Source organism: Pan troglodytes, chromosome 18 (assembly GCF_028858775.2).
Source record: "Pan troglodytes isolate AG18354 chromosome 18, NHGRI_mPanTro3-v2.0_pri, whole genome shotgun sequence".
Lineage (NCBI taxonomy): Eukaryota > Metazoa > Chordata > Mammalia > Primates > Hominidae > Pan > Pan troglodytes.
In genome coordinates, this window is record NC_072416.2 from 24752595 (window position 1) to 24824683 (window position 72089).

A 72089-nucleotide genomic window follows, 5' to 3' on the forward strand; every position below is an offset into this window, starting at 1 on the left:
CACTAAGACTAGCTATCAACCACTAAAAATAGAGGCCGGGCAGAGTGGCTCATGCCTATAATCCCAGTACTTTGGGAGGCCAAGGCAGGTGGATTGCTTGAGCCCAAGAATTCAAGACCAGCCTGGGCAACATGGCAAAACTCCATCTCTACAAAATAATATAAAAAATTAGCCAGGTGTGGTGGTGCACGCCTGTAGTCCTAGCTACCTGGGGGGCTGAGGTGGGAGGATCACCTGAACCCAAGAGGTCAAGGCTACAGTGAGCCAAAAGCATGCCACTGCACTTCATCCTGTGCAACGGAGTGAGACCCTGTCTCAAAAAAAAAATTGCATTAAAAATAAAAGTAAATAGACACTAAAATGAAAGCATAGATTATAAGACTGATGAATGTACTCTAAGAAAATTATATAATAAAGCAAAGCCCTTATTTTTTTTTCTTTTTTGGAGACAGGGCCTTTTTTGTCACCTTGGCTGAGTGCAGTGGCACAATCAGAGCTCACTTCAACCTCAAGTTCCTGGGCTTAATCGATCCTCCTCCCTCAGCCTCCCGAGTAGCTAGGACTACAGGTGCACACCACTACACCAAGCTAATTTTTGACTTTTTGTACAGATGGGGTCTCACTACATTGCCCAAGCTGTGCCAGAATTCCTGGATGCAAGCAATCCTTCTGCTTTGGCCTCCCAAAGCGCTGGGATTGCAAGCATGAGCCACCATACCCAGACAAAGCCCTTCATTTCTTACATATCCATTTAAGGGCCTGAATAAACCAACACATTAAAAAGGAAAAGAATAATTCACATACCAGCATGAGTAAATTCAAGACTGAGATGATATAATCGGTACCACAAGTCTGGCAATTCTCCAGTTGGTCTAATCCATATGTAATGACCATGTCACAATGTATAGTCATGCTAGGATCCAAGCTGCCGAGCAAAACACCAACACACTCATTAGCAGCTGTCAACACAGCCTCAGAAAAAAACACCTGGTTTGCAGCCGTCACACATCTCATTACTCTGTACAGAACCTGTAAATGGGGAAAACCAGCAGCTTTTTAAAAAAATTCACGTGCTTCCACAAAGCAAGAAAATACTTTTTATTTAATGCAATTTCAACTGAAAATTAACTGCCTGCCTTGCCAGCAGTCTCTTAATATTCTAGTTCTCAGTAGCTGAATAATAATGATGCCTTTACTACAATATGTAAACATGATCTTGGCTAAAAAATCCTAAAGTGCTACTATGACAGGAAATGGAATCTGCCATCCTCTATTTCCCAGATACCCAACTTCGTTTCTCCCAATGTCACTAAATGGCTGAAGCTCAGAATCTTTATCATGAAATACACGACAGTAATGGTATTGACAGCATGGGAATAGCCTGCCCACACATACTACAAGCTAGCTCTTGGGCTTTTGGGAGTCAATCTTTCAAAACTGAACATACAAGTCACTTTAAGCTTATTAAAGCTTCTATCTACTGATGGTCTCTTTTGAAAGATAAGCACTCTCATGCTTACCACATAATATCTTCAAAAATCATATTATTTCCAATACACACACAAACAAAATCCCCCACTTCACTATAATGGCCAATTGTGTACTAAATTTCTAATAAAATAGGGGAGAAAACAGAGCAAATGTTAAAAAATATTTCTCTAATATTTAACAACCAATACATACAGGATTTTATTTAGTCTACCCATAGTTTTCATTAAAAGTATCCTTGGAGGTTGGGCATAGTGACTGACATCTATCATCCTAGCACTTTGAGAGGATTAGCTGGAAGGTTCTCTTGAGTCCAGGAGTTTGAGACCAGCCATGTCAACATAACAACACCTCATCTCTACCAAATTTGTTTTTAAATTAGTTAGGTGTGGTGGCTCACACCAGTAGTCCCACCAACTACTTGAGAGGCTGAGGTGGGAGGATCACTTAAGCCTGGGAGGTCAAGGCTGCAGTGAGCCAAGATCGTGCCACTGCACTCCAGCCTGGGCAACAGAGACCATGTCTCCAAAAAAAAAAAAAAAAAAAAAAAGAAGAGTGGTGGGGGAGAGGGCGGAGGGGGAAGCATTCTTGGCCATGCATGCACAGTGGCTCATGTCTATAATCCCAACACTTTGGGAGGCTGAGGTGGGAAGACTGCTTGAGGCCAAAAGTTCAAGACCAGCCTGGGAAACACTGAGACCCCATCTCTACAAAAATAAAAAATTAGCAGGAGCTATGCTGGGAGGATCACTTGAGCCCAAGAGATAGAGGCTGCACTGAGTCATAATGGCACCACCCCACTTTAAAAAGAAAAAAAAAAAAAAAAGCTGGGTATGGTGACACCCGCTTGTAGGGCTGAGTGAGGTGGGAAGTTCACCTGGGCCCAAGAGCTCAAGACTACAGTGAGCTATGATTGCACTACTACACTCCAGCCTGGGTGACAGAGTGAGGTTCCAGCTCCAAAAATAAATAAAAAAAATAAAAACCCCACCATTCTACCATTCTCAAAGGCCTAAAAGATCCTCATAAATCAATATACACCTATCCTATAAATTATGTCCCTTTTATTTTATGTCTGAATTAACGGCTTTTTATTTCAACTCTGTACAGTCTTCAAACAACCACCTTTTAGACATTAAAAATGAAGCAAAGATATTAAACCATTTTGAAACCATATTGGTTTAAAATACCGATATGCTGGTTTCATTTATCTTTCAGTTCTGACATTTCTGCTCAAGCACACAACTTACTATATAATCAATATCCTCTTTTTTTTAGCAACATGTTCAGCAAAAGTATATGCTCCTAAAAGCGAGTTTTATCCTGACGGTAAAATTTTCATCAGTTAGATTAAATTTTTTATGACTGTATCACACATGCTTCTTTCTCCTTATTCAAAGCAGAGTACAATGCCTGGGGTTCATTTCTTGTGTCTTTTCCACTGAACCCTCATTGGATGTGCTATATACAGTGCAGCTAATGTCTGAGGCTGCTGAAGTGTGGCAATCTAGCTACCTCATTTTTAATTTGTTTAGGTTCTTTGATATCAGGCTATCAAAGAATATAAAGATACACAAGTTTTCATATGAGTTCCATCTTATGCTCAGAGAAGATTACTTTCTGAGGCTTCTCCTATAGTGTGCTATTCGTAATATGTTGAAAAACTAAAAGGAAACCCAATAATTTAAAAGTAAAATTATAAGAAATATTATTTAAAAATGAAAGAATAAGATTTAAAAATTCAGAGTGGCCTTTTGTCATGGGAGGGTAGGGGAGTTGGATGAAAGGAGGATGAGATATAACAGGATTCCCTGCTTTTCTGGTTATTTAAGAAAGCAGTCAGACAATATATACATACATACATACATGCTAAACAAATGAAGGATTAATAACAGTTCACCTGGTAAAGAGAAGCATTTACAATGTAAAACAATTTTATTTTTGAATGACACTTCAAATGCCCAAAAGCACTTACATCTGTTACGTATGCCTCAGTAATTGGAGGGCCCGAATTGGGCTGAGGCGTTCCCCAATGCTCCTCACCACAGTACTAAATACCCGGAGAAGCGCAGCCAGCTTTGGTAATGACACTGATGGAGGAGGGACGTCTTCATCCACTGATTCCCCAGAGGCCACATGGCTGAGGTCCTACATGTGAATTCACAGCATTCTTAATAAGTAGTACATTGTTTAAAAAAAAAAAAAAAAACTCTAAAATATTTCAATCAATTCATTTTAGAATAGATTTTTAGGCTTTTAGAAAGAGAACTGTGGCCCATGAGAATATTCATGACTCTGAATATAAAAATGGGTTTTACCTAATTATTTCAAAAAGCCAACATTAAACCCAATAGACAACAAATTAAGGAAACAATCTCTTAAATCAACTCAGAAAGCTGTTGGGGAAAAATAAATTCTAGCACATATGCTCTAGTTATATGTAGGTATAAATGAAGACGGAAGCTTCTGCCACTCCTGAATTCGTTTTTGGCTAAAAATCTCATTCTAGGTATTCTTTGAGCCACTCAGCTCAACAGTAAGTCCTCCAAACCAAGAGCATGCACATGAAGAGCAAAGGGAGATTACAAGACCTGGTCTACAGATGTGTAACTGAAGAAGTACGATATATGAAAAGGACAAGATTCGCAAAAACTAGGATACTAGAACCAATGTATACATCTACCTAAAATTAAGCACCAAAATAACAGAAGAGAATGAGATCTTAAGGATAACAAGGGGAAGCATCTCTACAAACTAGAATGTGTGGCTTATGAGAGGTAGATCAGCTTTAAACGTGGGCTGTGAAAAAAGACATTCTAGGTGTGGGGGCAAAGAAAAAACAACGCAGAAGCAAAACATTTCCTTGCTTTTCTAGGAAAGAGTAAACACATCAGTACAGCTAAAGGTACTGAATTCCTGTTGACTACAAGCAGCAAAGATGAAAAAAACAAGATGAGGCCAAAATCTTTATGGGAGCCTTGACTGGTTGATCTGAATAGGGGAGAAACACAAAGAGATTCAGATAAGAGATGGCACAGAGTTAAGCCATGACGGTGGGGCCAGAAAAGCCAAGTACCAGTAACAGAGGCTTCAGCAGCGCTCTTAAAGCTCCTATGCTATATTCGTACAGCCACAAAAGCTGGCTGAAGCCAAGGCTTGTCCTCCAAAGTACGATTCAAGATCTCCTGTACATATGTAAGAGGAAAATCTTTAGGAGCTTTTGGTGTTTTGTGTTTTTTTATAACACAACATCAATTTGCTTTAAGACTCTGAAGACTGGGAACAAAAAATAAAAATAAATAACAAAATATGTCTTCAGAAAAATACCAGCTACCGAGAGTATGTAAAGCTTTGCGAAATACGAAGCTTGCAACGTTTCTTTTAGTCTCTCCAGCAATTCTCCTGGTAACTTAAACACATCTGAAATAAATGTTTAAAATACTGACTGGGCACGGGGGCTCATGCCTATAATCCCAGCACTTTGGGAGGCCAACGCGGCTGGATCACCAGTGGTCAGGAGTTTGAGACCAGCCTGGCCAACATGGTGAAACCCCGTCTCTACTAAAAATACAAAAATTAGCTGGGCGTAGTGGCGGGCACCTGTAATTCCAGCTACTCAGGAGGCTGAGGCAGGAGAATCATTTGAACCCAGGAGGTGGAGGTTGCAGTGAGCTGAGATCGTGCCATTGCACTCCAGCCTGAGTGACAGAGCGAGACTCCGTCTCAAAAAAAATTTTTTTTTTCAAAATATTGCAGTGGGCTTGTAATTTCTGCTTAAATGTCAGGAGGTCTGAGCCATTTTAAAATAAATCTAGCACAATTTAAGACTTTTTCTTAACCAAAATTTTAAGAAACAGCTTTCTATATACTCACCTCAGCATATGCTTCCATGTCTTCTAGAAACTGACCAACGAGGCGTAGAAAATGCAAGATCAGCTACCCAAAATGGCTCCAAACTCTGCAACCACCCTTGGAATCGCATAAGAAATTCTGAAAGGGTAGGGGAGAGAAAAAACACCAAAAAATCCAAATTAAAAAAATATAAGAGGCTTCTTTCAAAAAGTATCTGGTTTTCAAGCAGCATACCCTAAAACATGTCCTTATATCATAAAATTAAGACTGCTAAACATACTGATCACGATTAACCAATACCTCTTTAATTAATACCTCTTTAATTTCTGCAGAAATTAACAGGTAAATGTTATTTCCTTACTTTTTCAGTAAATTTCATATCTATATTGTCACTACACATGACTTAAGACTAAAATGCCACAATCTACCATTGGCCTGGCTAATCCCAGGGCCACATCTAACCATTAAAGGTGTATACTCATCTCCTCAGTGAAAATGAAACAGACCACTATCACCTGAATATCTTATTTTCAAAAGTTTATTACACCAAGTAAGTTACGAGAAACTATGACACTTGAAACAAGCTGAAATGTGCAAATGAGCCACGCTAGTCATTCACTTAACTCCAAAAAAATGGGAAACAAAACCATTTCTCATTTATGACAATTCTCCAAATTAACCCTATATTTCCTTTTTTAAAAAAATAACCAGAAAAACAATAAAATGTGACAAATAACTTGGATCTTCCATTGTCCACTTCAGGGTATTGCCACTGCAATATATTCTTACCATATACTTTCCTACCAGTACAAACTACAAATAACTTGGGGAAGTCCTGTCTGTACTTACTCTACCCACCTACTAGCAATTTCCTCTGAAAATATATATTTAGCTAACAAGTCATGTTCATTTACAATAAAACATTTCTCTGAATTAGTTTTCTTGCATTATTCAAGAAATGGCATTGATAGATGGTCACTGGGGGACCACTGCTCCTCCCCGACAGTATTTAAATAACTGGTATAGGCTGCAAGACTTACCAGATACCTGCTGCGTGAGCGAAGGTTTCTGAGTATGATCTCTATGCCATCCAACTAATATACCAATTGTATCCTTGATGGAAACAAAGAGAGAGGGGGCCAATCATTTTAAGATATTACTGCCATTCACCTGTGGACCATTTCACAGCAAAAGATCCTAAAAGGAGCATCTATGTTCTACCTACTTGACATTCTAGAAACTTAGAAAGGGGAGAGGGGCAGGAAAATAAAAGAACTACATTTCTGACAACAATGAAATAGTTTATTTTCTTCAAATATTTTAAGGTACGAACGTCAGAAAGAAAAATTCGGCATTTAACCCTGGAACCTCAAATATCACTGATTATATTCAAAGGAGCAGAGGCATTGTTTTCCATCTGATTCCTCAGTTCCTCACACACACAACCATCCCCCTCACCCCCGATCTGAACAGCGGAATGAGGAACTCACCCTAAAATTAGTGCTGAAAATATGAGGGTAACATCGAGCCACCAAAAGAATGCACTTAACACATCTGCAAAGCAATTCTGGTGTATCCACATTTTCAAGAATTGACTGCAGGCTGGTCATTACAAGCTTAAAAATAAAAGTTACAAACCATGAACATTCAACAAAATAGGGAGAAAACAAGCAAATTAGGTTCATTATTTACTAAGTGACTACATAAAAAACTGAGTATGAGACCAAGAAAAATAGATTCTGTAGTTTTAGTTAAAAAAAAAAAGAATTGACTTGTAAATTCCAACTGCTTGGGAGGCTGAGACACAAGAATCGCTTGAACCCAGGAGGCAGAGGTTGCAGTGAGCTGAGATTGCACCGCTGCACTCCAGCCTGGGAAATACAGCCAGACTCCATCTCAAAAAAAAAAATAATAATAATAAATAAATAAAATAAATAAATTGAAAATATTTCGCTCCACTAAGCTGTTAAGCTAAAAACAAATACTGTTTTCTCTTCTTCAATGTTTGTTAATATTAGTCCTTTGACATCAGTTAACATTAGTCCTTAATAACATCTGTTTACAATATCCCTAAATGCTCTCTTTAAGATTCTACCTGTGATTAAATTTCAAACACAAAAAAGTAAAATGGATTTGGGAAACTTTTCTATAAAGTACAACAATTACTTTGCAATCCAAAATATAAAGCAAATTTTATATAATTTATGCTTTAGTATATTAGTACTTGCTTTATATGAAAATTAAGGAAGATCAGTATGGCACCACACATGAATAACATGCAGGCTCAGGTTACCATTATACATAAATTTTTAAAATAAATATATGGCAAAAATAAAATAATAAATAACTATTTGTCATTCCATTGAAAGAATATTTATTTTGCAGCTGTTAAAAAACATTTTTCCCTAAAAAAGGAAAAGCTGTGCTTTACATAGCAATCTTATAAAAGAAATGCTAGAATCAGAAAACCATCATTTTAGGCTGGGTGCAGTGGCTCACACCTGTAACCCCAGCACTTTGGGAGGACGAGGCAGGTGGATTACCTGAGGTCAGGAGTTCAAGACCAGCCTGGCCAGCATGATGAAACTCCGTCTCTACTAAAAATATAAAAATTAGCAGAGCACAGTGGCACATGCCTGTAATCCCAGCTACTCAGGAGGCTGAAGCAAGAGAACTGCTTGAACCTGGGAGGCGGAGGTTGCAGTGAGCCGAGATCGTGCCACTGCCCTCCAGCTTGGACAATAGAGCAAGATTATGTCTCAAAAAAAAAAAAAAGAAAAAAAGAAAACCATTATTTTGCAATAGCCAATGTTATAATCTACACAGGCACAGACTATCAATGCTAAAAATCATTTAAAAGACATCTTGGGGTAATTACAGAAATTTGAATATAGAACACATATGTAATAAAATTCATTTTCTTAGGTATGATTACAATATTCTTGTTATACAGAAGAAAAACCTTATTCTTGGGGAGATGCATACTAAAACATTATGGGGTGAACTGTCATCATGTGTGTGGTTTTCAGATGCTCAACAAAAGTCTGTGAGAAAATAAAACTGTGGCAAAATATTAGTAACTGGTAAATCTAGGTGAAGCATATATTATGAAATTATTATCGTATTTACAGGTATTTATTTTACTGGTGCATCTATCTTTCTATGAATGTGAGAATTTTCACAAGAGCTGGGAAAATATTCATAATTATGCATGCAGAATAAGCCCAAGCTGGTGGCATTCTGTTCAGTTACAGGTAATTTTCTGAATCTTCCCTCAAATTTTTCTCAAACCTCTATAATCAAGGGGGAAAATGTTTCATTTTGTTTTGCTTTTTTGAGACAGGGTTGCCTATAATGGAGTGCAGTAGCTTGACCATAGCTCACTGTAGCTTCAACCTCCCAGGCACAAGCGATCCTCCTGCCTCAGCCTCCAAGTAGCTGGGATTACAGGTGCATGCCACCATGCCCGACTTATTTTTTTCTTTTTTTGTTTGATAGAAACAGGGTTTCGCCATGTTGCCCAGGCTGGTCTCAAACTCCTGGACTCTGGCAATTCACCAGCCTCAGCCTCCCACAGTGCTGGGGTTACAGGAGTGAGCCACCATGCCCAGTTAAAAATACATTTTTTATTTAAAAAAAAAAAAAAAAGAACATTCCTTATATTTCCTTTATATTTTTTAAACTACATACCCAAAATAAAGCATATCAAAAACTGTAAAAAAAAAAAAAAAAAAAAAACCCTAATATCAGATATTCCAAACACAACAATACCATAATTTAATCACTTAAAATCTTACTCAAAACTAAATCAATGATCTTTTAGGCCAGGTGTGGTGGCTCATGACACTAATCACAGTACTTTGGGAGGCCGAGGCAGGAGGATCACTTGAGGTCAGGAGTTCAAGACCAGCATGGCCAACACAATGAAACCCCATCTCTACTAAAAATACAAAAATTAGCCAGGCTAATGGCACACTCCTGCAATACCAGCTACTCGGGAGGCTGAGGCAGGAGAATCACTTGAACCCAGGAGGCAGAGGTTGCAGTGAGCCGAGATTATGCCACTGCACTCCAGGCTGGACAACAGAGCAAGACTCTGCATCAAAAAAAAAAAAAAAAAAGAATGATATTTTAATATATTCAGATACACAAATATGAAATAAAACTAAGTAGAGCTGCTATTCATTTACACATAATTATCTTATACCATTTGGAATAAGAATTTGGGGCACGTTAGCAAACCAAAAGGCTCAGAAAGAAGTTGTGATAGTTAGTTCTTGTCTCCCTCTACAAATGTGAAGCACTCTTCTATCCGGCATTACTAGTGGAGTTCCTATTTTCAACTTTGCAAATCATTCTGGTCCTAAGCAATCTCAAAAACAACATTTCTAAAAACCAAAGAGGAAAAAAATCTTTTTTTTTTTTTTTTTGAGACAGAGTCTGGCTCTGTCTCCCAGGCAATGGTGCGATCTCAGCTCACTGCAACCTCGGCCTCCCGGGTTCAAGCGATTCTCCTGCCTCAGCCTCCTGAGTAGCTGGGACTACAGGCGCGTGCCACCACGCCCGGCTAATTTTTGTATTGTTAGTAGAGACGGGGTTTCACCATGTTGGCCAGGATGGTTTCGATCTCTTGACCTCATGATGTGCCCGCCTCGGCCTCCCAAAGTACTGGGATTACAGGCATGAGCCACCGCGCTTGGCTGAGGAAAAAAAATCTTAAAACTAACTTATTTCAAATCTAACTTCAACGTGTATCTTTTTTTTTTTTTTTTTGAGACAGAGTCTCGCTCTGTCCCCCAGGCTGGAGTGCAGTGGTGCGATCTCGACTCACTGCAAGCTCCGCCTCCCAGGTTCACGGCATTCTCCTGCCTCAGTGTCCCAAATAGCTGCGACTACAGGTGCCCGCCACCACGCCCGGCTAATTTTTTTTGTATTTTTAGTAGAGATGGGGTTTCACTATGTTAACCAGGATGGTCTCGATCTCCTGACCTCATGATCCGCCTGCCTCAGCCTCCCAAAGTGCTGGGATTACAGGCGTGAGCCACCACACCCGGCGTGTAAGCCTATTTTTTAGAAGAAATCTCTCCCTCTCTCTCCACATATATGCATATATGTATGTAGCACTGATCCTTGAACAGTGTATCCTTTACTCAAACTGAGAAAGAGGAATTTTTAAAACATATTTCCTATCAGTAGATAACCCCTATTCTATGTTTCCCTTCTTCAAGCTCCCCTCCAAGGACATGTGTTAAAGGGACAATTTTCTTCCCAAGTACATCATGCATTTTTCCCCCTTCATTCTTACCTGCATTACAGATGAAAAGGCTTTCTTTTCTCCTACAGTCTCTAGTGCTTTGTAGGCGGCACATAAGTAGAGGAGTTTAACTTCATCTTTTGCAGATGAGCTAAATTTGCTAAAAATCCACTTGAAGATCTTCTCAGCCTCATAGCTCAGAGAAGCACAAAGAAGGCCGAGACAGCCAGCTCCCTCCTGTCTCAACTCCTGAAGCAATTCGCTACTGTGTTTATTTTAATGCAAACAAAAAACACACACAAAAGGCTCAAGTTTTCTATGATGACACGAGTAATACATCTTACAAAAGAATGTCTTAAGTGGTTTTTTAAATTTCTATTCAAACTACATAAAAGGTTGAAATTTTCTCCACTCTAAATACTACAGTCTGTCTAGCCTGCATTGCCCTCAAGTATCTGTCGGACATTACTTTCTTTTTACAAAATCAATTATTTACAAACAGTGAGGGAAGGCCCAAAAATGCTAAATTCCGTCTCAAACTGTATTAAATAACTCTCAGAAAAGGGCAGCAACAAATAATTAGATAAAACACTCTACACATAACTGCATTCTACATAATATCCAATATGTAATGACTATAAAATAAAAAATGGTAATAGTTAAATACAGAAACTTAAAAGGATAACAGTAATGATTTACATAGAACTTTAATAAGTAACTCTATAAAACAAAACCATCAAAAGGCACTAAGGTTTATGACCAGCTGAGATAAATTTTGGGTACTTGCCAACACTGCAAATCTTTGGGAATCACCATAACAAAAAATGACCACACACCTCTGGAGACTAATAGCCAGAGAATATATGGTTTGGATCCACTCTTACCCAAAGAAGGAAATTCCTTTTTACCTCTATTCTCTAAGCAGTTTCAAATTCTCTAGTTTCCAAAAACTAATTTTATTCTTCATGCCTGCATCAAGAGTTTATGCCATTCCATAAGTCAAGACTCAGTTATCCAGTGAGACTAGCAAATTAAAAAAATAAAATATTCCAGCCAGGCACGGTGGCTCATGCCTGTAATCCCAACACTTTGGAAGGCTAAGGTGGGTGGATCACCTGAGGTCAGGAGTTCCAGACCAGCCTGGCCAACATGGTGAAACCCTGTCTCTACTAAAAATACAAAAATTAGCTGGCAGTTGTGGTACACGCCTGTAGTCCCAGCTACTCGGGAGGCTGAGGCAGGAGAATCACTTGAACCCGGGAGGTGGAGGTTGCAGTGAGCTGAGATCGCACCACTGCACTCCAGCCTGGGCGACAGGGTAAGACTCCGGCTCAAAAAATAAATATTCTTTTCAAGTGGATTCCATTTGTATTCAACCGTAATTAACACATAATTAATGCAGATAAAAATGACAAGACCCACTGAAATGTCAATAAATGTTCATAAACAAAGCCAGTGGGTTTGTCTTCTTGTGTATTGTTAAGTAATTTCTAAAAATATTTTTTAAAGTCATTTAAACCGAACCATTATTAGTTACTTACCTTTCATTAAGCACGTCATGTACAGCAGCCAAGATATTATCCAATTGTTTAACTAGTACCTTTAAAAGAAAACACATTTAGAAAAACTTCAAATTCCTATACTTTTAAGAATAGCATTGTGTCCTTTTTTACTTGTCTTCTCCTCCAAATTATAATTCAACAGTACTTTACTTTCTTTATTATTCCCACTCCCCAATGAGCATGTATCAGGAATGTCATGTTTCCTTTCAGCCTATGAAAGAAATTCACCCACTGGAAACATAGAGCTGTGATCATCAACAAAAAAATAAACTCAAAAAGCTTGTTTCATTTACTTTGAAATCCATTTGAAAAACTGACTGACGGATGGAGGGATAGATGGAGAGATATGTGACAAGGCAGTATTTAGGGTAAAATGTTAACGACAAAAATTAGATGACGGGTTTAACAGATTCAATGTCAAATTCTTTCAACTTGCTATATATTTGAAACTACTCATAATAAAATTTGGAAGGAGGAGAAACTTGCTTTGATCCAAGTGTCATCTGCCTCACTAGACCATTTTCATTAATTTTCTCCTGCTCATTGTCAAGTTCTTTTTTTTTTTTAAGATGGAGTTTCACTCTTTTCGCCCAGGCTGGAGTGCAATGGCGTTGATCTCAGCTCACTGCAACCTCCGTCTCCTGGGTTCAAGCGATTCTCCTGCCACAGCCTCCCATGTAGCTGGAATTACGGTCATGTGCCACCACGCCCAGCTAATTTTGTATTTTTAATAGAGATGGGGCTTCACTATGTTGGGCAGGCTGGTATCGAACTCCTGAACTCAGGTGATCTGCCCACCTTGGCCTCCCAAAATGCTGGGATTACATGCATGAGCCACCACACCTGGCCCATATCAAGTTCTTAATTGGTGTAAAGAAAGTGAAGAAAAAAAATTTAACCCTTCCTATACTTTGTTACATTTCTGTTGTTGTTTTAAGAGACAAGGACTCCCTCTGTCGCCCAGGTTGACATGCAGAGGTGTGATCGTATCTCACTGCAACCCTGAATTCCTGGGCTCAAGTGATTCTTCCACCTCAGCCAGGTGTAGTGGCACATGCCTGAAGTCCCAGCTACTCAGGAGGCCACAGCGGGAGGATAGCTTGAATCCAGGAGTTTGAGACTGCAGTGAGCTATGATTGTGCCACTGCACTCCAGCCTGGGCGACAGAGCAAGATCTTGTCTTTAAGAAGAAAAAGAAATTACATATTAGAGAGCATTAAGTTCTTGATCGTCATAATACAGACTTTCCCCATTCTTAAACTACTCAAGGTAGCATTACCTAGTTTATTATGGAAACACAAAAATCCTCATATTTCCAAACATACTATACTTACCAGCTTATTTTCTGGTTGCTGAATAAATTCTTTCAACTGCTTTACAGTAGCCAATCTTCGGTCTCGGTCGTTTTCCCGGGTGATCCTCCGAAGAAGATTTGACAGTCGAGACTCATCACAATAAGACATCGATCTCTCTGTGAATATATAAACGTTTTGTTGTCCACTGAGTATACATAAGCAAAGGAATTTTTAAATTTCAAAATAATTTTTAAATTTTTAAAATTAAAAATTATTTAAATAATAATTAAATTATTATGGTGGCTCATGCCTGTAATCCCAGTACTTTGGAAGGCGGGTAGATCACATGAGTTCAGGAGTTTGAGACCAGCCTGGGCAACATGGTGAAACCCTGTCTCCACAGACACACAAAAAATTATATAAACTAGCCAGCCAAGGTGGTGTGCACCTGTAGTCCCAGCTACTCGGGAGGCTGAGGCAGGAGAATCACTGGAGCCCCTGAGGCGGAGGTTGCAGTGAGCCGAGATCACCCCATTGCACTCCAGCCTGGGTGACAGAGCAAGACCCTCTCTCAAAAATAAAATTACATCAAAAGTCACAGTCCACTGGTCAATAAAAGCTCAGGGAATATAGGTCCTATCGCTCTTTTGTTCAACTCTGTATTCCAAATCCCAGCAGAGTGCCTGGCACATAACAGACCCTCAAAAAAATATTTGCTGAAGGAAACGAGAAATGAATAACCCTAGGCCAACTGAACACCTCATTCCAGAGGACTGGCTGGGAGAGAAAAAAGAAAGGCCTTAGTAACAACTTTCTTTGGGTCCATTCCAAACTGTTTTCAACATGCAGGTAAAGAGCCTGGGTGTAGGTAAATTAAACAACTTCCAAGGGGTATGGATAAAGTCTCAATCGAGTAAAAACAGGATATAGGCTTCTACTTATCATCTAGGTATCCCACTGGAGGAAAGCCTCTTATTCACATTATCATCATTTCCCTGGGATGAAGTTTTGGGGAGCCATAATCACACATTTAGTTCAACAAATGTCTAATTATCATCTACCACATGCAAGGCATGCCTCCACTAGAAAGGTAGCAAACCACAACTTTTCTCCCCTTATTTTTTAATCACAAGAACAAGCAAACAATAGTGAATACTATTAGTATATTAACGATGCCTTTAACAACTAGATTTTTGCTGGGCGAGGTGGCTCTTGCCTGTAATTACCCAGCACTTTGGAAGGCCAAGGCAGGCAGATCACTTGAGCCCAGGAGTTCGAGACCAGCCTTGGCAACATGGTACAACCCCATCTCTACGAAAAATACAAAAATTAGCTGGGCACAGTGGCCCAGCTACTCAGGAGGCTGAGGTGGGAGGATCGCTTTAGCCTGGGAAGCAAAGGTTGCAGTGAAATCACACTAGCGCATTCCAGCCTGGGTGACAGAGCGAGACTGTCTCAGAAAACAAAACAAAACAAAAAACTCAATTTTTGCAAAACATTTTCAACTGTGCTATTTACCATAATTAGCCAATACATACGTAAACAACAAATCACAAAGGGTCTGACAGTTTCATTTCTAAGGTATGAGAAAAAATTGATAATAAAAGAAACCAGAAGGCTGGGCATGGTGGCTCACACCTGTAATCCCAGCATTTTGGGAGGCCGAGGAGGGCAGATCACGGGGTCAGGAGTTTGAGACCTGCCTGGCCAACATGGTGGAACCTCATCTCTACTAAAGATACAAAAAATTAGCGAAGCGTGGTGGCACGCTCCTGTAATCCCAGCTACTCGGGAGGCTGAGGCAGGAGAATCACTTTAATCTGGGAGGTGGAGGCTGCAGTGACCTGAGATCACGCCATTGCACTCCAGCCTGGGTGACAGGGAGATACTCCATCTCATAAATAAATAAATAAATAAATAACTACAAGGGGAACAACACACACTGGATCCTTTTGGAGGGTGGGGGGTGGGAGGAGGGAGAGGATCAAGAGAAACAACCAATGGGTACCAGGCTTAATACCTGGGTGATAAAATAATCTATACTACAAACCCTCATGACACAAGTTTACCAGTGTAACAAATCTGCACTTGTATCCTGAATTTAAGTTAAAAAAAAAAAAAAAAAAAAGAAACTACAATGTCTGAGAGAAGAATAGGATTTTTACAAATCCCTAGCCCATAGAGTATTTCAATAAGGACAGATACCAAAAATGTCATCAAGTTACCAGCTGGGAAATTAGGCTCTACTTACAATTCTGTCACTAGCAAACTACATGACCCTGAGCCTTTGAAGAAGAGGAATTCTTTACTGAACTACTTTAGAGTCGCTGTTTAGCTTCTATAATATCATAAGTCTAAGGCTTCAAACACTCTATTTTAACAAACAGCATACATAGCCTTTGAATTCATTCCACTTGTGAAAACATAAAAAGAAATCCGTTTTTTAAAAGTTATATACCAACAATAAAAGCTACAGGCACAAAGATTTTCACCAAGATACACGAAGCACACACACAGAATTAAAAAAAAAAAAAAAGTCAAAAACTAAATGTCCAAAAAGTAATTACATCTGACAAAGCCCATAACTCAGCTTTACCGATAAATTTCTCTTTAAGGAAAAAAATTATCATTACCTCTAATCCTCTGAACTTTCTTTTTTGTTGTTGTTTTTTTGAGACGGAGTCTCGCTCTGTCACCCAGGCTGGAGTGCAGTGGCGCACTCAGCTCACTGCAAGCTCTGCCTCCCAGGTTCACACCATTCTCCTGCCTCAGCCTCCCGAGTAGCTGGGACTACAGGCGCCCGCCACCACACCCAGCTAATTTTTTGTATTTTCAGTAGAGACAGGGTTTCACCGTGTTAGCCAGGATGGTCTCGATCTCCTGACCTCGTGATTTGCCCGTCTCGGCCTCCCAAAGTGCTGGGATTACAGGCGTGAGCCGCTGCACCCGGCCAATCCTCTGAACTTCCAAGGCACTCACCTATACAGTGAGGCTATGTCATAAGGCAGAAATGCTATCAGTGTATTTAACTTTAGAAAAGTGCCCACTCAAGGCAGGGCCTGGTGGCTCATGCCTGTAATGAGCACGTGTGATCACTTGAGGTCAGGAGTTCGAGACCAGCCTGGCCAACATGGTGAAACCCTGTCTCCACTAAAAATGCAAAAATCAGCTGGGTGTGGTGGCATGCACCTGTAATCCCAGCTACTTGGGAGGCTGAGGCACGAGAATCACTTGAACCTGGGAGGCAGAGGTTGCAGTGAGCAGAGACTGCAGCACTGCACTCCAGCCTGGGTGACAGAGCAAGACTCTGTCTCAAAAAAATATATTGAAAACAACAACAACAAAAAAACCAGAAAAGTACCCACTCTAGGGGGCGGGGGGAAGGAGAGCATCAGCAAGAATAGCTTAATGGATGCTGGGTTTAATACCTAGATGATGGGATGATCTGTGCAGCAAACTACCATGGCACACGTTTACCTACATAACAAACCTGTACATCCTGCACATGTACCCTGAACTTCAAAGAGAAAAAAAAAAAAAAAAAAGACAGAAAAGTACCCCCTCTCTATATATATCTATATCCTCCACAGGCCCAAGAATTCAAGGACTTGCTGTAGTAGGAGCCTACTATGCACTATACATTCAATATCCACGATAATTGGGTAAACCTTTTCTGTAAGATCTTATCCAGTCTTCTAATCTTATTTTAAGAGAATTCTCTTTTAAAATGTACTATAGCCTTTCTAGTGGGAAATTAACAATTCACAGGAAAAGAATGTAAACAATTTTTACCTGCACAGTAGGCTAATCAACTTATGCCTTTGCAAGGCATTAGTAAGAGGCATCCAGAATAAGAGGAGATACAAGTCTTTGGAAGGTGTATGTGATTGGTCCCCGTTTTCCCAGCCTTACCCTGTGATTTCCTCATGTCTTTGGTGGCTAAAGCACGACTGCCATGCTGAACACTGGTGAACTCAGGGCTGGTCACATTGTTAACCCTCAGCTCTTGCCCCAACGACTTCCGACCATAAGTATTTTCCCCAGATCCCCCACTGACACTGTAGCCACCTACAAACAGCCATGTGTACGTCATTTGAATATGATTGTTCGTTTCATTCAGTCAATTTCCTGATAGCTCAGGATCTTATTACTCAATCTGCAGCTCAACCAGCCTTTGCTTCTCCTACCTTTTTCCTGTACTGTCTGCCTTGAAAATCATTTTCATTTCTTTTAATACACCTTTGAAGTTAAATTAATTTTATTTTGATCCCTTCATTGGAAAATAAGCAAAGAAATGAAAACTAAATTAAATCAAATTTTGCACCTTGTTTTAAAACTTTCTTGAAGTTTAGAGACAGTAGCCAAGAGGAACTTCAACCTTAGCTAAATATTTTTGAAAATAAAAACAAAAATAGTATTGTATCTTTTTTGTAAGAAAACTGCATTGATGAATTATGTATGGAAAAATTTTAAATTTTAAAAATAATAAAGTGGATAAACGTCCTATAAAGTTTTCAGAAATAACACTGCATTTGTTATTCGTATTTTAAATATATTAGAAGAAAGCGAGAAAGTTGGGGGTGTAAGAAGGCAGGAAGGTGGGATAGGTAGGTTCAAAAAACATGCTTGTAGCAATAAGAAAATATATATACCCTTTTCGTCATTCTGTATGTCAGCGTGGACTCTGGTATCATCGTGCCTTTGCCGAGACACCACAGCTGAATTTGAAGGTTGCAGTCCGTAAGAGGAAGAACCACCTCTATCTCTGGATGAAGAATATTTTAAATTACCTGGGTCGGCTGATGCACTATCAGTTCTATAAAAAGAGAAAAGTTTATTAGAACTTTAAATAACATAAATAAATCTTTCTTTAAACAAGCCTCTCTTCTCCCAAATTTTACATTTAACCATTACTATTGTATTTAGTGTAATATGTACTATATATTATATGTAAGCACTCAGCCGTCTAATAAGAAGTCTTTCACTGGGAAGAGATTCTCAATGGATGAAATGCCAACTTTTCAGTCTCTTCTACTGTTCTAAAGACCCATTCAGAAATATGAATCACTACTGGGATTAGGGTGACTTTGCTGGTTTTAGCATTGAAAGTCTCCTGTCCCAGGCAAAACAGGACAATTGGTTACTCTGGTCCAGTGTTCTCCTCACATGACTTGATAATAAGAATAATTCTTTCTAAATTCTCCCCCCATGGAGAGGGTTAATCAGTCAAAACATTTCAGCCTTTCCTGTCATAAAAATAAAAAACACTGGCAGCATGTCAGGGACGGGCAATGTCTTACCAAGTTATTTTCTAAGTACTGATTAGGTACTGTAGTATTGAAGACCCCATTGAAGATGCCTTAATTGTAAAGAGTAGCAATCAAAATTTTCAAAAGTAAAAAAGAAGACATTTTAAGAAAATAAAAGGTATCAGAAATGCAATAAAGTTGTATCGGAAAGTTGTAGTTCGTAATCTATTTAAAATTCAGGTTCTGTTTAGAATAATACCTGATGCTTATTAGTAAACAAGTAGGGTACAGCCAAGGGTAAAAGTGTGTCCTCATCTAAGTATCTGCTCTATGCTTCAACTGCCTCATAAGTAAAACAGAGCTGAGTTACAAGACTTCTCATGAGTGTTACTCTTTCAGCCATCAATCATAAACTATCAAGAAAGAAGACAACAAAATAATCTGTTATAGCATATGAAAAATCCAAGTAAGTTCTTCCCCTACTGATTTTCTCCTGAGAGGAACAACTTTGAGGAAAAAAAAAAAAGAAAAGAAAAAGAAAATCACTTCTATGATATTTACTAAAAATGCTTTCTCAACCTTTTAGAACCTGAATCTTTTAGAAAAGTTTAGGACACTGGGAAGGCCAGAAACTAACCTATTCTTCTACGCTTTGCCCCTCCCTCTATGGTGTAAAAGTGACAGCAGTGTTTGTATACTGTATATATTTCGTTTAGAGTTTATTAGTCTTTCCTTGCTCCCAAAAATACTAAACATAAAACTTTGCATGAGCTCAATCAGTTGGACACCTTGATCTGCACTTACTGCAATCACTGTTAATACAGAATGCAGACAATAGGTCCAATTAAACTTGGATATCTAACTGGTACAAGTCATTACTTATAAAGGATCTCAATCTGAAACTTCATGAAATTCAAAACCTAGCATACTAAAATGACTAAGGCTCCATAAGGAGTATCTTCTAATATTCAGAGTTCACTTATTCATAAAGCTAAGTACTTTGAACATAAGGGAAAATAAAATCTATGGAATTTCAAGAAAAATGTATGAGAATATTTTCTGAGTATACTAAGTCTATAAGCATTAAAATATTAACTCAATGGACCATAACTTTTTTAAACTAATGAAAAGACATTCCTTATGTACCTACAAATAGCACATTTAACATGCGTCTATATAAATCATAGCATACCATTACTTTCTGAAAGGAGACTGAAACGTAAGAGAGCTTATAATCTTTTCTGACAGGGTTTGAACTTTATATGTATGCCACAGTAAGCTCTTATTAGATGAGCGAATAAAATAAGCACTTGACTAATTCAGAAACACAAAGATAACTGAAGTCTGCCAATATTTAAACATATCTTCACTTCCTGTTTTCATCATGTTTACTTATCTCCTACACTACCTTTACTATTAAGAGTTAAATGTTTGTATCATTTTCTGGTGACACAGTAGTACCATAAGGCAGCAGAAAATACAAGTTAAAAAAAGATCTGGGCTCAAATCCCAGCTCCAGCACTGAAAAGTATGTGTGCCTTTGCACAAATTACTTGATCTCCAAGCCTTGGTTGTCTCTTGCATAAAATGAGGATGATACCTATCTAACATGTAAGGTTGTTGTCAGGCTAAAATAAGATAATGAATTACAAAGAAACACTTAGTTTGCAGGGTATGTTAAAAGTTGTTATGACCATAATACAAAATAAACTCAAAGTTTCCAGTCTAAACGACAATGTACAAACAGTTCATGAGTATATGAATATAATCAAAACAAGTTTTTACAGTCAATATAGAGCAACTTAAATACTTCACTGAAGAAAGCAGGTAATCTGTTGCTACCAACAATGTGTTTCCAACTAGGAAGCATCTGATTTCCAACTAAACTGTAAAACCAGGAGCAGCTTCCCCGTTGGTTAGAAATAAGGTTTCTAAATCCCCTCAGTTATGAACACTGAGATTTTTTTTCCCAAAAACAATCTGTGTTTTCAGAAATATAACAAAAAAAACTGGAATAGAGCCACCGTCTCAGAAATACCTGAAAACTCCCTAGTTGCCAAATTATTTTAATACAAATTGATCAAAGCATCCCCAACCAGAACTCAGGTTGTAAGCATTCTGAACCGAAAAGCACAAAATGGTTTAGCATTTATAAGAAATTTCTATTTTTATACAATCTTGACTGCTTAGGTTTCAAAAAATGTCAATGTCAGGCTGTTAGCACCAACAAGATCATCCCAGTCCAATGAATAGAGAACTGTTAAAGAACGGAAATGAGCACTTAAAATGAGGCAATCAAAGCCACAAAATAGAAACTACAGATTTGAACTCCAAGAAGCAGGCATGAATGTTAGGCTAGTTAGTTAGAAGAGCTGAAAGGGATATCATCTGCCAGAATTAGTGTCTCAATTTAGTGAAAAAAGAAAATCTATCTGTTAAGTCTAAGAATCCTAGCAAGGATCCAAAAATACCTCTACAGCCCCTTTAATATTCTAAAAATATCATGGAGAGAAAAAAAAAGAAATGCATAAATTTCCCCAAAACGATCAAACTGAAGTTAAAGCCTGATGTACATGCCACATGAGAGGTAAGTTTCTAAAGCTCATACCTCAAAAATCGCCTTTGGGATGTTTTGCATCAAGTCAATCTGTAAGACAGTAGTTACAATATTAGTGAAGACAGTGGGTTAAAACATTTGTTGTTCAAACATGGAGCAAATATCATTCATGAGTTAGGTGCCTTTAGTTGAACTATGGTCCCATTAGGGTTCATACATTAAAGCAAAAATTGAGGTGGAAAGACACTCTGTGCCTTACAGGATAAAGAGGCTTAATGTGGCAACCAAAAAAATTTTAGTACATAAGAGAATTTAAATGTTAACTATAACATACAAATCACATGCAAATATAGTTACCACTTATTTTAGTTACCTATTCTCAATATACAGAAAAATGCCACAAATCTAGGAGGCCATTCGTTTCAAATGACCGGAATCCTCAGACCTCACACCAACAAGCCACCATGTGCTGGGGATGGTATCGCCTGACTAAATGTAGCCTTGCAGTCCATTCTTGTAAGTATTAGAGAGAAAAAGAGAGAGAGCGTCATCTCTGGAAAGTGTGAAGTCAGGGACTTCCCTACTAGGAAGCATTTCCATAAAGCACCCCAAAATGACTTGATGCAAACACCACACCTAGTGGTGTCACTGGAGTAAGCATCATATTACTTCAAATTGCTTTTACCTAGGTTTATTAAGGGATTTTGCTCTCATGGTGAGATCTAATTTGTAATGGATATAAACCAGGAAATGAGATTTGCACTAAAGCCAATGAAGTAGGAATGTACTTATTCTCTAAAGTAGCAAAGATAGTCTCACTGTCACAGAGCAGTTATAGGATATGTTGCTTTCCATACTAATGGTTAATACCACTTGGAAATGATTTACCCTTCAAAAATAAATTCAAGGTTTTCCCCTGTAATGCCTCTTACCTGGATTCAAACATGCTTTAATGAGGAATAAGAGAAAGGGTGAAACTATGAATAACCCTGGGCCTTGTATCATTACATTAGAAACACTGCTCTAAATATGAGTCTATGGCTAAAATACTAATTTGAGAGCCTCAGGGAATTTATTATACAAATCTCTTCTTGCAGAGAACTTTTAAGTTCAAATTTAATAAAACAAAACAGAACCATTCCATGTCAAAATTGTAAATGAGTATGCATCAGTTTTGCAATACTGAAATATTAAATTAATATAATTTATTGGTAAAACTAGCTTAGCTACCTAAGTATTAAGTGTCTATAATAACCAAATCTTAATTATCCATTTATGGGTGATTTGTTTCCTTTTTTGAGACAGGGTCTCACTCTGTCACCCAGGCTGGAGTGCACTGGCATGACCATAGCTCACTGCAGCCTCGACCTCATGGGTGCAGCCTCGACCTCATGGGTTCAGCCTCTCAAACAGCTGGGACCACAGGTGCATGCCACTCCATTTAGCTAATTTTTTATTTTTATGTTTTTTGGAGACAGGTGTCTGATTATGTTGCTCAGGCTGCTCTCAAATTCCTGGACTCAAGCAATCCTCCCACCTCAGCCTCCCAAAATGCTAGGATTAGAAGCATGAGTGACCACATCTGGACTGTCACCAATTTTTAACTGTCTGTCAACTAAACAGCCAATATCGACTGATAAAATATACTTAACTATTGTAAAATTGTCAAGAATTGTATCTTCACCAACGAGAGGTCTGGCTTTTACCTGTGAATTCTGGAAGGTAATCTCTAAACTCTTGAAATGTCATACCTAATAAGAGGGTCCTGGCCAGGAGCAGTGGCTCACACCTGTAATCCCAGCACTTTGGGAGGCCAAGGCGGGCAGATCGCTTGAGGTCAGCATTTTGAGACCAGCCTGGCCAGCATGGTGAAACCTGTCTCTACTAAAAATACAAAAATTAGCCAGGCATGGTGACGGGCACCTGTAATAATCCCAGCTACTCAGGAGGCTGAGGTTTCAGTGAGCTGAGATCATGCCACTGCACTCCAGCCTGGGCAACAGAGCAAGACTATCTCCAAAAAAAAAAGGGGGGGGGGCAGCGGTGGGGGAAAGTGTCCTTGTTCATCTGGGGGCTTTAGGCCACAGCAGAGTCTACTAATGTGGCTTATGGTGGGGGCTTTGAGTCACATGGATCAGCTTGGCCTCCAGTGGGGCTGGAGACTAAGGTTAGCCACATGGGCATGCAACCATGGAACCCCAGTAAAAGCGCTGGACATAAAAAATAGAGTGAGCTTCCCTGGTTGGCAATAATCCATGAGTATGGTTGCACACCAGTGCCACCAGGAAGGTGTCATTTTTCACAACTCTACAGGGACAGGACAATTCGAAACTCCAACATTTGGAACTTCCCCGAACTCTGCCCTATGCACGTCTACCCTTGGCTCGTTCTAATCTGAATCCCTAAACTGCAATAAACTCTAACCATGGGTATGAGAGCTTTCAATGAGTTCTAGTGAGTCCTCCTGGCAAATCATCCAACCTAAGAGTGGTCTTGGCCAGGCACAGTGACTCAAGCCTGTAATCCCAGCACTTCGGGAGGCCCAGGCAGGCAGATCACTTGAGCTCAGGAGTTTGAGACCAGCCTGGCAATATGGTGAAACTGTCTCTAAAAATATAGAAAAACTAGCCAGGCGAGGTGGTGTGTGCCCATAGATCCAGCAACTCAGGTGGCTGAGGTAGGAGGACTGCCTGAACCTGGGAGGGAGGAGTTCAGGGTGCAGTGAGCCGTGATCATGCCACTGCACTCTCGCCTGGGTGACAGAGAGAGGCCCTGCCTCAAAAAAAAAAAAAAAAGAGTGGTCTTGGGAACCCCCAAACTTGCAACTAGTATTAGAAGCAAGGGTCATCTTATGGACTGGACTCCCTCTTACTCTGCACTCATATTTAAAACCATTAAATACACTGTAGCTCAAAAAAAGTTGCTTGTTTTGAAAAAGGGTCTCACACTGTCACCCAGGCTAGAGTGCAGTGGTGCAATCCGAGCTCAAGCAAACCTCCCACATCAGCCTCCCAAGTAGTTGAGACCACAGGCTTACTCCACCATGCCCAGCAACTTTTGTATTTTTTTGTCCCATTCTCTACAACATTCCCAAAATGTTGCCCAAGCTGGTCTCGCACTCCTGAGCTCAAGTGATCCACTCACCTCAGCCTCCCAAAGGGTTGGGATTACAGGCATAAGCCACTGCACCCGGCCATAAATTTTGTTTTTTAATAACATTTCTAGCAAACATGATAAAGATTTGACTTCAGTGTTGCTTATTTTCCTTCCAAGGAACCTCTAATATTCTCTATTTTCAGAACTCCAATCAAATTAGCCAGAAAGAGCAAACGAAGCCAATAAATCCAGGAGGGCAATAGATCTGATTTTAACCCTTGTTTCACATGCACAATTGTCTTCAGAGAAAAGCTGAAGAAAGTACCCCCTCACCTCCATGCCCCAATGCTCCTTTTCTCTGACTGCAAGTGGGCCTCTGATGCTGCCCACATTTCTCTCACCAGGTTTCTTTCCTTTCCAAAACATCTGTAAAACTTTCTGCACCTTCTTCCTTCTCCCACCACTACCAGTGGATGACCTTATAGATTTCTGCTCCATGAGAAATAGAAGCCATTTGACAGCACCCTCAGCAAGAGCTAACATTTTAGCTCCTAACAAGAGCTAGTGGGCAACTGATCCAAGCAGTTTACATATGTTTATCATGTCATTTCGTGTTCAACACAATCCTATTAGTTATAACTTGATAACTAACGTTTCATAACTGGCCTAAGGTTGCACAGCTTGTAAAAGGCAGAGTCAGAACTCAGACCCAGTACTGTCTAATGTTTGAGCTCTTCAACACTCCATCACTGCCATCTTCCTTCTAATATATCCACAAATTCACCTGCATCTGCACATACAGCTGTTCTTCCCATCATCTTCGCATAATGGAACAAATAAACCTCCTATCCATAGAAATCATCTGGATCTGTCTATTCCCCCCATTTTCCAAGGTATGTCTTGTCTTTTTTTTTTTTGAGATGTAGAATCGCTCTGTCGCCCAGGCTGAAGTGCAGTGGCGTGATCTCGACTCACTGCCTCCCGGATTCACGCCATTCTCCTGCCTCATCCTCCCAAGTAGCTGGGACTACAGGCGCCCACCACCACGCCTGGCTAATTTTTTGTATTTTTAGTAGAGACGGGGTTTCACCATGTTAGCCAGGATGGTCTCGATCTCCTGACCTCGTGATCCGCCCACCTTGGCCTCCCCAAAGTGCTGGGATTACAGGCTTGAGCCACTGCACCCGGCCTGTTTCTTCTGTACGTTGCAAAATCTCCCATTTTACTACTGCTTATCACATCATCAACATACGAGCACTCTCAAAAGTCTTACTTTAAAAAAAACAAAACAAAAACAAAAACAAAAAATGGCCGGGCACGGTGGCTCACGCCTGTAATCCCAGCACTTTGGGAGGCGAAGGCAGGCAGATCATAAGGTCAGGAGATTGAGACCACCCTGGCCAACATGGTGAAACCCCGTCTCTACTAAAATAGAAAAAATAAAATTACCTGCACGTGGTGGCACACACCTGTAGTCCCAGCTACTTGGGAGGCTGAGGCAGGGGAATCGTTTGAACCCGGGAGGCAGAGCTTGCAGTGAGCCGAGATCGTGCCACTACACTCCAGCCTGGTGACAGAGCGAGACTGTCTCAAAAAAAAACTAAAGGCCGGGTGCGGTGGCTCACGCTGGTAATCCCAGCACTTTGGGAGGCCAAGGTGGGTGGATCATGAGGTCAGGAGTTCAAGACCAGCCTGGCCAATGTAGTGAAACCCCGTCTCTACTAAAAATACAAATATCAGCCAGGCGTGGTGGCGGGCGCCTGCAATCCCAGCTACTCAGGAGGCTGAGGCAGGAGAATCACTCGAATCCGGGAGGCAGAGGTTGCAGTGAGCTGAGATTGCACCATTGTGCTCCAGCCTGGGCAGCAGAGAGACTCCATCTCAAAAATAATAATAATAATAATAAAATAAATTTAAAAATTAAGAAAATAAGGCCAGGCACGGTGGCTCATGCCTGTAATCCCAGCACTTTGGGAGGGCGAGGCAGGCAGATCATGAGGTCAGGAGTTTGAGACCAGCCTGGGCAACATAGTGAAACCCCGTCTCTACTAAAAATACAAAAAATTAGCCGGGTGTGGTGGTGGGCGCCTGTAATCCCAGCTAGTTGGGAGGCTGAGGCAGGAGAACTACTTGAACCCCGGAGGCGGAGGTTGCAGTGAGCCGAGGTCACGCCATTGCACTCCAGACCGGGCAACAGTGTGAGACTCTGACTTAAAAAAAACAAAAAACAAAAAAACCCTTTAACTGCCTTTCTCCCTCTATCAATCTAATAGCCTGGACTCTTCACAGACAAACCTGTTGAAAAATTTATCTTCCTTGCCTTCATTTACTTTTTAACCCACTTTAATCTGGGTTCCACCTGCAACACACCACTGAAGCTATTCCTACTAAGGTAGGAACTGCCACTCAAGGCCTTCTTGGCTCTAAAATCCCATGAGCCTTTTTCAGTTCACCTTACAATTTCTCAATACCACTCTAAAGTTTATGAGTTTTTTAGTTAACTTTAATTCCAGTGACTCTTTCTACTTTATCCCAATCCAAGTATTCTCCTCCGTCTTCACTTTATTTATTTATTTTTTTTTTTTGAGACAGACTCTGACTTTGTTGCCCAGGCTGGAGTATAGTGGTGCAATACTGGCTCACTGCAACCTCTACCTCCAGGTTCAAGCGATTCTCCTGCCTCAGCCTCCCAAGTAGCTGAGATTACAGGCCCCTGCTACCACACCTGGCTAATTTTTGTATTTTTAGTAGAGACGGGGTTTCACCATGTTGGCCAGGCTGGTCTCGAACTCCTGACCTCAAGAGATCCACCCGCCTCGGCCTCCCAAAGTGTTGGAATTACAGGCGTGAGCCAATGTGCCCGGCCCCTTCTTCACTTCTTTAACCAGCTTAGATTTCATTGTGTATCATTTCAACAACACTCTTGCCTATACCCTTAACTCTTAAGATTCTCATCACACCCATCTGGCAAAACCCCAATCCTGGATAAACCCAACGATCCATCAATAAGCACCACACTCCCAGGTCCTCCAGTGTTTACTTCCCATTCTATACATGCACTATCCAGACATTCCCATTCTCTTCAAATTCCAAAATATCCTATCACCTCCCCTCCCCATACACACATTCTACTTCACCAACAAGAAAAAAGGTACCAGCTGGGCATGGTGGCTCACGCCTGTAATCCCTGCACTTTGGGAGGCCAAGGCGGGTGGATCACTTGATGTCAGGAGTTGGACACCAGCCTGGCCAAAATGGTGAAACCTCATCTCTACTAAAAATACAAAAATTAGCTGGGTGTGGTGGTGCGCACCTGTAATCTCAGCTACATGGGAGACTGAGGCAGGAGAATCGCTTGAACCCAGGAGGTGGAGGTTGCAGTGAGCCAAGACTGCACCACTGCACTCCAGAGCCTGGGCAATAATAAGAGTGAAACTCCGTCTCGGGGTGGGGTGGGGAAGATACCATAAAATACTTGCACCCGATTCTAGACCTTACTGAGGATTCCATCTACTTCCACCTTACTGTAACTTTTCAAATACTTTTCCCACTGGACTAAATCCCCCCCATAAACATGCAACACTTTCTAATGTATCCCATTGAAAAATACAAAAACATATAAAAAGGAAAAACTCCATCAATCCCACGTCCCTCCATCAAACAATCTGCCTTTACTTGCTGCAGCCAAACTAAAGTTGTCTAGATTCCCCTCTCCCATTTCTTCACTTCTTCTAGCTCCTTAACACACACTGGTCCAATTTCTGCCCCATCACTCTTGGCAAAATCCATTATGACCTCCAGGCTGCTAAATCCAAGATACAGTTCAGGCCTCAATCTGCTCATCCTTTCAGCAGCTTTCACAGGGCTGCTGAGTAGGGTTGAGCAGTTTTGCCCTGCACACAGGTGCCCTGCAGAGGAATGAGGTGGGCTGAAACTCCTTTTTTAAAAATTCTTGGCTGGCATAGTGGCTCACGCCTGTAATTCCAGCACTTTGGGAGGCTGAGGCGGACGGATCACTTGAGGTCAGGAGTTCAAGGTCAGCCTGGCCGATATGGCAAAACCCCATCTATTAAAAATACAAAAATTAGCTGGCCGTGGTGGCGGGCACCTGTAATCCCAGCTACTCGGGAGGCTGAGGCAGGAGAATCACTTGAACCCAGGAGGCAGAGGTTTCAGTGAGCCGAGACTGCGCCACTGCACTCCAGCCTGGGCAACAAGAGAGAAACTCCATCTCAAAAAAAAAAAAAATTGTTTATGCCAACTAATTGTACACCTAAATGCACCAAGTTCATGACTTTCTCCTTGCATTTATTTATTTATTTATTTATTTCTTAATTAGGTCTCACTCTATGTTGCCCACGTTGTAGTGCAGTGTGTGATTACAGCTCACTGCAGCCTTGAACTCCTGGGCTCAAGAGATTCCTCTGGTCTTAGCCTCTCCAGTAGCTAGAACTACAGGTATGGAGTGGCTCTCTGCCTTTATTTCTAACCCAAGCTACCTTACAACCTTAAAAAGAGACGCTGCTTCGCCGGGCACAGTGGCTCTCGCCTGTAATCCCAGCACTTTGGGAGGCCGAGGTAGGCGGATCACGAGGTCAGGAGATCGAGACCATCCTGGCTAACACGGTGAAACCCTATCTCTACTACAAATACAAAAAATTAGCCAGGCGTGGTGGCGGGCACCTGCAATCCCAGCTACTCGGGAGGCTGAGGCAGGAGAATTGCGTGAACCCAGGAGGTGGAGCTGGCAGTGAGCCGAGATTGCTCCACTGCACTCTAGCCTGGGCGACAGAGCGACACTCCATCTTAAAAAAAAAAAAAAAATTTTATATATATATACATACACATACACACACACACACACACACACACACACACACACACACACATCTCCCTAGAAGCATCAATATTTACTGAATTAGAGTATTTCATTACCTGTTATAAAAAACAAACAAACAAAAAAACCTTCCATTATACTAATTTATAAAGGAATCAAAACAAAATGGGTTGGGGGGTCCAGGCACGGTGTCTCACTCCTGTAATCCCAGCACTTTGAGAAGCCAAGGTGGGAACTTGAGGTCAGGAGTTCGAGACCAGCCTGGCCAACATGGCGAAACCCTGTCTCTAATACAAAAATTAGCCGGGCCTGGTGACATGCGCCTGTAGTCCCAGCTACTCGGGAGGCAGAGGCACATGAATCACTTGAACCCAGGAGGTCGAGGTTGTACTGAGCCAAGATCGTGCCACTGCACTCCAGCCTGGGAGACAGAGTGAAACTATGTCTTTAAAAAAAAGGCGGTGTGCAGTGGCACACACCTGTAATCCCAGCACTTTGGGAGGCCGAGGCAGGTGGATCACCTGAGGTCAGGAGTTCACGACCAGCCTAACATGGTGAAACCCCATCTCTACTAAATATAAAAAAATTAGCCGGGTGTGGTGGCACATGCCTGTAATCTGATCTACTTGGGAGGCTGAGACAGGAAAACAGCTTGTACCTGGGAGGCGGAGGATGCAGTGAGCCGAGATTGCACCATTGCGCTCCAGCCTGGACAACAAGAGCAAAACTCTGTCTCAAAAAAAAAAAAAAAAAAAAAAGTTGGGGTGAGGGGAAGGTTCAACTTAAAGATACAATTACTAAGCGTTTCATAAGGAATGACTTATTTCATAATGGAGTAGGAGTTTGACAACAGCATGGGCAACATGGGGAGGCCCCATCTCTACAAAAAAGTAAAAATAAAAAATTAGCGTGCCAAGCATGGTGGGTCACACCTGCAATCCTGGCACTTTGGGAGGCCAAGGAGGAAGGATCACTTGAGCCTAGGTATTCAAGACCAGCCCAGGCAGCATGGCAAAACCCCGTCTCTACAGAAAACAAAAAAAAATAAAGTAGCTGGGGTGGTAACATGCACCTGTGGTCCCAGCTATTGGGAGGGTGAGGTAGGAGGACTTATTGAGCCTGGGAGGTGGAGGCTGCAGTGAGCTGAGATGGTTCCACTGCACTCCAACCTGGGCAATGGAGCGAGACTCTGTTTCAGAAAAAGAGAGAGGAGGCCAGGCGTGGTGGCTCACGCCTGTAATCCCAGCACTTTGGGAGGCCGAAGCGGGTGGATCACCTGAGGTCAGCAGTTCAAGACCAGCCTGGCCAACATGGTGAAATCCCATCTCCACTAAAAACACAAAAATTAGCCGGGCATAGTGGCATGCACCTGTATTCCCAGCTACTTGGGAGGCTGAGACAGGAGAATCACTTGAACCAGGAGGTGGAGGTTGCAAGTGAGCTGAGATTGTGCCACTATACTCCAGCCTGGGCAACAAAGTAAAGCTCTGTCTCAAAAAAAAAAAAAAAAAAAAAAAGAGAGAGAGAGAGGAAAAATAAATAAATTAGCCAGGTGTGGTGGTATGCACCTGTGGTCCCAGCTACTCAGGAGGCTAAGGCGGGAGGATTCCCAGAGCCCAGGAAGTCAAGGCTGCAGTGAGCAGTGATTGCACCACTGCACTCCAGCCTGGGCAACAGAGCAAGAGCATATCTCAAAAAAGGGGAAAGAAAAGAAAAGAAAAACATAAAAACAAATGTTCCTTTAGTTTTAATTTTTATTTTTTAGTTTATTATGGCTGTTTTACTCTCCCCCAAGTAAAACAGCCATACACAATTTGCTGAAATTTTCCTTAGTGTACTTTGAAATCTGTGGAACAGAACTGGCAATCGCTAAATTCTATTTAACTCTAGTTCCATTTAATATTAGACTGGTGTGGAAGTAACTGTGGTTTTTGCCAAAACCGCAATTACTTTTACACCTACCTAACAGGTATAAAATATGTAACTTCACTTAATTTTATCCTTTATGTATTTCCCTATATTATGTACCTATGGACATCAAACTTAGTACAGACTGATAAAAGCCTGAATAGACAACTCTGGTTTCAAAAATCCAGCTTCTCACAACATCAGACATACTAGTATACAGCTTTTCTAATTTCACAACACATTTCCATTTTTTGGTCTTTCACAATAGAGAAGATGTGTGTACTTTTGAATACTCTGATCTGTCTACAATCTACCCAAATTGGAAGGTGTTTTTATTATACAGTTTCATCCTTTTAGAAATATAGAAAGATCCTAAGTTTGGGCACAGTAAGACACTCAATATAGATCTACTACTAAACAAGTAAGACCAATTACACAATTAATGTCCTAACACCCCGAGTGGAGAAGTAAAATCTACTTGTTTTCTGTTGACTTGAATGCCTTCTCTTCTTTGCTGAATTAATCAATCTGACTCCAATGTCAAATTAATCAATGTCACTTTAGAATATTAAAATGTACAATTATGAATTACACATTTAATTTTAAAACACATCATTCTGATCTCTGTCTTGATTGATACTAGAAGATTATCTTCCAAACTAAGGTGGAAAAAATGACAGACTTTAGCTATTGGCAATGATAGGTCATTTTTTTAGGGAAGAGGAGTAAAGAGGGCCACCTCCATAGGTCAGATATCCCTTTGTTCTAAGAAGCCACCACCCCTGTTTCTTCATATGAAAAAAACCAGAGGCATCCAGTGGTTCCCAAAACCTTCTCAACTTTACGCTTGAGGAACCCACAGATTTCAAATAATACAACTGACCTAAGACCACTCATTTGTTTAACCATTCTTTTTTTAATTTTTTATTTTTATTTGAGAAGGAGTCTTGCTCTGTTGCCCAGGCTGGAGTGCAGTGGTGTGATGTCGCTCACTACAACCTCTGCCTCTCAGGTTCAAGTGATTCTCCTGCCTCAGCCTCCCGAGTAACTGGGATTACAGGCATGCACCACCACATCCCGCTAATTTATTTATTTATTTATTTTTAGTAGAGACGGGGGTTTCACCATGTCGGTTGGCCAGGCTGGTCTCGAACTCCTGACCTCAGGTGACCCACCCACCTCAGCCTCCCAAAGTGCTGGGATTACAGGCGTGAGCCACTGCCCCCGGCCTGCTTAACCATTCTTAAATGTCGGGTGCAGTGGCTCACACCTGTAATCTCAACACTCTGGGAGGCTGAAGGTGGGCAGATTGCTTGAGTTCAGGGGTTCAAGACCAGCCTGGGCAACGTGGTGAAAACCCCATCTCTACAAAAAATACAAAAATGAGCCGGGCTGTTGGCAAGCGCCTGTAGCCCCAGCTACTTGTGGATGCTGAGGCAGGAGGCTCGAGCCTGGGAGGTCGAGACTGCAGTAAGCCAAGTATCTGTGCCGCTGCACTCCATCCTGGGTGACACAGCAAGACCGTCTCAAAAAAATTGACAGAAGAGTTGACTGAGAGCACAGTGAATGAAAAGGAAGACTATAAGCCAGTGCCATATAAATGCTTACTGTTGGAGGTATGCTTCTATGGAACACGGGTTTGCTCTCTTGCCATATGACATTCACATATTCAGCCACCTGGAACACTTCCTGTCAGTATGTGTGAAGTATCATGTGTGGTCAAAATTGTCTCAACAGTCATTTTCCACACCAACTGGCAAACTAACACTAAAAGAAATCAACAAGTATTGCTTTTTCAAAAGCCTAAATCGGCTGAGTGCGATGACTTACACCTGTAATCCCAGCACTTTGGGAGGCCAAAGCAGGCGGATCACCTGAGTCAGGAGTCCAAGAACAGGCCGGCCAACATGGTGGAATCTCGTCTCTACTAAAAATACAAAAATTAGCTGGACACCTGTAATCCCAGCTACTCAGGAGGCTGAGGCAGGAGAATTTTTCCCTGTAACCGGGAGGCAGGGGCTGCAGTGAGTCGAGATTACACCACTGCACTCCAGCCTGGGAGACAGAGCAAGACTCCATCTCAGGAAGACCAAAAAAAAAAAAAAAAAAAAAAAAAAGCCTACATCAAGGAAAACAGAACCAAAACACCAGGGACAAAATGGTACATAAGAGGCAAAAAAATTTTCACCAAAATTATTCAGATGAACCATAATAAATATGCCTGCATCTGAAGATGTTCTAAACCTTCATTTAAGCAAGAAGCAAGATCAAGATCTGTTCCGTCAGTTACCTGGAGTCTGTCATCTTTCTGAATAGGGGACAGAATCACCTCAAATTTAACTAATAAAAATTTATGACTTGGCAAACACCCCAGGTATTTTTATTGACTAACAAATCAGCTATGACAATCTTAGCAACAAATCAAGTTATGCTATGGGGTATGTCCACACTTCCCTGTTCCCTCTACAACAGGAGAAAATCAAATTTTTCCAACATCCTAACAAACGGTTACTGCCTGTAACCAAATGTATCACAGTATCGTCTAGCAAGGCGTTACATCCTGAAACTTTCCTACAAAAAGCACAGCTTCAAAGAAACCTTGCAAGCTTTCTTGTAAGCTCCTCCCTTCCCCCATCGCCCCTCCCCAGAGCCAAGAAATAAAGCACTTGAAAGAAACAACATGGATAATATTTATTAATAGCTCATGTACATATTCCATAACTACATAAGCCATTTGGCTTCATACCTGTCAGCAATGAAGTCAGCTGGCCCTAGCACGTGGCTGCGACTGTTCTCTATTTATTTAGAACTACAAACTACAATTTACACTTTTCCAAAAGCTGTAGGACTATTTGGGAAGGGCACTTTATTCTTCTAAAAGGTTACTAAATTCTCTTATATACTTATACTGATCACAATACTGAAAAATAATAGAAAATCCATTGTCATTCATTTACCACCTAATTTGTTAGATGCCAGAAAATCAAATTTCACACATTTCAATAAAAAGGCAAAACTAAGCATGTCAATCATAGGAAAAAAAATACTTAATCAACTAATTTTATTTAAAGCACTCACAAACTCTTAAGTGGTACAAGACAAGTCAACGCTGTTTATCGAACAATTTTTTTTTTACGACTAAACATCTCAATTCTAGACTCAGGCACTAATTATTAAAGTCATCTAGTTATATACACCAATTCTCAACAGACACAGGTTTTTTTGGAAAGGCATATTAAACAGACTAAGATGTGTACTACCCATTAGCCAAAGATAATTTTATTGATTTTTCTAACGAGTCTTCAAATGTTACATTCTAACATCTTAGCAAATTATTTCCAAATACTGCTGGAATTACATGTAACTATCAGGAAACAAAAGGGCTTCTCAACAACTTGTGCGTTCTACATTATCTGGCCAGTTTCTGGACAATTATAATACAATTGTGCTCCAAAGTAGGAGAGTTCCATGAATCAATTACCCCTAAAATATATTTCTGTATATTTAAGGAGTTCTAAGCATTGGGTTAAATTCCAAACAGACTCTGAATACAAGCATTTATTTAGTAAGAGAGGTTAGAATAAATCAATCCTAAATTAGGCACAGCTGCCCTCCCCCCACTGATCAAAAAGACAGGAAATTACATTTATTTAAAAACTTAACGTTCCTAATATATTCAAATCTAACTAAGCCCCAAAATGGTCTGACATCAAATCCTCCATAAAAGAGGAAATTCTCTAGACTTCTAAGTGGGTGCCCAGAGTTCACTCAAGTGTCCAGGTATGAATTACGATTCACCAGAGTAACCGGCCTTGCACTTAGGGAAAACTTCCATCGCCCAAGACCAGAGTGGGTCGATCCCATCAACAGTCACACAATCTCATCTCACGCTCCCACTAATGAATGTTCTGCCTAGAGTCAGAGCAATGCCTTAGCTGGAGTTTTGTTTTGGTTTTTTCAATATTACCACGTGGGGGTCACAGAAAGGAACAGAGGTTAGAAGAGCTCTCACGTGGCGGCTGAAAGACTGGGGAACCGAGAAAGTGAATGAGTAACAGGGAGGGTCCTGGACTCTCAGGATCTCCCAACTCGGGGTCAGGGGGAGGCGGTAAGTGGAATGCCCCCCGCCCCCCCACCCCCGCCTCTTTCTCACCTCCTGGTCCCGACCTAGGCCAGTGCCACCGCCGGGAGCCCCGGGTCTCGGCTCCAGCCCCGGGCTGAACAAGCAGGGAGGGGAGAGGCACTTAGGCCTCGCCTCCCCGCGGCCTTCCTCCCCCAGCCGGGGCGGAGGAGACCCAGGAAGCCGCGCCCGGCTCCGAGGGGTGGAGGGCCTAGGCCGCGCCTCCCAGCCCCGCGGCCCTAGGCCTCGGCCCGCACGAGGCGGAGCCCAGGAGGTCGGGGCGGGGTCCCGGGCCGGTCACCCACCTGGGTTGCCAGTCATTCCAGCTCCGCGAATAGTTGGTGCCGTTGGTGGTGCTGCTGCTGCTGCCGCCGCCGCCGCCGCTCAGCCGAGACCCCGGGGCTCTGCGGCTCATTACCTTCCCCGACACGACATGGCCAAGCGCCGCCGCCCAGAGAAGCGCGAGTCGCCACCCGAACCGGCCGCCGCCAACACCCCGCTCCGGCCCGGGGCTGAGGAGGAAGCCGAGAAGGAGGAGGCGGCGGCGGGCGGGGGAAGAGGACGGCCGTTCCGGGTTCCGCCTGAGCCCGCAGCACAGGACGAGGAGGCGGGAGCGGCGCGGTGAGAGAGAGGCGGATGAAGGGGAGGCGACGTCTCTTCCAGGGCCGTGCGCGGCCCACGTCGCCGGGGCACCGGAGGACGAGGACGACGAGGAGCAGGCGGTGGCGGCAGCTCCTCACGCTCACAAGGCCACTGCTTCCCCGCCTCCCGGCTCCGCCCGCCGCGCCGCCGCTATCGCACGGCATGCTGGGAGCGAGAGGCGCGGTCGGCCCCGCCGGGCCTGGGGAGAGAGGCGGGTCCTGTCGGCGGGGATCTCCACTACTGCGGCCACACACTTCTCCCAAACGCTTCCCGGAAAGCACCGGGATTTTAAAAACTTTAGGCTTTGTCTTTTCTTCTTCTTCTTCTTCTTCTTTTTTTTTTTGGTGGGGGAAACAATATAGAAGGCTTTTCCTTCTCTGCAACGATTTTGTGGCTTCCTAGAAGTCAGGAGAGTGTTGGTCATGGGAAAGAAGGTTGAATTCAGTCTGCCCACATGGGCGTGCCTAGCTTTAGAACAGCGCTATTTAGGAGAAGTTGGAAGTTACACCGTTTGGTGAGAAGCTGTGTCTGTTTTTTTCCATGATTGGCATAATTAACTCAAATACCAGCTGTACGTTAGTCCGTATTTCTGTTCATGGTTGAGTTCAGTGTGTCCAGAGACCGGAAGGTGCTTTGCACTCACAGGAGTGCCCATGTGGAGCTCCATGGGATGTGAATTATTGTTGGTCACCAGTTCTGGCTGACATTGGAATCACTTGAAGAGTTTTTATAATATGTGGATTCCAAAGCCCTGTCACAAACCTATTGAATTTGTACCTCCCAGGTTGAATTTTTTGTTGTTTTTTGTTTGTTTGTTTTTTGAGATGGAGTCTCACTCTGTCACCCAGGCTGGAGTGTAGTGGCATGATCTCAGCTCACTGCAACCTCTGCCTCCTGGGTTCAAGCGATTCTCCTGCCTCAACCTCCCAAGTAGCTGGGATTACAGGCACCTGCCACCACGCCTGGCTAATTTTTGTATTTTTAGTAGAGACAGGGTTTCTCCATGTTGGCCAGTCTGGTCTCGAGCTCCTGACCTTGGGTGATCCACCCGCCTCGGCCTCCCAAAGTGCTGGGATTACAGGCGTGAGCCACTGTGCCTGGCCCTGGGTTGATTTTGATGCTTAGCTAGGTTTGGGATCCATTGGATTATTTAACACCCGAGGTGCCTTTTGTTTTTAATGATATTCTCTCAACGTGTTTTAAAAATGAAGCCCATGAGATAGTTATGAGATAGTAGAACTTTTCCCTACATTGGTGAAGTAAAAATCTTGGGATTTTGATAGCCAGATTATCTTAGGCATTAAAAAATATCACACCGACGCCCTCTCTTTTTATAGGGATTCGCAGAGGCATTTTTGGAACATCTTTGGAAAAAATTGCAGGATCCAAGTAATCCCGCCATCATCAGGCAGGCTGCTGGAAATTATATTGGAAGCTTTTTGGCAAGAGCTAAATTTATTCCTCTTACGTAAGTAGCCTAATTTTCCGAGTACTTTTTAATATCATGCTTTAAAAAGAGTATAGCATTGTCTCAAGTCAGAAATATCTCCCATATGTTTTTGGCATGTTTTTAAAGTGAATAAAATTCCTACTCTGTGCAAGATGTTTATATTTCTAAGTGGTGATTTTAGAATAAAGTGTCTCCTTTTTTATATATAAAACCCTGTATGTAAGGCTTTTGTCATCTCTTTTGTGTGGTTGCACTTAAAGATCCATTTGTTTTGTGGATAGAGGACAGTGTTGTATACTGTTTTGATTCTTTTTGTAGGTTTGTCATTTTTTCATTTGCATTCCAAATCTATTGTATCTGTTAAAGCTGAAGAAAACCCCTTTTAAAGGTAATAGACCTATCTAGGAGGCCAGTTTCTTTCAGTGGCCCATGAAGATATCTTTGGACAAGGATGCTGTTGAAACCCTTCCCCAAGAACAAAATTATTCACCATAGGACTTGACTGGATGCATCAGGGAATACTGAAGTCCACCAGACTGTCTTTCTCTTGAGAGGTGTTGGTGAACATGTCCTATTTGGCCAATCACCCTAAGAGGGGTGCCTTTGAGATGGTTAGGAGAACCTGCTTTCCATCCCTTGGGACGTTCTTAGGGGCTCACCTGTTCCTAGAAGGTCAGAGCTACTCTGCCTTGTAATTGGAAGGTTGTCTTCCTACGCAACCATCCTTATCCTTCCTTTCTTTGCTTTTCCTCTGTACCCATGGGTATGATTTAAAGAAACCTATGAACTTACTTAGCATGGTTTGTAATGAAAGGCAGTTGTGTGTTTTTATGTTATTCTGATTTTTTTATGAAGTGTAAAGTTGACTTGAATTTTTCTTTTCTCTAGTACTGTAAAATCATGCCCAGATCTTTTGGTTAACTGGCTGCACATATACCTTAATAACCAGGATTCGGGAACAAAGGCATTCTGCGATGTTGCTCTCCATGGACCATTTTACTCAGCCTGCCAAGCTGTGTTCTACACCTTTGTTTTTAGACACAAGCAGCTTTTGAGCGGAAACCTGAAAGAAGGTCAGTGTTGTGGGAGTGCTGGACTGGATTTTCCTTGTGTTCTTGTCACCCATCAGAATGGTGATTCATTACTTTTTTGAGATTTTTATAAAAACTGGATTCAGAAAACTGCATGTACACTCAAACTTTTAATAATAATTTCAAGCAGCTCATAGGCCCCTACAAACCCCTTAAGACAGATTTGAGCTTGAGAACCCTACAAACCCCTTAAGATGGATTTGAGGTTAAGAAAGAGGTTTCTGCCTTTGAAGGTTTGAAATGTGAAGATGTCTCCAGAGGTGAGGCTGAGCCCTGGGCTGTGCCAGCGCCCTGTACAAAGCTTCAGTTGGATGCACCTTCTCTTTGTTGTCCTTGTAACAGCCCAGTAAATGGCAGGTATTCTCCCTTTACAGACAGCACCAAAGCACAGGAAAGTCATTTTCCCAAGATCACATGGTTACTGGCAGGATTAGAAAACTGAAGCCAGGTTCAGCTGACCCTAAAGTTTGAGTTTATATAGATTAAACTCTGCCTGAAGCCTTGAGACTTAATTGACCAGTATTGTTTTGCTAATTTCTAAGAGTTACTTAGAATTCAAATCTATCAGTTGAAACTTATTAGATTAGTGTGTTTTAGTTGAAGAGAGTCTCCAAGAACAGTGTTTATAAGTCATTGTAAATTGTTCTGTTTATGTTTATGAATAATTCATATGGTTTTGTGGGTCACTTCCTCTAAACCAGGGTCTGTCAAGCCTGCATGATTGCCATTTGGGCTGCATCATCCTTCATCGTCGGGGGCTGTCCTCTGCACTGTAGGATGTTTAACAGCCTCCACCTACTAGCTGCCAACAGCAGTCCCTGACCACCCCCAGCTGTGACAACTAAAAGTGTCTCCAGACACTGCCAGGTGTCCTCTGTGGGGGTTGTAGTCTCTTAGGTTAACAGCCACAGCTCTAAACTGAAAGTTGTACGTGTTGCATTATATATGTTTACCTACATCCTACATGCTTCTAAAAGATGTTGTATGAACTAGTAGGATGAGGTTTTATCACAAGGTAAGTAAATACAAGCTCTGCTTTTCTTTGTATAAATTAATGCCAGGAATCTGAATTAAATATCTTGTTTTTGTAAGCAGTGACATTCCATTTAGGTAATTTTTATTGAAATATGCATCAAAGAAACTCCTAAGAAAATATACTTAAGTACAAGTTGGTCAGCTTGCCTCTTAAAATAAATGTGATGTCTTTATTTTACTCATGTAGGAAAGAATTGTATTCATTAAGTCTAAGAAAGTGGCTTCTGTCTAAATTTGCCGTCCGTTGAGGTAGAAGGCAAATTTGGAGTTTTCTTGTTTAGAAAAAAAACTACAGATGACTACTGTGCACCTGAAAACAGCACTCAGCTTCACTAACGAGACATGCAAGCTAGAATCAAATTGCTGTTTTGTTTTGTTGCCTGTCGTGATTGTTAGCTGAAACCAAATCACAAGGTCTTTTTCTCCCTCTGTGTTATCTCAGCATACACTGAGCTTACAAACACATGAACTTCACGTTGTCGTGGAATCTTACAGCCTGCTACTTCCTAAGTTTCCTTTAGAGAAGCTGCCTTGGTGACCAATGAATGTGGTTAGCCTAGTGATACTCTTCTGGGCCATATACTGTGTGACTATCTGCATGGACCTTTATTTAAAGCATTTCTGCAAATAATTTTTTTAAGTTTTTTTAAAATGTGTGATAATTTGTGCTTTTAAAGATATCTTACACTTTTCACTTATTTGTACCTTTAAAAAATGTTTTTTTTTTTTAAACCAAAGGTTTGCAGTATCTTCAGAGTCTGAATTTTGAGCGGATAGTGATGAGCCAGCTAAATCCCCTGAAGATTTGCCTGCCCTCAGTGGTTAACTTTTTTGCTGCAATCACAAAGAAAGTTATTTATGCTTTCTTGATGGGAGTTATTTAAAATATTTTTATTTATGTTTATCTAGTATTGTAAGAGTCTGTTAAATTTCTATGAAATTAGTAACATTATAAAAGGCCAGGCATGGTGGCTGATGCCTGTAATCTCAACATTTTGGGAGGCTGAGGTGGGAGGATTGCTTGAGGCCAGGAGTTAAAAGACCAGCTTGAGCAACATAGTGAGACCCTATCTCTATAAAAAAATTTTAAAAATTAGCTGGGTGTGGTTGCCTGTGCCTGTAGTCCCAACTACTCAGGAGGCTGAGGTAGGAGAATCACTTGAACCCAGCAGGCAGAGGTTGCAGTGACCTGAGATCGTGCCATTGCACTCCAGCCTGGGTTACAAGGGCAAGACTCCGTCAAAAAAAAAAAAAAAAAAAAGGAATTTCTGCAATACGCTACAACATGAATGATTTTGTAGGACATTATGCTAAATAAAATAAGCCAGTCACAGAAAAACAAATACTGTATGGTTCTACTTAAAGGAAGCCCATAGAGTTGTCAAAATTAGAGAGACAGAAAGTAGAATGGTGGTCCCCAGCGGCTGCAGAAAGACAGAGTGGGGAAATTATTGTTTAATGGGTACAGGGTTTTCATTTTACAGGATGAAGACTTGTGGATATGGATGGTGGTGATGGTTGCACAACAATATCAATTTATTTTATACCACTGAACCGTGCACTTCAAAATGGTTAAGATGGTAAATTTTATGTTGTGTATTTTACCATAATAAAAAAAATTGTAGAGGGAAAAACAGTCTGCCTCCACTTTTGATATGGGACTGCTAACATCTTCTACCCTCCCTCTCCCCCTCTGCCCCACATCTGGGCAAGCTAAGAAAGCCTGCTGCTCTCTCCTCCGGCACCAGCTGGAAATTCACACCCAACAAGCCCTAGCCCTCCCACCAGACCCACATTTCATTCCCATCCCCATCGCATCCCCATCCCCATCCCCATCCCTAACCACCATAAATGCTAAGGGAGTTTCCTTCCCTGGTTTTCTGAAGCCATTTTTGGACCTGCTTGGGAATCTGCCCTGCTCTCTCAGAAAGCTTCATTATATGAGCAATAAACCTTTTCCTACCCTCTTGGTGCATGTGGTGTATCATCAGTCTTGACATGTAAAACAAATTTTGGGTGGTGGGGTCCATGTCTTTGCAGGGTGACCACAATAGTACCTGGCACATTATGTGTTTAATAAACAGAGATTACTGTCATATTTATTTTATTTTTTGAGATGAAATTTCACTCTTTTTTCCTAGGCTGGGGTGTAGTGGTGCGATCTTGGCTCACTGCAACCTCCACCTCCTGGGTTCAAGTGATTCTCCTGCCTCAGCCTCCCAAGGAGCTGAGATTACAGGCATGCACCACCACACCTGGCTAATTTTGTATTTTTAGTAGGGATGGGGTTTCACCATGTTAGCCAGACTGGTCTCGAACTCCTGACCTCAGATGATCCACCCACCTTGACCTCACTTACAGGCATGAGCCACCGCGCCTTGTCTCTGTTATATTTATTTCTCTATTTAAATTGATGGATATATGCAAACCTGATCATTATCATACTTATGCCTAGACACAAGAGAAGCAATAAACTAATCTAAGTGATGCTTGTGATGCCAAAGATGTCAGAACACTTTCTGGGCCAATGGCAGATACCTCATGTCACCAGATGCTAAGGGTCCACAATAAAAAGCACTGAATGAAAATTTTGAGGATAAATATCTCCAGGTTGAGGAAGAAGGTTGCACATATCGGGTGCTCAATAAATATTTGTTGAATGAATGAATGAGTGAATGGCCCCAGTGTGTGGGGCTTGGGAAGTGATTGGATATAGGCAGAGAAAAGGAACAAGTCAAAAATAATTCAGAAATCAAGAACAAGCAAGTTGCCTTGATACACTTCATTCCTACACTTGGCAAACTTTAGTGATTAAGGAAACAATGTTTTAAAAAAGTTTTGGTGATGAGACATTCAGGAAGATCTATCAATAAATAGCAAACCTGGTCCTTTTTAAGACACTGTGTATAAAAAAATTCCAAAAAGATTAAAATCAGTGCAGAAACCAAAGAACCATTTTTTTCTATATCATATTGATCATTTCAAGTGGAACTGTTAGCTATTTTAGAAAAATTGTGGTTCTCAATTGCTTTTGCCTCTATCTCTGAACCACCATTCCTAAAGGAAAACATTCAACCAGAAAATTTCAGCACATCACAATCTCTCTGAAGATTAAGAAGTCTCTGTGAAGGACTGAATGTATAAATTGAAAAATTTTTGCTGTCACATTTAGGTAAAAGTGAAATCGTTCTTCATATCCCCTTCCTTTCCATCTGTAGCTCACCTATGTCAACTTTCCTCTCAGAAGTGAAATAAAATTAAAGTTATGACACTGAGTGTCAGTCATGGAGGGACACGTTCCCCACTTAGCCTTTGCTGAAGTGTTTCCAGAGACAACTGTCTAATGCCAGGTCCCCACTTAGTGGGCTGCACTTTTCTACTCATTTGCACATAATCCAGAAGTCACATTTTGGGTTCACAGTTTCCACTGGGGTAAGCTCATTAGGCCTGGCCACCTCTGTGCTTCTTGTGAAGTCTCTGATTTGAAGGATTAGTATCCTTTCCAGACTGTGTGGGTTGACTTTCACCCATCTGGAGTTGCTTGGAACAAAAATAACTACCTCAACTCCTTGTCACGAAAGCAAAAAAAAAGATAGCATTAGAGTTCTGAGAACAGGATGTCATTACGGGTTGTGCCTTGTCAGCTACAGGTAAGATATTTGAGTGGCTCCTCAAGCCTCCCCAACTCCCTCTCCGACCTCGCTACACAGTCTTCCCAGGTCTGGTATTTGACCTCCAGACTGCCGCCCAGAAAGCAACTCAGAGCTCAGCAACACCATGATGATGAAACACAAATATCTGGGCCCCCAACTTTGGAGACTCCACTGGTTGCTTTTGTGCAGCTCTTTCTATATATGACTTTCAAAATGGCAGCCAACCCTCTCAACTGTTGGTTGATCTGAATATGTAAAGTTCAGCCTTCAAATCCAGCAAACTGTCAGCTATAGGATAGAGTTCAGGTGCTGGGGAATGACCACGGTTGGCTGCTATGTTGGGAACCCTGATGACATCATATATGGACCTGGGAATGTAAAGAAACATAGGAAATCTGAATTTATGACTTTTCTAATCTCTCTATCGGGATCCTTTTTTGGAATCAAGATGATTTTCCTTCTAAAAGGTCATTTTATTACAGTAATGGGCAGGGTAGACATACCTCACTAGCATACTCTCAAAATTTCTTGCATGCATATGCTTTCTCCGGCATGCATATGCTTTCTACTACAATGTGAACAAGCCTACAAAAGCTAGCCTAATGGAGGATGAGAGACCACGTGGAGGAGAGCTGAAGTGCCCCAGCCAGCAGCTAGCCTACACCCACAGCTATTTTGCCTGTGTTCCACTTGTCCTATTTGCATAATATTGTTCTTTAAGTTAACCCATTCTTAATTTATTGTTTTAATCTTAAGCAATAATATTCAAGAACTAATGAGTTTTGTGTATTCGTTATATTTTTCCATAATATATATTATACTAATAAATGCCCATTCAAATTTTTGTTTGAGTGCTCAAGTGGGTATCATTTAAAATAATCTTATATACTATATATAACAGCCAAGGTTTGGGCAACACAACAGAAACTGCATGAGTTTATTTTATCAGAATTTTTTAAATGGTATGGGAGAACTAAAAAAGGAAAAAAGGGAACCCTTGAGTTAACAAAGAGATAAGAACTACGTAAAGCAGTTATTGTCCTGAAGGAATAAAGGGAAGAGCATGGGGTTATTAGAACCTAGAAGTTTGGAACCACCAGGAGCTGGGACCCTATGAGGAGAGGGTTGGCCCCTGACAATGCTGGTGTCTCTAAGGGAGCTCCTGAGGCTGATTCTAGCAGTGTAGGGAAAGAAACTGGAAACTGGAACAATTTCCTCTGTAATCAATGGCCCTTGCCAGGGTAAAGAATCACTGCTGAAGAGATGCTACTGGAAAAGCAAGCAAACAAAAAGGAGGGTGTCCCTTCCCCTTCTTCCTTCCTTCCAGTCTCCCTCATGACAGAGCATCTGGCTGGTGATGGGAAAAGGTGCTCCACAGAGCACCACCCCAACATCACACGGGGTCACACAAACGCCTCCCAGCTGAGTCTAGCCTAAATTGCCAACCTGCCAAATCATGAACTAATAAGTGACTATTGTTTTAAGCTACTACCTTTAAGGGAATTCAGTATGCAGCAATAGCTATCTGATCCATATAGGCCTACAAGGCTATAGAAAAACTATCACATGTAATCCCAGCACTTTGGGAGGCCAGGGCGGGTGGATCAACTGAGGTCAGGAGTTCGAGACCAGCCTGACCAACATGGAGAAACCTTGTCCCTACTAAAAACACAAAATTAGCCAGGCGTGGTGGTGCATGCCTGTAATCCCAGCTACTTGGGAGGCTGAGGCAGGAGAATCACTTGAACCTGGGAGGCAGAGGTTTCAGTGAGCCAAGATTGCACCCTTGCACTCCAGCCTGGGCAAAAAGAGTGAAACTCTGTCAAAAAAAAAAAGAAAGAAAGAGAGAGAGAAAGAAAGGAGAGAGGCTACTGCAGAGAAAAGTCTAGAAGGATGGGTTCATGGGTTCATCGAGAGACAATAGCTTAACAACCAGCACACCATAGTTGGCAAAACACTATCATTGAAAAAAAAACATGCTCAAAAGGGGAAATGCCAGTTTGGGTAAATATGCTTTTGTGTTGGAGAGAAAGAATTTGGAACAGGCTTTTCAGACCCCCTTAAGGCCCAACAAACAAATTATAATTTAGACAAGTCTGGGATTCTTCACAGCTCAGCTTGTGGTGATGGTATTAGCTTCACAACTCCAAACAAGTTAAGCTGTCTGTGTGAAATCTCCTCAACAACACCTCACTGGCAAACCTGGAGGTGCTGAAAACAGAGCTTTCAATTCTTGTTTGCAACCAAGGGAGTTGAGTTGGCAGATGGGCACTGTGTCCAGCCTTGGGAAAGGACATCGCAGACTTTGCATCCTAAGAACTCATAACCACAATGGCAAGGTAAGACACAAGCTCTTGAAAGTTTCCATCACAGTGCAGCACAAATGACCTTGGCTATGTGCCCTGTTATTGCTGGTCCCTGCTTAAAAATCTCCTGTGACTTCCAACCACACAAATTTCCTACCTGGTTGCAAAAATGCCCTTGATAATTCACCCCTCCCTCTATCTTGCCCCCTTTACAACGTGGCTTGGCAGCTCCTCCCATCAAGAGTTAAAATCTATTTCCTCACCCCTTGAATCTAGGCTGGCCATGGGACTTGCTTTGGCCAATAGATGTGGCAGAAATTATGGCGTGACAGTTCTAAGCATAAGTCTCAAGAGGCTTTGCATGCAGCAACTTTCTCTTAGAACCCTGCCACCATGTGAACAATCCTGCCTGGGCTAGCCTAATGGAGGATGAGAGACCATGTGGAAGAGAGCTGAGGTGCCCCAGCCAACAACCAGCCTACCCCAGAAGCAGAGGCATCTGCTGACCCACAGCTGACTCCAGATGCATAAGGGAGCTCAGCCTAGATCCAGAACGCCTCCCAGCTGAGTCTAGCCTAGACTGCCAGCCTGCCAAATCATGAAGTAATAAGGGACTATTGTTTTAAGTCACTACCTTTTGGGGGAATTTGATATGCAACAATAGCTCTCTGATACATATAGGCCTACAAGTCTATAGAAAAACTATGCTGCCTCTCTCTCCAGCCACACCATTTCTTTCTCTTCTCATTTACTATTCTAATTCCTCTGTGTTATAGTCTGTGTCCCAAAATTCATGTCAAAATCCTAATCTCCAAGGTAATGGTATTAGAAGGTAAATCTTTGGTAGGTGATCAGGTCATGAGGGTGGAGCCCTCATGAATGGGATTAGTAACCTTATAAAAGAGAACCCAGAGAGCTCATTTGCTGCTTCTGCCATGTGAAGATACAGTGAAAAAAGAAGCAGGCCCTTGTCAGATACGAGTTTGCCAATGCCTTGATCTTGGAATTCCCAGCCTCCAGAACTGTGAGCAGTAAGTTTCTATTGTTTATAAGCTACCCAGCCTATGGCATTTTGTTACGGCAGCCTGAATGGACTAAGACAGTCTACCTAGACCATTATTTCCCTTTCATCATCCACCAGCCAATTCCAGCACATCTTTTAGATCTCAGCTTAAATACTCCCTCCAAGACCTCCCTCTATCTCTAATATGAATGAAATCCATATCTCAAGTTCTTCACAGAATCCTCTACTCTTTCCTTCATGGCATTTGTCATAATTTGTAATTATATATCTAGCAAAGTTCTTTGTTGTTAAACATCTACCTCCTCCACTCTCCTAGAAACTCCACAAGGACCTCCCTGCACCCGGTGCCTAGGCAATGCCAGACACATAGCAGATGCTCCATTAATTATCTGTCAAATGACTGAATGGCTCCCAAGTTAGTTAACTGGGCACCCTTGATAACAGATTCTGGCCTATTTGAAGGATCAAAGAAGAAAGTGGTGCTACCTTCTCCCCTGCCACTATCTTGCCCACTTGTGGTGCCAGTTCAGGAGGTTTGGAATGGATGTGGCTAATGATAGACGTAGACTTATTGCCTTTCTTGGATCATAATTCTGCCAGGCTCTGAGTCCATGTGGCATCGATGGCTAATTGTCCTCCAAAATTTATCCTCTCTTCTTCCATTTATACCCTCCCATGGAGTTTTAACAGGGCATGTGGTCACCCTACTGGGATCTCACTTCTCAGCTTCCCTTGCAACTGGATGTGGCCTTGTGACTAAATTCTCATGAACAGAATGTGAGTGCAAGTGATGTGTCAGTATCTTCATCACTTTCCTAAAAAGGGAACTGCTGGTCCTCCACTTCCTCTCTTTCACCCTTCCAATGAGCCAGAACATGCATGTGATGCTGGTGAGTCAGCTTCAGTCACATGAATAAAAACAAACTCCAGGAGATGACTAAGCAATAAGACAGAAGGAACCCAAGTCCCTAGACGAGTTCACAGAACCAAGCTACCTATCCAACCCTGGGCCCACCTGAATTATAACATGAGAAAAACATAAGTCCTAATCATATTTTTGAAGCACTGAACTTTAGGGCTTCTTTGTGACAGCAGCCTACCCTCTAGTCTAATCAATATACCTCACCAAGTCTCCTGCTCCTAAGGGAGACAAAGAAGCAAAATGAGTCTCAAAACATCATCCAAATGGAATAGATACAGACCTGTAATCCCAACACTGTGGGTGCCCAAGGCGGGTGGATCACTTGAGGTCAGGAGTTTGAGACCAACCTGGCCAACATGGCAAAACCCTGTCTCTACTAAAAATACAAAAATTAGCCGGACGTGGTGTTGTGCACCTGTAATCCCACCTACCCACAAGGCTAAGCCGGGAGAATTGCTTGAACCCAGAAGGCGGAGGTTGCAGTGAGCCGAGATCATGCCACTGCACTCCAGCCTGGGTAACAGAGTGAGACTCTGTCTCAAAAAAATAAATAAAAATAAAAATAAATAGACCGTTAATTAATAGATATAGCCTTGGTCTGTGACCAAAGCTCAGAATGTTATGATATTCCTTTCCTATGTCACCTCAACTTGCCCCTGTCATCAGACAGGACAAATTCCCCACTGGTCCTTTGCACTCACAGCTGTTACATTTGAAATGGGAGTTTAGCCTTCCCTGCCCTGGTTCCTCCTTAGACTCATTTGGGAAAACAGGAAACGTTATTATTTCTGCCATTACCTTTATCTCATGGAGCCTGACAGAGTGTAACCAATGGTAGGAATTAAAACATTCTAATTGCCAACTCACAACAACTCCCGAAAAAAATCATTTTAACTCATTATACATATTAAATTATGACATGCTTAATGTCCAAACCTAATAGATTCAGTACTCAGGAAATCCCTTATACAGGTAGACACCTTTCCTCCTGTACTTTAAGAAAATCTTACATCAATATGCGGGACTTCTCAAATTTTTCTATCACAGTTTTCTTAATAGGAAGGAGAATTTGTGCCAAAAGATGTATGGAAATTTAGCACAAAGTAGCCCTCTACAAGCGGAGGATTTCTTTAAAGCATTGTGTTTTATCTCAAGATTCCATGGCAAATGTTTATCTTCTCTGCTTGTTTTAGTATGAAATAGTTTTCATTTGCTTGTCATCATTTTTAAGGAGTTGAAAATACAATCAACCTCACTCATCATAAAATAAAGGCAAATTAAAACTACTATGACGTATTTTCACCTATAAAATTGAGAACATTTTAAAATGTGATAATAGTTCTATTAACAAGGGTGTGAGAAAACAATTCTCAGGCAGGGCATGGTGGCTCACACCTGTCATCCCAGAGCTTTGGGAGGCCAAAGTGGGAGGATCGCTCGAGCTGAGGAATTCAAGATCCACCTAGGCAACATAGTGAGACTCTGTCTCTACAAAAAGTAAAATATAAATTAGCTGGGTGTGGTGGCATGCGGCTATCATCCCAGCTACTGGGGAGGCTGAGGCGGGAGGACTGCTTGAACTGGGGAAGACCAGGTTGCCATGAGCCATGATCACACCACTGTATTCTAGCCTGGGTGGCAGGACCGGACCCTGTCCCCAAAAAAAAAAAAAAAAAAAAAAAAAATCCCTCTTCCCTGATTGGTGGGACTGTAAGCTGGTGCAACCTCTTGGGAGGAGCAGGTGGTTAGAAAACATGTATCAAATTTTTATGCAAAATTTAAATAGACCCACAATTAGACCCTAGGAATTTATTCTCCAGATATTCTCATGCATGCATGCAAGGTATATTTGCAAAGATTTGTATCCAGCACTATCTGTAATTGCAAAAATCCAGAAGCAACCTCAGTGTCAATCCTTAGAAGACTGTATACATGAGATACTGTACATGTTGGTTGGGTTCTCCGAGAAGCGCATGCCCAGATAGAAGGCAAAAGATTCATTAGGGAGTAACACCTCTGCCAGAAAAGCAGAAGAGATAGGATTGGGCAGGAGGGGCCATTAGAGCACAATTTAGAGCTACCACCATTTCAGAAGGCAGCAAAGATTGCCTGTTAGAGAAATGGTCAGGCCCTTGTACCCTCAGTCACTGGATGGGAGCCACTCCAAGAAGACCATGACCATGACTTAACAGCTAAGGGGACCCTGAAAGAGCTGCCAGGTTAAGGCTATCAGCTCCTCACTCCCCACAGCTGGACAGAGAGCCTTTGTTTAAGGAGGATCTGAGCAGCTCATCTCCAGGTCTGGCACAAGGGTTACCCATAGAACGAAGATGGAAGACATGAATCTATATGTATTAGTATGGAACAATCTCCATGATAGATTTTTAAGTGAAAGAGCAATAGTAAATTGCAAAAGAGAACATAACGTTTTGGGACTAGGCAGAAGTGATAACCGAACAACAGTGTGAATGGAGTAAAATGTCACCGAATTGTACACTTTAAAGCGGCTAATTTTGCTATGTGAATTTCACCTCAATTTTTTTTTTTTTTTTTTTTGAGATGGTGTTTCACTCTTGTTGTCCAAGCTGGAGTGCAATGGCAAAGTCTCAGCTCACCACAACCTCCGCCTCCTGGGTTCAAGCAATTCTCCTGCCTCAGCTTCTTGAGTAGCTGGGATTACAGGTGCGTGCAACCACGCCCGGCTAATTTTGTATTTTTAGTAGAGACGGGGTTTCTCCATGTTAGTCAGGCTGGTCTTGAACTCCTGATCTCAGGTGATCTGCCTGCCTCGGCCTCCCAAAGTGTGGGATTACAGGCGTGAGCCACCGTGCCCGACCCCATCTCAATGTTTTAAAAGAGAGAGAATACAGCATGCTGTCATTTGTGTTAATTTTAAGAAGGAAATGAATTTATGTGCATGTATAAATGCTAGACGTGGAATCTCTCTGAAAGGAGCCATGAAACACTCATACTATGGTCTCCAGTCAGGAAAGAGACTTAATTTTCACTGTACGCCCTTGGTGCTGCTTAAATTTTTATCATGTGCATGTAATTACACCCTGTCGTTAAAAATCATTAAAGATGTTTAATTGTTCTGATGAAGGAATACATTACTTGCCATCAAGAAAAATGAATGAAAAATTTTCTGCGAGACAATTTTTAGCAAGACACTGTTGTATTGATCATTCAAGTTCAGAAAATTCAGCCTCCATCAAGGGGCACAAACATCATATATCAGGTTCAGTTTGTCCTCTCTCTCAGAGTCAAAGTGCTTTAGGAACATAGACACAATAAGTTTCTGGAACCAAATGGCAAATATCAAAACTTGCTAGAACAGGAGAAAAGTGTATCTTATTGAAAATTCACCAGCTGCTATACCATTCAGCATTGGGAAAATCAGCATACCTTCTTAGACTTCATTATTTTAAAGATGGCAAAATAGCCAAGTCATGGATGTCTCCCCCTTTCATCAAAATGTAAAGAACTAGCTGCCTCTGGGACTCTCCACCAATTTTCAAGCACGTCTTTTGAACCCATTTGATGGTGTCACTCAATAAGGGCACCTTTTTCAACTTGGCTGCCTCTTTTTGACCCAAAATAATTTCAACCCTTTTCTGCAGCTCCGGGCTTCACCAGGCTTTCTATTATTGCATGTACCTTTCACAGTGATTCTAAACCGACCTCGAATGAAGAGACAAATGATTTTTTATCTATTTGTTTGATTGCACTTCTCCTTGTACTGCTCCAAGACAAGCCTTGTCTTTTGAGTTGCAAAAAATACTAGCGCTCTATTTCCAAAGTCAAACAAGTGGCTTTTCAATGTCTCTGCAAGTGTTTTGTTTCATGCAGTCAGTGCTGACTTTTCTCGATGGAGAGACATATGGTTTGGGCCCATTTTAGCAACTCTATAATAAAACTGATTATAAAAATAAGCATCTAAGAATATCTTAGGCTTTTAAGATTGACACCACTGCTTGCTACTCAATTGCTAGTTGTGGTTGGCAGTGCACGCAGTGTCTTTGTGGTCAAGTTCATTGTGGCAAGCTCAGAGGTCATGTCAGATCACAACACAGGGACTTTGAATTGGGTGGACATCCATTCATTACGTGGCACACATCACGAGCTTCAAGGTTTTGCTTCAAAAACTCTTCTGTCTTCTAGGTGAAAGTATAAGTTTAAACTTACTGCTCTTTAAGAAAGTAAATGAAAAATGACACTAAAGTCCCAAAAGCCAGAATTGTCAGCAATCCTAGGTGCAGTTCATTCATTCATTCATTCATGTATTCATTCAATAAATACTTATGGAGGGCCTATTTACCTGGCAGCACTTCATGAGGCCCTGGAAATACAATAGTGAGCAATAAAAACACACTCCTTCACCAGGTGGAGCTATAATCTACTAGGGAGATATAGATGTTAAACAAATTATCACACAGGCCGGGCATGGTGGCTCACACCTGTAATCCCAGCACTTTGGGAGGCTGAGGCAGGTGGATCACCTGAGGTCAGGAGTAGGAGTTCAAGACCAGGCTGACTAACATGGTGAAACCCCATCTTTACTAAAAATACAAAATTAGCTAGGCATGGTGCTGCATGCCTGTGATCCAAGCTACTTGGGAGGCTGAGGCAGGAGAATTGCTTGAACCGGGGAGGCAGAGGTTGCAATGAGCTGAGATCGCACCATTGCACTCCAGCCTGGGCAACAAGAGCGAAACTCCAACTCAAAAAAAAAAAAAAAATTATCACACAAACAAGTACATAATTCTATATTGTGAAGTGTCCCAAAGAAAAATATGCCACTCTTAATAAGTACAGGAGGCTTACTTTAATTTGGAAAGTTAGAAAAGTGATGTTTAAAGTGAGAACTGTAAGACAAGTCACTTTGTCAGTGCAAAGTGGAAAGAAAGTATTTTAAGTAGCAAGGAGAGCATGAGTAAAGACCACGGAGAAGGAAAGCGAGGATGCAGTTAGAGAAATGAAAGGACCGCATTGGTGGGGCACCGGGTGAAGGAGATGATGAAGAAGATGTAACCAGAAAGGCTGGCAGGGACAAGGTCATGCTGGGTCTTGAAGGCCAGCATGAGCACTTGAGATTCTTAAAGTAATTGCAAGGGAGCCTTTGAGGGTTTTAATGAGGGCAGTATCTTTATCAGATGTGCACTTGTTTGGGGTTTCTCTGGATTTTGTTGAAAGAACAATTTAAGCAGAAGGCAGATTAGGAAATAGGAGAATCGAGAGGCTGTATATGTTGAGACGCAATGGTAGCCTAGGGTGACAATGCAGGAAACGGGAAGCAGTGGATGAACTGGGGATATGTTTTGAAGGTAGAATAGATGATGGCTGGGAAGACAGTGACTGTTCAAGGGCAGGGGGGTTGGGGGAGGTATCAAGAATGTTTAGAATATAGCTAACCACATACCCTTTTAGAAACAGTCTTCTCTGAACATTTCTCCTGTCTCCAAGCCTCAGTTTCCTCATCTATGAAATAAGAACACTACTACTTCCTTTTTAAGGTTGTTAAACTGGTTAAATGAGATTATGCAGGGAAAGCATCACTAGTCAGTGCTCAAAAATGTGCTTTTTAAATTTCCTCCCTTTGCCTCGTATTCTCAACTTTGTCCTTTGTAATATTATTGTTCTTTAAGTGGGCTTGGTTTTGTCCTATCTTTGCCCATTCACTCACTGCTCCCCATCCACCCAAATCCCCTCTGTATTCTGTTTATGCAAGACTGAGTTTACCCCTTCTCAGTCCATTGACTTATCTCTCCTCACTCATTGACTTGTCCCAGGCAATTTATTCTGCAATCTTGGACAAAAATCTGGATTTTCAGCCAGGTGCAGTGGCTCACACCTGTAAACCCAGCACTTTGGGAGGCCAAGGCGGGTAGATCATTTGAGGTCAGGAGTTTGAGACCAGCCTGACCAACATGACGAAACCCTGTCTCTACTAGAAATACAAAAATTAGCTGGGTGTGGTGACGTGTGCCTGTAATTCCAGGCATGCCTGTAATCCCAGCTACTCAGGAGGCTGAGGCATGAGAATCGCTTGAACCCAGGAGATGGAGGTTGCAGTCAGGCGAGCTCACGCCACTGTATTCCAGCCTGGGCAACAAAGCGAGACTTCATCTCAAAAAAAAAAAATAATAATTCATTATGTAATCCAGCTTTGAAACACTCTTTGGCTACACTTTTGTATGCTTTAAGGAGGAACAAAACACAGATGGTCTCCAACTTATATTGGTTAAATCTACAATTTTTCAGCTTTACAATGGTGCAAAAACAATATGCATTCAGTAGAAACTGTACTTCAAGTACCCATACAAACATTCTGGTTTGTCCCTTCAGTACAATGTTCAATACATTGTGTGAGATATTCAACACTTTATTATAAAGCAGGCTTTATTTTAGATGATTTTGCCCAACCTTAGGCTAATGTAAGTGTTCTAAGCATGTTTAAGGTAGGCTAGGCTAAGCTATGATGTTCAGTAGGTTAGGTGTATTAAAGCAAGTTTTACTTAAGATATTTTCAAGTTACAGTGGGTTTATTGAGATGCAACCTCATTGTAAGTCAAGGAACATCTGTACTTCAGAAGTCATCAAAGCTGCATGAGCAGGACACAAGTCATATCAAAAGCCAGGTAGACATAATGCTATAAAAAATCCCTCCATTGGGCCGGGCACGGTGGCTCACGCCTGTAATCCCAGCACTTTGGGAGGCCGAGGAGGGTGGATCACGAGGTCAGGAGATTGAGACCATCCTGACTAACACAGTGAAACCCCGTCTCTACTAAAAATACAAAAAATTAGCCGGGCGTGGTGGCGGGCACCTGCAGTCCCAGCTACTCGGGAAGCTGAGGCAGGAGAATGGCAAGAACCCGGGAGGCGGAGCTTGCAGTGAGCCGAGATCGCGCCACTGCACTCCAGCCTGGGTGACAGAGCAAGACTCCATCAAAAAAAAAAAAAAAAAAAAAAAAAAAAATCCCTCCATTGTCAGAGTGTGAGCTTCCAGCTCATTATCCCAGAAGCCCGAGATAGCAGCAGTTCTCAGATCTTGTGATAAAGGTCATCTCCTATCCTGGGGCTCTCAGGACCGTAATGCAAGAGTCTCCCTCTAAACCTGCCAGCCCCAGGGCCTTTCCTGCCTTCCTCATCCTAAGTCCTGAAAAGTTCACTGGGCCAAATGGTGAACCACGCACTTATTGCCCCATAACCCTTGGTACAAATGTCTCCAAATATATCCATCAAGCCTACATGTAGTACTGAGAATAACAACAGTAGCTAACATTGATTGGACACTTCTAAGCCCCTTAAATCCATTATCTTACTTAATTCTCACAACACTGATCAAGAGTTGGATAAAATAATCCACTCTCAAGCCAGCAAATCTAAACCAGCCACTCTTCCGTATGGATTCCTGCTCTTATGGTAACAAGGGCTTGCCTTCCCCACCTTTATTCTTAACCCTTCTGGAAAACCTCTGCTCCTCCTTTTCTGAGATGGAAAAATTTATAAGTGAAAAACCATTCCATCTTTCTGAGGTGTGGAGGGAGGAAAACAATCACTCCTGCCTTCAACTAAGAGTGTGAAAAATAAGCTTAACTAAACCTGAAATACATTTTCAAATGCCTTTGAAAACACTTATAAATCAAATCACATTTGTCCATCTCTCTGCTCTTCAAAATTATCATGCATGCACCTGAAGTTTAAGCAAAGAAATCCATTAAACAAACAAACCTAAAATCATAAAACCCAGATTTAGAGATTTATCCGCTCAGTCTAATGAATGCCCAATTCAGAATACAATTTTGTCTTCAAAGAGCCCTGAAGGTTCTTATCTTTCTATAGTGTTAGCAGAAATATTACATCTTTGAAAAGAAGAAAAACATTATTCCCAGAGCTAAAACAGAAAAGGCTTTGAACTATTTTAGGGATAAATCAACTCACAGTTACCAATAAACCAAAAAGAATAAAAAAGACTGTTTCAAACCAAGTTGACTACTCTTACATATATTCAAGTGTCAACTTACAAATCAGTCTTTAAATATACACGTACACTTTCTAACTCTCCTGAAATGTCACCCAAGCCCCCATTCAATCAGCTAAAAACAATTTAATTCTTTCTCTAGGGAGGAAATTAGGTTATCAGATAAGTAAACCTTAAATACCATTTCTAGGCCTGATGTGGTGGCTCATGCCTGTAATCCCAGCACTTTGGGAGGCCAAGGCAGGTGGATCACTTGAGGTCAGGAGTTTGAGAACAGCTTGGCCACATGGTGAAACCCTGTCTCTACTAAAAATACAAAACTTAGCCAGGCATGGTGACAGGCACCTGTAATCCCAACTACTCAAGATAATCTGCATACCAATTGTGGGTAGACATAGGTTTTTGTCCAGAGCCCTCCACAGACCCATCCTTTACCTACCATTGTCTCTCGGGCTTCAACCTTATTTGAAAGTCTTAATTTCCAGTTCCACATACTGCAAACACAAGACCCAGTCTTTCTGGTTCTTATTTTACCTGGAGATTAAAATACAGGCTGGGCGTGGTGGCTCATGCCTGTAATCCTAGCACTTTGGGAGGCCAAGGTGGGTGGATTGCTTGAGGCCAGGAGTTTAAGACCAGCCTGGGCAACATGGTGAAACCCCTGTCTCTACTAAAAATACAAAAATCATCCGGGTGTGGTGGTGTGTGCCGACGGTCCCAGCTACTCAGGTAGCTGAGGCATAAGAATCGCTTGAACCCAGGAGGCAGAGGTTGCAGTGAGCTGAAATCTCACCACTGCACTCCAGCCTGGGCAACAAGGCAAGACTGTCTCCAAAAAAAAAATTAAGTTTCTGTCTTACAATATCATAAGAAAATGGCTGGACAGGTTTTCCCCAAAGTTGGAGGGTACTTTTGTGATGGGTTTGGTTTAAATTGGTTTAAAATATAAGACACATAGTCCATAGAGAATTCACCTATGGACTATGCTGCTAAGAGAATCTCAAAGAGATGCACTGTTATGCTCCAGAGTTTTGTGAGAGGCCACTAAGGTCAGGAGACACATGCCATATATATCAAGATGCTGTCAACAGAGAAAACCAGTGAGGTTTCAAACAGAAGCCCCGGTCCATTCAACCAGGCAGCCACTCCTCATTGCAGGTGCTGACCTGGGCTTCGGCTGCTTCTCACATGGGCAACTCTATATACTCTATTCCTGGGAGAAGGGCAGCAAAGACCCACTTATTAAATGATGTTTAACAATCCTCGGCCGGGCGCGGTGGCTCACGCCTATAATCCCAGCACTTTGGGAGGCCGAGGTGGGCGGATCATGAGGTCAGGAGATCGAGACCATCCTGGCTAATAAGGTGAAACCCTCTCTCTACTAAAAATACAAAAAAATTAGCCGGGCATGGTGTCGGGCACCTGTAGTCCCAGCTACCCAGGAGGCTGAGGCAGGAGAATGGTGTGAACCTGGGAGGTGGAGTTTGCAGTGAGCCGAGATCGCGCCACTGCACTCCAGCCTGGGTGACAGCCGTCTCAAAAAAAAAAAAAGAAATCCTCCAGGCAATTGTGTGACAGCTGGAATGAAAAATCAGGGGCAAATTGTACATATAAGGGAACAATTGTCCATATTTGTGTAAGTTACCCTCCGGAGTCTACAAGTTAAAAGGCACACTTTAATCAATTTGGCAACTTGCATGGCATTTTCCTCCACTATTTGTAGGATGCTGGTATCTCCTTAACAGCTACTGTTTTCCTATGCAACACACAATGACTTCTTGAACACATGGCAGCTTTTCATTTGTTCATTTAACAAATACTTATTGAGTTACTACTATGTGCCAAACACCATTATAAAGGTACTGAGGATACAGCGGTGAACAAGATGGACAAAAATCCCTGCCTTTGTACTACATTCTTGAGTGGGTGTGAGGAGACAATGAACCAAAGAATGAACAAACTGTGTATTGTGCAGGTGTGTCATGGGAAAAAAATGAAGGAGGGAAGAAAAGCGGAAAACGTCAGGAATGCACTTTCGTGGCGGGTGGCCAGACAGGTGGTCAAGAAGTGACATTTGAACTAAAGAAGGTATAAGTGAGCAAGCTATGAGGGAATTCGGCAAAACAATTTTGGAGGCAGAGGTCACAGCCAGCAGGTGCAAAGGCCTGGGGCAGGAGTGGGTCCAGGGCATGCGACGGATGGGGAGAAGGTCAGCATGGCTGGAGGAAGTAGGGGGTAAGCTCAAACAAGTCGCAGGTGGGAAACTGAGTGTATTGGACCTTGTAGGCAATTTTAAGAACTTTAGTTTCCACTCATTAACACGGAAAACCACTGGAAGGTTTTGAGCAAAGGAATAACATAATCTGCCTTTTTTTCTTCAAATGCTGTGAAACAAATACTTATTTGACCCTATCACCATTTCTACCTTTGGAAAGGCTATGGTGTGTTACTGGATGTTGAGGATAGCTTGCTCTTCAATGTGCAGTAACCAAACTGAATTCATTCTTTCTCAAGATGAGAGAAAGATAAGCCAGGTATGGTGGCTTTCTTAGATAAGCCAGGTATGGTGGCTTCTTAGATAAGCCAGGTATGGTGGCTCATGCCTGCGAGCTGAGGCGAGAGGATCACTTGAGGCCAGGAGTTGAAGACCAGCCTGGGCAACATAGTAAGACCCCTCATCTCTTAAAAATTTTTTTTTAGTTAGCCAGACATTGTGGCATCCGCCTGTAATCCCAGCTCTTTGGGAAGCTGAAGTGAGCTATGATCACGCCACTGCACCCCAGCCTGGGGGTGACAGAGTGAGACCCCCATCTCTAAATTTAAAAAAAAGACTGGATAGGGCCTGGTTAATACAACTAACTCCCCAAAATTCAAGTTTTTCATATAGGTCTTTTTAAAAAAATAGCTTTAATTGACATAAAATTCACCCATTTAAAGTTTACAATTCAATGGATTTTTATATATTCACAATGTAGTACAACCATCATTATAATTTTTTTTTTTTTCTAGACAGAGTCTAGCTCTATTGTCCAGAGCTGGAGTGCAGTGGCGTGATCTCAGCTCACTGCATCCTCCATCTCCTGAGTTCAAGCGATCCTCCCACTTTGGCCTCCCAAGTAACTAGGATTACAGGCATGTGCCATCACGCCTGGCTAATTTTTGTATTTTTAGTAGAGATGGGGTTTCACCATGTTGGCCACGCTTGTCTCAAACTCCTGGCTTCAAGTGATCCACCTGCCTCGGGTCCAAAGTGCTGGTATTACAGGCATGAGCCACGACACCTGCCCGTAATCTACTTTAGAACTTTTTATCATCCCACCACCCATTTAAGTCTTTACCCATTAGCAGTCACTCCCCATTTTCTCAACCCTTCCCGCAAAACCCCTACCCAGCCTTGGGCAACCACTAATCTACTTTCTATACATTTGCCTATTCTGAACATTTCATATCAATGGAATCATACAACATGTGACATTTTGCATCTGGCTTCTTAGAATAAGATTTTCAAGGTTCGTCTATGTTGTAGCATATATCAGCATTTCAGTCCTTTTGGGTTTTTTTTAACAATCTTTACCATTTTCAAGTGTATCGTTTCATGGCAGTAAGTATATTCACACTGTTGTGTAACCATACCCACCATCCATCTCCAGAACTCTTGTCACCTCTCCAAACTGAAACTCTGTACCCATTAAACAACAATTCCCATTCCCCACCCCACCCCAGTCCCTGGCATGGCAACCACCGTTGTACTTTCTGTCTCTATAAATATGACTACTCATACTTCATTTTTTAAATTGCCAAGTAATGTTTCATTGTATGGATATACTGTACAACAATTTAACTATCCATTCAGCTAATGGACATTTGGGGTTTTTTTAACCTTTTGGCTATCATGAATAATGTTCTGATACTTCGTGTGTGTGTATAGATAGATAGATAAATTAAATAGAAGATAGATAGAAGAGAGAGAGAGAGATTGGAGACGAGGTCTCACTCTGTCACTCAGGCTGGAATGCAGTGGCAGGGACACATCTCCCTGCAGCCTCAACCTCCCAGGCTCAAGTGATCCTCCCACCTCAGCCTCCCAAGCAGCTGGGACTACAGGCATGTGCCACCACACCTGACTAATGTATGTATTTACTTATTTATTTATGTATTGTAAAGACAGAGTCTAGCTATGTTGCCCAGGCTGGTCTCAAACTCCTGACCTCAAGTGATCCTTCCTACCTCAGCCTCCCAAAGTACCAAGATTACAGGCATAAGCCCGCATGCCCAGCCTGATACTTTTTTTTAAAAGTATTATTCCAGTTGCCTTGTTGAAAATAGACCCCAAGAAAGCAAATCTCAAACAGAGAAAACTGCTAGAAAGTTCTTGCTGGAATCCAGGTGAGAACGGATAGAGGCTCACATTTAAATGAAGTAGTCAGAAATAGCCACATTTGGATGTATTTTTATACAATTCCTGCTCCTGAAGTCTTCCCCACTCCTTTTTTTTTTTTAACCATTACTACAATTGCTTTGCCGCCTTTTTGCTGATTTATTGGATCACGTGTTTAAAACACTGATGTGAACACCTACATTTATCCTTCTTACTGGGTATGTGTTAGGTATTTAACAAAGTCTTAGTTCTCCTGGAGTCTGCCTGCATGAACCAACCAAATATAAATCTGCAAAATGGGAACTCTACAGTGTCTCTTCAGTTTTGCTGTCAAGATTTCACAGCCTCAGCTTCTAAATTATTTCATCAAGTTCAATGGATACATATTCTTGAACTCTTTTCTAGCCTATATTTTCCAACAATGTTGCTAACTATATTTCCATACCAGTCTTCTTATCTAACATGCTGGTTAAAATGTCCAAAAGCAGAGGGTTTAAAAAGCTTTTCTCGGTGGAATGTGCTTCTCCTTCATACATGATATAACTTGATTTGAACAATGTCACAAAGATATTTTCTCTGTTAGATTAAAATTTTGTTTGCATGAATTTTTCAATAGCTTTAAGCAGTTGAATAGCAATATATGCAGGAAGAAGCTGAGAGACTTATGTAATAGATATTTCATGTATCTATTACCCACACTGCTGCCCAGGAAAGGTGCGCTGCATTAATAGAGAGGATTTTTTCCTGCTGAATACCTTGAGGATTTGGCCAACACGTTTGGGAGTAGAAGTCAGAAAGGGCCAGGTGTGATGGCTCATGCCTGTAATCCCAGCACTCTGGGAGGCCAAGTGAGGAGGATTGCTTAAGCCCAGGACTTTGAGGCCAGCCTGGGCAACAGAGTGAGACTCCATCTCTAAAGAAAAAAAATCACAAAAAACTAAAATTCTCTGCCAAAATGGACACAGAAAAAACTGACAATCCAGAGAAAGATAATATGCAATGAAGCTAGACATGGCCAAATTAGAAAATGATATTGAGAGAGAACAAGAGCAAGAAAGAGGAGCTCTCAGCATTGAGAGGGCTGAGGATGCACAGAAATGACTGATGGGTTGGTTAGTTAGTTACTTTTTGTGAAGTGTGCAATGTAAATTTCACTTTGGTCTCCCCACTGGAATCATCAACTAAAGTCTACACTGCTATATCGGTTATCTATTGCTGTGTAACAAATTATTCCAAAACTCAGTGGCTTAAAACAACACATTTATTATCTCACAGTTTCTGTGGGTTAGGAATTCGAAGATGGGCCCCCTGCTTCAGGGTCTCCCATGGGTTGCTATCTAGGTGTAAGCTAGGTCTCATCTCAAGACTCAACTGGGGCAGGATCCACTTCCAAGTGCACCCACATGATTATTGGCAGGATTCGTTTCTCATGAACTGTTGTCAGAAGCTGCTTTCAGATCCTTGCCACGTGGGCCTCTCCGAAGGGCAGCTCACAACATAACAGCTTGATTTATCAGAGCAAGCAGGCAATAAGGCAGAACAGGGACCTCTCTTAGGGACATGCAGCACTCCCACCCTCAAACATAGAAATAAAGAAAAATCTTAAGTTCCTTTAAGAAAAATTCCAGGCACTTAGCTAGCCCTTAAAAAATAAATAAGGCTGGGCACGGGGGCTCATGCCTGTAATCCCAGCACTTTGGGAAGCCGAGGCAGGTGGATCACTTGAAGTCAGGAGTTCAAGACCAGCTTGGCCAACATGACAAAACCCCATCTCTACTGAAAATACAAAATTAGCCAGGAGTGGTGGCACATGCCTGTAGTCCCAGCTACTCAGGAGGCTGAAGCAGGAGAATTACTTGAACCCAGGAGGTGGAGGTTGCAGTGAGCCGAGATCATGCCATTGCACTCCAGCCTGGGCAATGGAGAAAGACTCTGTCTCAAAAATAAATAAATACATCAATAAACAACTTAATAAGCAAGAAGATAATAGTAGCTTAGAATAATGGGCAAAAAAGTTAAAATCATGGGATGTTTGGCTTCCCTATAAAAACTAATGTTCATAGATTGTTTTTCAAAAATGAGGACTCCCCACTAAATGGGTCCAGCAACACATAGGACTCAGATAAGGGGGACCTGAAGGCTAAACTCTTAACACTTTTCTCGGTTCTAAATTTCTTCCTAAGGGGAGTAGAGGAAGTCACACCCCAGGCCAGAACTAACATTCCACTGATCTCAAATTTTTAGACAAGGCTTCTCCTCCTAAGCCAATTACAAATCAAAACATCTTTAAATCTACCTTTGACCCATGGGTTCCCACTTTGAGACGTCCTGCCTTTTTAGGTCAAACCAATGTAGAGCCTCCCATATATTGATTTATAACTTTGCATGTAACCTCTGCCTTCCTGCAATTATAAATTCTTACCTATAAGCCATCCGGGAGCTTGCGACTTAAGCATTAACTAATTATCTTTGCTTGGTGCCCCTCCAATAAATACCCCACTTCCTCTTGCTACAATCCCAATATCAATGTTTGGTTTTGCTGTGCTGGGCAGGGGGACCCAAGTTAGGTTCAGTAACAGCAAGAAGGCAAGACAGAGTGTGTGCTAGCAAGACAGAAGTCCGCGTGTTTGGTAACCTAATCTCAAACTGAAATGCCATCACCTTTGCTGTGTTCTACTGATTAAAAGCTAGTCACTCATATGTTCATTGCAGCACTATTCACAAAAGCAAAGACATTGAATCAACCTAGGTGCCCATCAATGGAGGATTGGAAAAAGAAAATGTGGTACATATATACCATGGAATACTACACATCCATAAAAAGGAACAAAATCATACCCTTTGCAGCTACATAGATGCAGCTGGCAGCCATTTTCCTAGGTGAATTAACGTAGGAATGGAAAACCAAATACTGCATGTTCTCATTTATAAGCAAGAGCTAAACGTTGGGTACACATGGATATAAACATATGAACAATAAAAACTGGGGACTACAGCTGGGCATGGTGGCTCACACCTATAATCCCAGCACTTTGGGAGGCCAAGCTGGGCGGATCACTTGAGGTCAGGAGTTCAAGACCAGCCTGGCCAACATGGCAAAACCCTGTCTCTACTAAAAATACAAAAATTAGCAGGGCGTGGTGGCAAGCACCTGTAATCCCAGCTACTCAGGAGGCTGAGGCATGAGGATCACTTGAATTTGGAAGGTGGAGGTTGCAGTGAGCCAAGATCATGCCACTGCACTCCAGCCTGGGCAACAGAGCAAGACTCTGTCTCAAACAAACAAACAAACAAACAAACGGGAACTGCTAGATGAGAGAGAAAGGGAGAGACAAAAGGGCTGACAAACTATGCTCACTATTTGGGTGACAGAACCAGTCATACCCCAAACATCAGCAACAGACAACATACCCATGTAACAAACCTGCACATGTATCCCCTATATCTAAAATAAAAGTTGAAATTATAGGCTGTTTGCAGTGGCTCATGCCAATAACCCCAGCACTTTGGGAGGCTGGGGCAGAAGGATCACTTGAGCCTAGGAAATCAAGACCAGCCTGGGCAACATAGGGAGACTTCCTCTCTACAATAAAATTAAAAATTAGCCAGGCATTGTGATGTGCACCTGTGGTCCCAACTACTTGGAAGGCTGAGGTGGGAGGATTGCTTGAGCCCAGGAGTTCAAGGCTGCAGTGAGCCATGATTGTGTCACTGTACTCATCCTGGGCCACAGAGCAAGACCCTGTCTCAAAAAAAGAGACAGCTCACTGTCAGCTCACTGCAACCCCCACCTCCTGGATTCAAGCGATTCTTCTGCCTCAGCCTCCCAAGTAGCTGGGACTACAAGAGCGCACCACCATACCCAGCTAATTTTTGCATTTTTTTTTTAGTAGAGACAAGGTTTCACTATGTTGGCCAGGCTGGTCTTGAACTCCTGACCTCGTGATCCGCCTGCCTCAGCCTCCCATAGTGCTAGGATTAGAGGCGTGAGCCACCGTACCTGGCCGAGAAATTATTTTTTAAGTGAAAATAAAAAAATAAAAGCTAGTCACTAGGTCCAGCCCACAGTCAGGGCAAGGGGTCACAAAAGGACATGAATATGAGGTGGCAGGGATCATTTGGGGTCATCTTAGAAGCTGTCTACCACAATGTTCCACTATGAATTATTTCAGAGGATTCACACCTGGGGCAAGGAGGTACATCGATAGCATGCAACTAGAAGGAGTCCTGAGACAGTCATTTGCAGAAACCCTGGTGGAGTTTTGGTTTTCCTTGGCCACGCAATCAGGGGCTACTCACTGGCTGATGGACTCAGCTGACACCCAGATTAATTTGAGAACTGTATCCACAGTCATTAACTATGGGGCAGTGCCCAACTGTCCCCAAGCCAGAAGTAAGAGGTATGCATCTTCACGACCTCAATGACAAACTTGATCATATAAAATAGGCAGCATTCATTGACCTGGTTCAGGCTACGCCGGAGGTGGACTACCACCTGGAAACAGACAGACATTGCGGAAGCTTCCCTGAGGTTCCCCTTGCAGCCTTCAGGGGTGAATTCTTTGACACTGGGTGTTTGAAATGGAGCAATCAAGGCCCCAGCAAAAAACAGATGCACACTCCAATGGGGTAATTGAGGACAGTTTAGGAAAGAGATTATTTACAGAAGTGTGGACAGGATTAAGAGAAAACAAGGATGTGGAGCACGCTGGTATTATCAACAGTGGGGTCTAAAAGGGAAGGAGAGAGAGAGAGAGAATCCCGGAACCCAGAGAGAGCTGTCGCTGTAAGACAGAGCTGCCCAACAGGAACTGTGGCCTTTAGGGAGAAACTGAGCCACTGCAAACTCTCAGCCCGGAAGGAAAGAAGCCAAGGGAATAAATACCCTGACCTCCCCTTCCACCCTCCAATCTCCTACTGGGTCCCCATTGGCCAGTCTGGCTCCCTGGGCACACCAGAGTTGAGAAGAACGGACAGCGGATTTGGAGGCGCAAGCAGAAGGTATCCAAAACCTAGACAGAAAGCCAGGCAGCTTCACATGAGCTTTTTAAAAGTGTAGAAGTCATAAAAATTCTCCTGGGAATGAGCAAACACATGGGCTTTCAGAAGCTGAACACAAAATAACTTTTAAAATGAAAGTCTGCTCTGGAAGAGAAAAGGTGGTTCCTGGCAATGTGCAGAGGAGGATTAAAGTCCCCACCCTCAACTCCAGCCTGCTGCGTCTTCCAAGAGAGAATTCCCCAGAGCCTGGACTAGGGAAGCATTGGCGCCACTGGGAAAAGCTGCTACAGCCCTTGTTGGGCGGCTCTTTCTCACAGCTACTGAAGCTGCCTTTGCAAAGATTATGACAGTGAGAGAATCTGGTGTTGCTGACTCCATCTTGTTTCTAGCCTCACAGGCTAACTGTCCTCACTCATTCCTGGGCATAGGCCAAGTTAATCATGGGATGAATTATTTTATTTTATTTATTTGCTTTTTGAGACAAGGCCTCACTCTGTCGCCCAGGCTGGAGTGCAGTGGCATGATCACGGCTCACCACAGCCTCGAATTCCCTGGTCTCAGGGTGGTCCTCCCACCTCAGCCTCCAGAGTAGCTAGGACTGCAGGCGCATGTTAACTTTTTTGTATTTTTTGTGGAGATGGGGCTTCGCTATGTTGCCCAGTCTGGTCTTGAACTCCTGGGCTCAAGTGATCTGCCTGCCTTGGCATCCCAAAGTGCTGGGATTGCAGGTGTGAGCTACTGCACCTGGACAGGAATTTAGTTTAGAGTTTAATTTGAAAGCAAGGATGATAATAGTGTTCCACTAAAACTGATTCCCTCATTGTTTCAGGGCTGAAACCACCTTTGTAAAACTAAGGAAAGGCCACAAGATTAGGGAGGGGCCTGAATTCTGCTAAAATGGAGGCATAGTCTTAGGCATAGTTTTAGAACCAGCCATTGTTCTATAAGTCACAAGATTTGTGACTTCCCCAATTGCTCCTATAGATAACATCACTATTATAGAACCTAGGATTGGTCTTGTGAGATGTTTTTCAGACTTTGCATTCTGGCAAATAACTGACCCCACCTGGACTTGTAACTCATGACTCAACTGGTCCTGTGGCCCCTACCCAGAGGTGGACTCAGAGCACCAGGACCATTTCCCACACCTCTATTGCATCCCCAACTAATCAGCAGCACCCATTGCCTAGTCCTCTGCCCACCAAACTATTTTTGAAAAACCACAGGCTGGGTGCGGTGGCTTATACCTGTAATCTCAGCACTTTGGGAGGCCAAGGCAAGGGGATCACCTGAGGTCAGGAGTTCGAGACTAGCCTGACCAACATGGAGAAAACCTGTCTCTACCGAAAATACAAAATTAGCCGGGCATGGTGGCACATACCTGTAATCCCAGCTACTTGGGAGGCTGAAGTAGGAGAATCACTTGAACTCGGGGGGCGGAGGTTGCGGTGAGCCAAGAGCACACCATTGCACACCAGCCCAGGCAACAAGAGCAAAACTCCACCTCAAAAAGAAAAGAAAAGAAAAGAAAAACCACCACAACCTCCAAGTTTTGGGGGAGACTGATTTGAGTGATAACTCCAGTTCTTCCACATGGCCAGCCTCAAGTTAATTAAACTCTTTCTTCACTGCAATACCACAGTCTCAGCAAACTGGTTTTGTCTATGCAGTGGGTAGGAAGGTTGAGTAATCACACTACAGTTCTTTCTGGATTCCAGGAGTCTCTCTCCCCTTCCCTTTTAGACCTGGTTGGTAAGGGCTCTGTGCTGTTGACAATTTCAGAGTACCTCACATCCTTTGTTTCATTTAACCCAGTCCATGCTTCTGTAAATACTCTCTTTGCTAAACTGTCCTCAAGTAATTGATTTTAATGTGCATCCATTGCCTGCCAGGACCTGATTAGTCCATTTCAAGCATCCAATATCAAAGAATGCACCCAAAACAAAGACACTGTTAGGAAACACAGAACTGGGCACTGCAAAGGTCTTTGAGCATGACACAAGGATGTTGCAAGAGTGGCAGGCCCAGAAGGCAAGTGGGGATTGAAGAACCTTAACAGCATATTCACGGGGCTCAGTCCTAGGATTCAGCATCATGACATATCACCTCCAAGCTTCCATGCTTTCATTTGTATAGCTAAGACATGACAAGACTAGTGAGGGTGTCCGATGATGAGGACAGTCAAGGATGTTAAATTCCTGACTATACATTAACAAGCAGGAAAAAAACTAACAAACCTGCATCAGTGTGAAGACCAGAAAGGCCTGTCCACAGAGCCAGATGACAAGGTATAACAGGATGCCGTTGAAAAAAATCAGACTAGATAAGAGCAGGTTGCTGTGTGAGCAAACTCAGACCATACAAGAGAACTATAGGCCCCTCTCCTCCAGCCCGGAATTCCTGCCCTGAGTGATGCTAAATCAGGAGGAAGAAAAGCAGGAGATGATATTGGCTACCCTCAGGGGACAGGAAGCATCACCGGGTTGGACTACCAGACTGCCATTCAAACTTATATACATGGAGTCAGTCGGGTATGACTCAGTCCCCTGAGGCCAAATGTCAGCGAGGAGAGTGGGAGGAGCAAATCTCTCTCCTCCATTAGAGTTGTCTCCGGAACAAACCCAGGTCTCAAGGCAAAGGCCTCACACACTATTTTGCTATTTTGTCACCCACGTAAAGTTTTCAAAAACAGGATCCCTGTAGCTCATCAGGCACTCAGGTGCATCAAAGCTGAATTCAGGGTAAAGATTGATGCTGTGGCGCAGTGAAGCTGAGATGCCCATACTCTCTCTGTTCAGGTTATAGAGAAAACGGGCACTTTGTGATCACTTATACCCATAATAAAAAACAATTTGTGTGCATCTCATGAGCAAGAAAAATAAACAGGAAAAAAGAAAGCAACCCAACTACTTGTAAGTATAAGGAAATCCAACCCATATTTGTTCATATAACTGAAAGGTCCAGGGGCAAACCTGCAGGTATGGTTTGATGCAGGTGCCAAAATCTTTTGCCAGGACCCAGTGTTTCTCACACCCTTTCTTTTTTCTTTTTTTCTTTCCTTCTTTCTTTCTTTTTCTTTTTGTCTTTCCTTCTTTCTCTCTCTTTTTTTTTTTTAACAGGATCTCACTCTGTCACCCAAGCTGGAGTGCAATGGTGCAATCTCAGCTCACTATAGCCTCAACCTCCCAGGCTCAAGCAATCCTCCCACCTCAGCCTCCTGAGTGGCTAGGACCACAGGCATGCACCACAATGCCCAGCTAATTCTTTTCATTATTTATAGAAACAGGGAGTCTCACTATGTTGCCAGGGCTGGTCTCGAACTCCTGGGCTCATGTAATCCTCCCACCCACCTAAGCCTCCCAAAGTTCTGGGATTACAGGTGTCAGCCACCATGCCTGACCTCACACCATTTCTTAACTCCATTCTTCTCACTCCATTTCTTAATTTCATTCCTTTATAAAGCTTCTCTTCTTACTATTTCAAGATGGCTGCCCAATTCATGTGCAGAGGAAAGAGAAGTTCTTTCTCTTTACTCTGACAGTTGAATAAAAAATCCAAAGCCTGGCTCTCTTTGGTCCATCCCTGAATCAGTCATTATGGCCTGGGGAATGGAGTATGCTAATTGACTTAAGGGAATCAGGGCCCAGCACTGGAGTGAAGGTGGGGCTAATGCCACCTAATCCACTGGAGAGTACCAAAAGTGTGCTTCCCCAAAGGAAATTCACAATACTGTGGGAAAGGATGAATTGATGCTGAGTCACTATAAATGACAAATGCAAAAGATAAACATACCAGGCCCCACTCCTTGCAGGAAGCAAAAGATCCTAGAGGGAGAGGCTGACATGGAACAGGATGTCTGACCAATAAAACTTCTTCCAACGAGGATTCACAGACATAGTCATACCTTCCAGGCTAAGTAAGGCTCAATTCCAGGCAGCTGTCTGTCTCAGCTCCTCATGCACATCTGTCGCTTCTGTCTACCTAGCATTTGTTTCTTCTTTATTCAGTTCTCATTGCTGTGTAACAAATTGACAGAAGTGCATCAACTAAAGCAACACAAATGTATTATCTCACAGCTCTATAGGTCAAAATCCAAGCACGGCTCAACCGGATTCTCTGCTCAGGGTCTCATGGGGCTGAAATCAAGGTGTCAGCTGGAGCTGTAGTCTTATCTAAAGCTCAGGGTCTTCTTCCAGGATGATTGGTTGTTTTCAGACTTCCGCTCCTTCTGATTATCTTGAGATAGGAGGCAGGACTTGACTCTGGAGGTGGGGCTTGGACACCGGACCAAGTTCAGGACTAACTAAAACAGAGCTGGGAGGGAAGCAGCTTTCCCTAAGACACACCCACCAGTGTGCCAGGTCAGTTTACCATTGACACGGCAATACCTGGGAGTTACCACCCCTTTCCATGGCAATGACCTGATGACCTAAAGTTACTACCCCTTCTCTAGAAAGTTCTGCAGAAACCACCCTTGAATCTGCATATAATTAAAAGCAGGTATAAATATGACTGCAAAACTGCCCAGAGATGCCACTCTCTGCTTACAGGGTAGCCCTGCTCTGCAGGAGCCGTCATGGAGCTGTAACACTGCAGGAGCTGTAACACCACCGCTTCAGTAAAGCTGTTTTCTTCTACCTCCAGCTTGCCCTTGAATTCTTTCCTGGGCAAGGCCAAGAACCCTCACAGGCTAAGCCCCAGTTTGGAGTTCATCTACCCTGCATCAATATGACTGAGGTCTTGTTTTCTTGCTGGCTATCGACCAGAGACCTCTCTTACCTCCTAAAGACAAACCTAGGTCCTTGCCCTGTGGCCTCTCCATAGGCTTTCTCACACTTTGAGCATCTCTGACTTCAGGAAGGGCCTAGTCCCTTTTAAAGGTGCACCTGATTAGGTCAGGCCCACCCAGATGCTCTCCCTTTTGATTAACTCAAAATCAACTAACTAGTAGCCCAGTCAGGGCAGGGCTATTCCATCACATCCTCTAATTGTGCAGCACTGGAGAGGAGGAGATTGCACAGACTGTGCACACCAGGGAGCAGGGATCTTGGGGGCCATCTCAGAATTCTGCCTACCACATTTTAGTAATTGATCTCTTCTGGAATCAGTCCTTTCCTGCTCAGTCAATGTTATTTGTGGTAGGATTTAGGGTAATCAGACCTAGCCTTGGCCAATTGGTGTAACCATTGTCTGGGCCACAGTGGTCAGATCAGAAATGGGCACCTGCCTCAAGCAAGCCCAATCAGACCTAACCTGGGGACTTTTGCTGAAGTAACTAGGAAAGATCTCTCTCTCTCTCTCTCTCTCTCTCTCTCTCTCTCTCTGTCTCTCTCTCTCTTTCTTGTTATTGCGGAAGTGTTAGGCTGTAAACTTAGAGCTGATGGTGGACACCATGTGCTATGATTCAAATGACCCCCCAAAACTCATGTTGAAACTGAATCCCAAAAGTGGGAGCATTGAGAGGTGGGACCTTTAAGAAGCGATTGTATCCCTCTTGAGGGCAGAGCCTTTACTGACCACCTAATGTTTTATTAAAGTTTGTTCTCCACCACCCCTATCCCTACCATCACCATCTGGAGCTGTCGATCCTTTCCTCCAGATTTCTTTGCTCCATAATATTTATCACTATCTGATACAGGGGTGTGTGGATGTGAACATGTATATGTGTGCATGTGTGTGTTTATGGTCTGCCTCTCCCAGCCCCCAGTAGACTGTAAGCTTCATGAAAGCAGGGCTTTGTGTACTGTTGTTTCTGTAGCATGGGGTCTGCCAAAAAAGTAGGTTCTCCATAAATGTTTGTTAAATGAATATATTCTGATTCTATCTCCCCCCTCCTCCAGAATGGATCTAAAGCTTCCCAATCTTTGCCTGAGTGAGTGTCCTACTGAGTTCAATTTTGTTTCAGAAAGGACGTGTGTATGTTCACCCATACACTGCACAAATATGTAATGGACACCAGCCATGACCAGCCTACTGGGGACTGCTTGGCAGTAGCAACACGGCAGCGAACAAGACAGATGAGCCTCCTGCCCACAGAAGCTTACATTCGGGTGGAATACAGGCTGGTGAGTTGTCATGCCGATTCCTCCAACCCCAAACCCTTTCCAGTATGGCAGGTCCTGGAGCTGGACTGGCCACCATTGAGAATCCACCCAACTGCCCATCAGCATCTCAAGTTCCCTGTTGCAAGATGCCAGGGAGCATGAGAGAGGACCATGGGGGAGAGTGAGCTCTCAATGAACCTGGTGTGGCAGGGAGAAGATGAAGATGGGGCAGATCCCCAGGGGGAAGACAACTTAAGGGCAGACTTGTTGAACTAAGTTACTTCAAAGGGTCTTCCATCTTCCAGCATGAGCAGAGAAGATGACCACACACCTGGGGGAGAGTCAGATGGCTTCTTCAATTGGAACGTTCTTCCCTAAGGATGACCTAATATAGCACATGACCTGAAAATCCTTCTGGGAGACTCCAGGTAAAAGGGCCTTGATTGCACCAGGGAGAGAAGCTAAGTTGTAGATTTGGGGGAAATGAGTGTTAGAACAGTGAGTGCTCAAGGGAAGTAGTTAAGTGAGCCATGAGATACAAAGTCTGCCATGGCAAAGTAGGTGGAACAACCATGTTATGAGTATAAGCTCTGACCCCAGCTTTCCTGTGATTTCTAGGACCCTTGGTCTTGAAGATGGGAAATAAATGGGTGCATGACAGAAGTTAAAGACCATTATCGGGTATCAAGTACCATAGCACTTTTTGGAGGCAGAAGAGCTTGACAAATGGGCATAGTGTACATAGTAAATGATGGTAAGGGTAAAGGATAAAATGTATCATCTTCCTGTCATCAGAATGGGACCAGCACTGTGTAAGGTGGGCATGTTAATGACATGATATATAAGACAGCTTTTGCTACAATAACAAGGAACTCCCTAGGCCTGGCATGGTGGCTCATGCCTATAACCCCAGCACTTTGGGAGGCTAAGGTGGGTGGATTACCTGAGGTCAGGAGTTTGAGACCAGCCTGGCCATCATGGCGAAACCCTGTCTCTACCAAAAAATACAAAAATTAGCCAAGCAAGGTGGCACATGCCTGTAATCCCAGATACTCGGGAGGCTGAGGCACTAGTGGTGCTTGAACCCAGGAGGCAGAGGTTGCAGTGAGCCGAGATCACTCCACTGCACTCCAGCCTGGGTGACAAAGTGAGAGTCCATCTCAAAAAAAAATAATAACTTAAAAAAAGAGAAATAACTCTCAAATCCCAATAGATCCCTATAACAAATATTTGTTTCTTGCTTCTGAGTCTTCAGATTGGCTGTGATTACACTGGGTTTGGCTTGGCTGAGCTCAGCTAGGTTCTGCTGAGCTCAGCTTGGCTCCAAGGTTTGGGTTGAGT

At 42.4% G+C, this 72089-nt stretch overlaps 1 protein-coding gene and 1 pseudogene across 3 annotated transcripts; one reads left to right on the forward strand and one right to left on the reverse strand.

The window, feature by feature from the left end:
• Window positions 1–888: 888 nt before the first annotated feature.
• LOC112204037 (serine/threonine-protein kinase SMG1-like) lies at window positions 889–36019 on the reverse strand (annotated as a pseudogene).
• Window positions 35133–41035, forward strand: LOC129137402 (putative RRN3-like protein RRN3P1). Of its 3 annotated transcripts, XM_063796847.1 has the most exons (5): window positions 36025–36374; window positions 37198–37328; window positions 38199–38383; window positions 40175–40283; window positions 40921–41035. In XM_063796847.1, the coding sequence occupies exons 1-5, from the start codon at window positions 36315–36317 to the stop codon at window positions 40949–40951; spliced, it is 516 nt and encodes a 171-aa protein (XP_063652917.1). In that variant the 5' UTR covers window positions 36025–36314; the 3' UTR covers window positions 40952–41035. The 3 variants fall into 3 exon arrangements, 2 of the variants coding, with proteins under 2 accessions (XP_063652917.1, XP_054524983.1); XR_010152308.1 differs by lacking the exons at window positions 36025–36374; window positions 40921–41035 and adding an exon at window positions 35133–35206 and having other exon boundaries at window positions 40175–40286; XM_054669008.2 differs by lacking the exon at window positions 40921–41035 and having other exon boundaries at window positions 40175–40532.
• The last annotated feature ends 31054 nt before the right edge of the window (window positions 41036–72089 follow it).

What these genes read in the sequence shown, in the direction of transcription:
- LOC129137402 (XM_054669008.2), top strand. Translation starts at nt 36,315, where the DNA reads ATGGGCGTGCCTAGCTTTAGAACAGCGCTATTTAGGAGAAGTTGGAAG. An exon ending in GCTAAATTTATTCCTCTTAC is followed by an intron (nt 37,329 to 38,198) that starts GTAAGTAGCCTA and finishes TCTTTTCTCTAG; the next exon opens with TACTGTAAAATCATGCCCAG. An exon ending in GAGCGGAAACCTGAAAGAAG is followed by an intron (nt 38,384 to 40,174) that starts GTCAGTGTTGTG and finishes TTTAAACCAAAG; the next exon opens with GTTTGCAGTATCTTCAGAGT.